Source organism: Chamaea fasciata, unplaced genomic scaffold (assembly GCF_029207755.1).
Source record: "Chamaea fasciata isolate MVZ Bird 193981 ecotype frontalis unplaced genomic scaffold, bChaFas1.0.hap1 SCAF_537, whole genome shotgun sequence".
Taxonomy (NCBI): domain Eukaryota; kingdom Metazoa; phylum Chordata; class Aves; order Passeriformes; family Sylviidae; genus Chamaea; species Chamaea fasciata.
In genome coordinates this window covers 8388-69595 of record NW_027094622.1, presented here as the reverse complement: position 1 = coordinate 69595, position 61208 = coordinate 8388, and the positions used below count along the sequence as shown (strand labels likewise).

At 54.2% G+C, this 61208-nt stretch overlaps 5 protein-coding genes and 1 long non-coding RNA gene across 9 annotated transcripts; 3 read left to right on the top strand and 3 right to left on the bottom strand.

Moving 5' to 3' along the window:
* Positions 1-3834: 3834 nt before the first annotated feature.
* On the bottom strand, positions 3835-12640 carry LOC136305631 (sentrin-specific protease 1-like). The gene is made up of 16 exons (XM_066208932.1): positions 12247-12640; positions 11453-11525; positions 11240-11336; positions 10548-10683; positions 10181-10284; positions 9725-9960; positions 9398-9452; positions 9213-9251; positions 9023-9107; positions 8509-8661; positions 8191-8322; positions 7533-7736; positions 6699-6778; positions 6194-6278; positions 5701-5796; positions 3835-5064 (listed from the first exon to the last, which is right to left on the bottom strand). Exons 1-16 carry the CDS (start codon positions 12319-12321, stop codon positions 5002-5004), a joined length of 1713 nt encoding a protein of 570 aa, XP_066065029.1. The 5' UTR covers positions 12322-12640; the 3' UTR covers positions 3835-5001.
* A 2162-nt stretch (positions 12641-14802) lies between these two features.
* PFKM (phosphofructokinase, muscle) lies at positions 14803-22697 on the top strand. 2 transcript variants are annotated; one of them, XM_066208931.1, is made up of 22 exons: positions 14803-14901; positions 15749-15822; positions 15907-15984; positions 16320-16509; positions 17158-17323; positions 17403-17447; positions 17534-17642; positions 17809-17904; positions 17998-18090; positions 18181-18306; positions 18525-18589; positions 18671-18734; positions 19052-19198; positions 20020-20090; positions 20178-20265; positions 20368-20520; positions 20916-21080; positions 21183-21244; positions 21459-21570; positions 21674-21773; positions 22143-22248; positions 22357-22697. In XM_066208931.1, exons 1-22 carry the CDS (start codon positions 14811-14813, stop codon positions 22502-22504), a joined length of 2349 nt encoding a protein of 782 aa, XP_066065028.1. In that variant the 5' UTR covers positions 14803-14810; the 3' UTR covers positions 22505-22697. The 2 variants fall into 2 exon arrangements, with proteins under 2 accessions (XP_066065028.1, XP_066065027.1); XM_066208930.1 differs by having other exon boundaries at positions 20178-20520.
* Positions 22698-23073: 376 nt separating this feature from the next.
* ASB8 (ankyrin repeat and SOCS box containing 8) lies at positions 23074-25879 on the bottom strand. 2 transcript variants are annotated; one of them, XM_066208934.1, is made up of 3 exons: positions 25513-25879; positions 24923-25076; positions 23074-24250 (listed from the first exon to the last, which is right to left on the bottom strand). In XM_066208934.1, the coding sequence occupies exons 1-3, from the start codon at positions 25644-25646 to the stop codon at positions 23618-23620; spliced, it is 921 nt and encodes a 306-aa protein (XP_066065031.1). In that variant the 5' UTR covers positions 25647-25879; the 3' UTR covers positions 23074-23617. The 2 variants fall into 2 exon arrangements, with proteins under 2 accessions (XP_066065031.1, XP_066065030.1); XM_066208933.1 differs by having other exon boundaries at positions 24923-25027; positions 25508-25875.
* A 437-nt stretch (positions 25880-26316) lies between these two features.
* On the bottom strand, positions 26317-41877 carry RNF212B (ring finger protein 212B). Its single transcript, XM_066208928.1, has 12 exons — positions 39809-41877; positions 29107-29364; positions 28674-28726; positions 28485-28559; positions 28285-28400; positions 27937-27985; positions 27774-27837; positions 27626-27668; positions 27491-27542; positions 27371-27419; positions 26977-27008; positions 26317-26467 (listed from the first exon to the last, which is right to left on the bottom strand). Exons 2-12 carry the CDS (start codon positions 29204-29206, stop codon positions 26405-26407), a joined length of 696 nt encoding a protein of 231 aa, XP_066065025.1. The 5' UTR covers positions 29207-29364; positions 39809-41877; the 3' UTR covers positions 26317-26404.
* LOC136305628 (uncharacterized) lies at positions 32277-37750 on the top strand. Its single transcript, XM_066208927.1, has 4 exons — positions 32277-32423; positions 33587-33643; positions 34163-34256; positions 35240-37750. The coding sequence occupies exons 3-4, from the start codon at positions 34181-34183 to the stop codon at positions 36010-36012; spliced, it is 849 nt and encodes a 282-aa protein (XP_066065024.1). The 5' UTR covers positions 32277-32423; positions 33587-33643; positions 34163-34180; the 3' UTR covers positions 36013-37750.
* Positions 41878-50353: 8476 nt separating the features above from the next.
* On the top strand, positions 50354-54885 carry LOC136305627 (uncharacterized). Of its 2 annotated transcripts, XR_010725382.1 has the most exons (5): positions 50354-50638; positions 50717-50796; positions 50874-51956; positions 53122-53344; positions 53506-54885. It is a non-coding gene; the product is annotated as an uncharacterized lncRNA (long non-coding RNA). The 2 variants fall into 2 exon arrangements; XR_010725381.1 differs by having other exon boundaries at positions 50354-50796.
* Positions 54886-61208: the final 6323 nt, after the last annotated feature.

Genomic DNA, 61208 nt, shown 5'->3' with positions numbered 1-61208 from the left:
GGGGGGCGGGCGGGGGGGCGTGGCTTGGGGCCGAACCGGCCCAGGGGGGTGGGACCAGCCGCCACCGCCCCGTGGGAGCCGGGGCCGCCCCCCCCGGGCGTCGCCGGGCCCCGTCCCGATGGATTTGGGACTAAATTTTCCCAGCCCAAATTCCCCCAGTCCCCCCAGTTTAGGCTCAAAACTGCTCTGGGAGCGGAGGCGGAATTCAGTTTTTTACCGTTTTCCCCCATTTCTCCCCCATTTTTATCCCATTTTCCCCCCCATTTTTTTACTCCGTTTTTTGTCTCATTTTTGGCGCCATTTTTCCTCTTATTTCGGCCCAAAATTTTGCCTCATTTTTTGCCCCCTTTCTGCCCCATTTTTACTCCATTTTGGTCCCATTTTTTAACCCAAATTTCCCGATTTTTCATCCCATTTAAACCTCATTTCTGCCAGAATTTTAACCCATTTTTCCCTATTTTAATCCAATTCCCCCCACTTTTTCCCCCATTTCTTTCCCCATTTCCCCCATTTTTACACCAATCTTGCCTAATTAAAAACCCATTTCCCCCACTTTTACCCCAGTTTTTTGCCCAATTTCTGCCCCCACTTTTCCATCACTTCTCCCCCATTTTTAACAGATTTTTTTCCCCATTTCCCCCTTTTTTATACTATTTTTACTTCCTTCCCCCCATTTCTGACCCATTTCCGGCCCATTTTTACCCAAATTTCCCCGCATTTCTGCCTCATTTCCCCTGCATTTTTGCCCCATTTCTGTCCCGTTTCCCCCCAAATTTCCTCCCACTTTCCCCCCATTTCCTCCCTCCCCTCCCAATTTTTCCCTCTTTCCCAAGCCACCCAATCCCATGAAAACCCCAAACCCAGAGTGGGAATTCCTCACCGGGGAGAGCCAGGAATTTATTTTTCCCTTCAAAAAGGGATTTTATCAACACAAAACCTCCCCAAATCCCATTTTTTGCCTCTGGCACCTTGCAGCACCCTCAGGTCCGGCCCCAAATATTTCCTGGGATCATTTTGGGATTGGGGAGCAGATACAGGATCTTTATCCCTCCCAAAACCTCCAATTTTTACTTTTCCCCCCTAATTTTGCTTCCGTTTCACTCTATATTTTTAATTATCTCAGAAAATTTCCTATTAAAATTAATATCTAATAATATAAAAATTATATCATTTTTTAACCTCAAATTGATTTTTTAAGGGCATGTTAAAACCCACAAGTCCCCCATTTTGGGGAGGCAGAACCAGAATAATCCCCGATTTCGGGGCAAATTTACCCCCTAAAAAATTAATTGTAGGGACACATAATCCACTTTTAATCCCTAAAAACTCCCCAAATCCCGAATGCTGGCACCAAATCTCTTTTTTTCTATTTAGGGTCTTCCCTTCCTCTCCTTTTTCCAGCAGGTAAAATCCCCCGAATTCCTTTTTTCACCCCATTTTTGGGGGTTTTGTCGCACAGAGCCCCTTTGTCCCTTTTCCCCCTGGAAAGGTGGGAAGGGGCCCGAAATGGGGGAAAAAACCGGGAATTTTTGTGGGATGAGGTCAAAGCCTTCCCCCCCCAGCATGGCCTCTTCCTCCTCCTCCTCCTTTCCCTCCTCCCCCTTTTTTGGGATGAAAAGGCGATTTTTTGGGAAAGGTACAAAGGGATCCTTTCAGGGAGTGGGGGGGGGGAGCTCAGGGCCCCACCGGGGATTTTTTTGGGGGGTTATTTTGATTTATTTTGATTTATTTTGATTTTAAAATGTTTTTATTGGTTTTTTATTATTTTTGGTGTTTCTTAGGGGGTTTTTTGGCTATTTTGTGTACTTATTTGTGGGTGTTTTTGTGTATTATTTTTATTTTTGGGGGGGCTTTTGGGTTTTTTTAATATGGTTTGGCATTTTTTGGATATTTTTGTGTATCCCTATGATTTGGATTTTTAAATTTTTTTAAATTTTTTTTGTCCATTTTTTGATATTTTTTGTGTATTTTTTTAATATTTTAAAAATATTTTGGCGGTATACTCTGTGTGGTTTTTAATTTTGGGGTATTTTGGGGCGAAACGCTGATAATTTGGGGCAGAATCCTCGGAATTCAGCGTGAAACATTGGGAATTGAATGAATTGGGTTTGGGGCATTCTTCGGGATTTTTCAGTGCCTTTTGAGGGATTTCTCCCATTCCCAAAGCCAATTTTTCCCCTGGAATTCCCGAATTTTTCCCCTCGGGGTCAGTCTGAGTAGGGGGAGTCGCTTCACCCTTTAACTTTTTAGGATCCTCCCCCAAAATTTGGGATTTTTTGCCTCCTAAATACCCGAAATTCAGAATTTTCATCCAACTCCAAACCCTGAAAGTTTCCTTTTTTTTCCCCGTCTGGAGCGAGGAAGAGACGAAAAAAAACCGGGATTTAGGATCCTTTGATGGCAAAGTCTCCCATCCCCCCACCCCCAAAAAAACCTATTTGGGGTGGCACCGAGCCAGGGCCCCAAAAGCCACGGGGACAAAGCTGCCCCTGTGTCCCAGAACCGGAAAAATCCCAATAAATAAATAAATCGAGGGGAAAAAAAAATTAAAAAAAACACCAAAACCACCCAAAATCCCCAAAAAAACCCTGACCCTAAAAGGGACTTTTCTGATGGGAGCTGGGCCGAGGGTCCCGAGGTTTGAAGGGAGATTGGGTTCAGGGATTTTTTGGGTGTTTTTGGAGAATTTTTTTGGAGAGGAAAATACCAGAAAAAAGCCCAGCAGGTCCGTGGGTTAATTAATTAATTAATGAGGCCTCGGGGCTATGGGGGATTAATGGGGTCGGGGGGGGCAGGGGGTGTCGTTAGGAGGAATTAGGATCAAGAGGCTCCTGGAGTGTGAGGACCCTGCCCCTGCCTGGGGTGAAAAATGACCCAAAATCACCCCAAAATTGGGGTTTTGGGGGAACAGCCCTGACCTGGATGGTTTGGGGGTGAAAACTGACCCCAAATTACCTTCAAACAACCCCAAAATTGGGGTTTGGAGGGTTAAAAATGCCCTGCTTGGGGCTTGGGGTTAGAAATGACCCAAAATTACCCCAAAATGACCCCAAAATGAACTAGTTTGGGGTCGGGGGGTGTAGATCTGACCCGGCCGTGTTTGGGTCCAAAATTACCCAGAGGACCCTAAACTGGGGGCTTGCAGGGGCAGCTTTCGGTTGGGGGGTCTCCCAGCTCAGAATTCGGGACAATCTTTCCCAGGTTTTGGGGCATCTTTCCTGGATTTGGGGCGTTTGGGTCTCAGTTTGGAGCAGGCGTCCCTGTTTTGGGGGCAGCTTTTTGTTTCGGGGCGTTTTCCCGGTTTTCAGGGCGCCGCTGCCTCCCCCGGGCAGCACAGGGGGCTCCGCGTCCCGGATTTTTTTGGATTTTTGGAATCCCGGGATTCCCGGGAGAGCCGAGGCTTGCCCGGCATGCACGGCCGCTGCCAACCCCAGCCCTACAAAGGGCGCTTTAATCCCAAATCCCGGCTTTTTCTGGGAATTTTTGTAAAAATAGTGACGGATCCGGTCGGGGCAGGGGAAGGTGTGAAGGGACCTTTGTCACCTGACGGCGGGGAGGGAATTCCTGATGGGATTTGAGGGGCTCCCGTGGGAATTGGGGTCATTTTCTAGGGGATCTGGGGGCATCTTCCTGGGTTTTGGGGCATTTTTACCAGGTTTTGAGACATCTTCCCTGGATTTTTCGGCATCTACCTCAGATTTGGGACATTTCTTCCTGACTCTGGGGAATTTTCCCTGATTTCTGCAGCTGAGGATGAACGACCCCAAACCCTTTTCCTGGAATTCCCACCCAAGGAGCATCAAAAGCAGGAAAATTCCACAATTCCAGTTTGGGTTTGTTTTTTCTTTCAGACCTTTAATTCCAATAAAAGATAAAAAAAGTAGGAAACAAATCTGGTATAAAACAGGGGAGGGAATTTGGAATCCAAAGGGACAAAGGGGCTGGGAAAAAATCGGGAAAAAGGGCTCCAAAAATTCGGGAATTCTGTATAAAACTTCAGCTCCCAACTCGGGAAAAATAGAAAAAATACCCAGCTCCTGCAGGAGAGGGAAAATATAAAAATTTGGGATTTTTCCCACTTTTCTTTTCCTTAGAAATCTTTTCCACCAGGCAGAGCAAATCCAGAGGCTTGGGAGGCTCCAAAAAAAAAAAAAAAACTGGGAATAAATTAATCCAGGGAAAGGGGTGGGAAAAGCTCCTCAAATAATCCTGTGTTTTTTATGGGAAAAATCGAAGGGATGCCAGTATTCTGGGGCTTTTCCCATGGTTCTGCAGTTCCTGGGATTTGGGAGGGGTTTTTTTCCTGGAAGAAGTGGGAAAAGCAGCTGGAAAAAGCAACAGGAGCTGCCGGGATGAAGCAGCTTCAAAGAAGGGGAACATTCCCAAAAATTCTCCAAAAATCCTGGATTTTCCTCAGGTTTTGGGGTGTATCCCTCAGAGAAGCAAAGTTTGGGTGTAAATCCAGAGGAATTCTGGCATTCCGGAGTTTAATCTCAGAAAAAAATGGTGCTAAAATGCAGGAATTTGGGAAGAAAAATTGGGAAAAAATGGGATTTAAGCAGGAATTATTCCCAGGGATCTCAATCCAGGTTTTCTCATGGATAAAATCTCCAAACTTAGGGAGTGAGGCGGAAAAAATGGGAATGATCCCCAAAAATTCCATCCGGAACCAAACACTCCCCTTCCTTTTCCCAAATCCAGATTTTCCCACCCCAAATCCATGGAGGTGCCTCCCTTTTCCTGAAAATCCAGCTCCAAAAAGCCCAAAATTCCTAAATTACCCCATCCCAGCAGACAGAAAAGCAGGAAAATCCATCCTGGAATCTCAGAAGAGGGAAAAAAACTCCAAAAAATCCCAACTGTGCTTCCAAACTTTTCTATTCCCCCCAAATCCGGAGGGTTTTTGGGAAGAGCAGGACCCGGAGTTCCTTGGCTGTGTCCCGAGGAGAATCCCAGGATTCTTCTGATCCAAATCCATGGAATTTCAGGATTTTTCCAGCATCAGAGGAGCTTCCTGTGCAGGATTTCCCAGGCCATCCTCTTCCGGAAATAGGGCATGTGTTGCTTTGGGAATTTTGGGGGAGAAAATGGGAAAAAACCGGGAATTTTGGTCAGGGTTTGCTCATCCAGGGGCAAATCTTCCATGAAAAATAGGGCAAAGGGGGAAATTTGGGGCTTTGGGATTGTGGGAATGGGGGAAAAGCAGGCATTTCTTGGGATTCAGGAAAAAGCCTGTGGAATTTACGCAGATTTGGCTGGGATTTGGGGTCTTCCTGACCCTGGCCCTGGCCCTGCCCAGGGGGTTTGGGACCTGAGGGAATTTGGCGATGCTGGGATCTGGGAATGCTGGAAGAGGGAAGTGGGATATTCCCGGAGGTTGGCAATGGGGAATAACCCAGGAATTCCTTGGGATTTTGGGAAGGAATGGGGGATTTGCCCCAGATTTTGGGGGGAATTTGGGGGCTTTTCCATGGCACTGGGGGTTGGGAGCTTTTCTCAGTGACTTGGGACAGGGATTCGGGAACAATTCCCTGTGGGGTGCTGGGGATGGGAAATAAGGTGAGAATTCCTTGGGATTGGGCGAGGAACGCTGGAATTCCCCCCAAATTTCACTGGAATTTTGGGCTTTTCCTGGCCCTGGGGATTTGCAAGCTGGGGAATTCGGGAATTCGGGAATTGCAGCCCCTGGAATGCGGGTACCTGGGTGAAGTTGATGGGTTTGTCCTTGGAGATGCACTCGGCGTATCTGCAGGCGAACATCCCGCAGTCGCTGCCGTTCATCTGCTGGGGGATCTCCTGGGGGAAAATGGGAATCAACATTCCCAAATTCCTACATTCCCCAGCTCCCCCAAACCCCCAGGGCTAGGAAAATCCCCAAAATCCCACTGAAATCTGGGCGAAATTCCGGTGGCACCTCCTGCTGGGAAAACCAGAAAGGTCCCAGAAATCCAGAATTTTCTGGGCTGGACAGGTCCCAGAATTCCAGGATTTCTTCTTTCTTCTTCTCCCACCTTCTCCAAATCCCACCTAAACCCTTCCCCTTGATCCCATCCCTGTGGAAAATTTCCTCTCCCAAAATTTGGTATTTGTTCCCTCCTTTTCTTCCCAGGAATTGCTGAGGGAAAAGGGGCCCCAAAAAGGGCTGGGAATCCATGGAAATCCCAAATTTTTCAGAATTCTGGGCTGTCCAAACCTGGCTCTTCTTGCTCAGCAGGGCCCATCCATTGGTGTCAAATTCCTTCCTTTTCTTATCCAAACTTTCCTGTTTCAGGTACTGCCTGTGGGAAAAGGAGCAGGAAAAGCTGGAATTTATGAAAAAATGGGAATTCTGAGGGTATTTTCTGTTTGGCCACAGGGATTCAGGGTTGGGATTAACAAATTAACCCCCCTAAAAAATCTAAATCAGGAGAGGCCAAATCTCACGGGACAAAAAAAAAAAAAAGGAGGGAATTCCTAGGATTTGCGGGAGGAAATTCCAGGGAAGAGCAGGAATCTTCCAGATCCTGAAAGGGGAGAAAGAACTGAAAAACAGCAAAAATTACTCTAAAGGAGCCCAACAAATGACCACAAAGGGACCTTAAAAAGGTCCTAAAGGCACCTAAAAATTACCCTAAAACGGCCCCGAAATGGGCCAAGTTGATGTTTTCAAGGCCGGGGAAGCAGCAGTGGGATTTCCCCAGGGAAGGGATTTTACTCACAGCAGAATCCTGCAGGCCTCACTGTTGATCCCCCCCATGGAATCATAGTAGGTTATGGTTTTTTTCCTGAAATCCACCACCTGCACAGAGAAAAATTCCTTAAAATGGGCGGAAAGATCGGGAATTTTCCTTGCCAGGAAAAAAAAAAAATCCAGGTTATTTCACACCAGAGGAGGACTTCCGCCAAGAAATCCCAGTTTCCTGCTGTGTTTTCAATCCCTGAATGTCGAAATCAGCCTCTCGTATTATTACTTATTATTGATTTATTACTAGTAATTATTATTGCTGTTATTATGGTTGCTACTGCTCCTCCCACAGCTTTAGGGCGATTCTGCCCCACCTCTCAGGGCCCCAGTCTGGGGGGGGTTTGGTGCTTTCCCTCCCCGTTCCCATGTCATTTGTGGTGGGAATTACCCCTTTTTCCCTGGAATTAATTGATAATTCAAGCAGGAATTAATAATTTGAGGAGGGTTTTGGTAAAGGAGCTGAAAATCCCTGCAGGATCCCAGGAGCCAGGGGAGGGGACGGGACAAAGGAGGGGGGAAAGTGAAATATCTGTGCCCTAAATCTCTTTAACAAGATCCTGTGGCACCAGGAGTTGGTGGGAACCGGGAAATCAGATCTTCCCAAGGGAATAAATTCCCTAAAATGACCTCCAGGCTGAGTTTAAAGACTGAAAAACCCCACAAAAAGCTGCTCCTGCCTTCGTTATTTCCCTTTACACTCGGATTTGAGCCACGAACACAAAGTTCTCCCCCAGCATCACCCAAACCCAATGAAAATCGGGCCCTAAATCCCAAAGCTAAGATTTTCTGGGATAATTCAGGCACTCACAGCCAGGCACCAGTGCACTCCCAGGTGGATGGGCACCAGGAGCAGATCCACAGAGAAAATATCCACTTTTTTTGTCCATCTTTTCACAGTCTGGTACCCTGCAGTCTTTAATTTCGTGAAGAAAAAGGTGTTGAAGGCGTGGACTGCGGGCAAATCCTTCTCCTTGCTCCTCTCCATCAGCAAATTCATGTAGAAATTGATGATCTGGGAAAAGAAAGGGAAAACAGACAGGATTTTGGACTTTTTAATAGTGTACATTATCAGGTTCAGATACGTGACCCTGTGTAAAGTTAGGGAACAAACCCCCCAAAAGGAGGATTTGCATTAAAACCTTCAAAAATCCCAGGGGGGGGTTTGCAATAGCTCCACAGGATGAAAACATCCCAGAAAAAATCCAAAGATTTTTAGGAATTTGCCTTTATTTAAGCCTGTCTTTAAGATTTACTTGTTTTCCCTGTTCACATCAATCCCATCCTCCCACTATCCTTGTTCCCTCACAGAAATGAAATTATCTTTATTTTACAGAACTTTCCCCGTGGATTTATTACTCCAGGGTGGGAATATCAACCAACAAATCCCCTCCCAGCACCAAACCCATCCATTTTTCCCTTCCAAACTGCTGGAAATGGGTGGCAAATGGGAATTTTTGGGTTTTCACCTCGTCGTTGAGCCAGTTGAGGTTGTTGAGGGTCTGGATGTCCTTCCTGGTGATGGTCAGGCGGAAAGCCTCGCTCAGCACCTCATCCTGGTTCCCTCCTCGGAAAAGGCTCTTGATCTCCTTCTCCATTTCCTGCAGGAAGGGGAGACAGAATTCCTGCTTTTCCTGCTGCCCAGTCCCCACACATTTAACCCCCAATTCATCCTCTGTCCCTTAAACCACCAACTCAACGGGCAGAGGTCGCAGGGGCTCCATTCCCGCCCCCCAAATCCCAGGAATCCCGTTGCTCCTTCCCTGCGTCTTGGCCCCCGGCCCCACCTCGGTGATCTCGGGGAATTCCTCGTCGCCCTGGCCCGGGCGGGTGCGCTCCGGCCCCTCGGGCCCCACGGACACCGGGATCTCCTTCTCCAGGGGAACCCTGAGGTGAAGGTCCACCAGGTCCTGCACCGAGCGCTCCCGCTCCTGGAGACGCTGTGGGAGCAGAGATTTGGGAATGACACATCTGGGATCAGGGAAAAGGAGGATTTAGGACCAATAAAATCGGGAAAAATCCCTGGGATCGTGGAATTAACCCTTCTAGAGCCACCCAACCCCGTCCCCAGGTGTCACATCTGCATTTTTTCCCCATTTCCATGGATTCTGACCCCTTTTCCAAGCACAGAAAGCCCTCCCAGTGCCAAAATTTCCCATAATTTCCAATCTGGGACAACATTCCCTCTCCTCTCTGCTGTTTATCCCAGGACTGCGAAGCACAAAGGCCTCAAAATAGTCGATTTTTCCCATTTTCCCCCTGATTTTCCCAATCCAGGGTGTTTTTCCATGAAATTCTCACCTGGCTCTGGAGCTGCAGAGCCAGAGCTTTCTGCTCCTCAATTTGCCTCCACCTCTCTCTGGCTCGGGAATCATAGACGCTAGTCCTGGAAAAGCCAGAATTTTCATGGAAAAATCGATTTAAAAAATCAGGATTTTGGTTTTTCCACCCCAAAACTCCCAGGAAAAGGCAGCAGGGAATATTAACTCACAGCTCCTTGATCCATAGCTCGGCCTGGAAAAAGGGGAGGCTGGAAAGAGGGAGAAAGGACGGTTGGAAGTGATCAAAAATCCCGGAATTTCCCCGGAATTCCCAAATTCTCACCCAGTCCCTCTTTATTGTCACCTCCCTGTGTCCCTAAAAATCCCCAAAATTCCCCCATTTCCCACCCCTTACCTTGGAGCCGGAGTCCTGGAATCCTTGACCTTGAGCAAAATGACAGAATCTGACCCTAAAAATGGGAAAAATTCCTGGAATTTCGTCCTCCTCACTTCCCACTCCAAATCCTGCCCGATCCCAAACAAAAACCCCTGGACTTCCCCTAGGATTTAAATCCCTTTCCCAGGATTTGGTTTTCATTTTGTTTGGGATTTGGGGAATTTTTGGGGGGATTTTTTTTTCTTTAATTAATTTCAGACTTTTTGGGTTTTATTTGATTTTTGTTCCAGCAGTTTTATTGGGGTATTTCGGGATTACTTTCCTGGAATTCGCAGGAATTTTTACCTTCACTCTGCGCCCCGGCCACCGGCTCCTCCTCCCGCTGCTGTGGGGCCACGGAATTCCGGGGCTGGAACCCCCCAGGAAAACCCGGAGAGGGGCCCAGAGGGGCATTTTGGGAATTCTGGGGCGGCTCCAGAGAATGCGGAACAGGGCCCGGGATTTTGGGAATTTCCAGCGCCTCGGGATCATCCCTGGGAGTCTCTTGGGGCAGAGAGGGGCCGGAACGGGGACAGCGGGAGCTGCAAAAAAAACCCCCAACAACCCAGTTAGGGAAATTCCCGGAGAAAGGTTGGAGATTTGGGATCTGGGGAGACGTTTTGGGGTGTTTTGGGATTAGGGAAGAGTGTTTGGAGAGGTCTGGGACTTGGGCAAGGTCTTTGGTGGTTTTCAGGGATTTGGGAGGGTTTTTAGGGATTCGGGGCAGGGCTTTGGGGATTTTTTGGGATGTTCCCCACTCACAGGTGGAAGGGGAGCAGCGGGGAGGGTTTGCAGCTGGAGAATCTCTTCCCAGTCACCATCTGCAGCAGCTGCCGGTAAATCTCCCGCTCCTCCTCCCTCACAGTCTGTGGGGGAAAGACCACGGAAAAAACTCCTGTCAAAACCTTGGAAGCGGCTGATCCCGGGGGATTCCCCACAAGTTCAGGGGGTTGGTGAGATCCCACGAAGGCAATGCTGAGAAAAACCCCAAAAACCTGGGATTTAGGGCTGGAAAAACCCCAGGAATTTGGTGTTTAACCCCAGCAGTGCCCCCAGCTCTGCCTGAACCCCCCTGATCCCACAAAACCCCCAGGATTTCCCGGGATTTCCCTGTTCCCAGCCCCGTCACCTCCTCGGCTGCGCTCAGGAATCGTCTCGGGGCCTTTTTGGGGCTGCGGCGGCTCCAGGAGGGGCTCGGGGCTGGTTTGAGGGGGAAAGAGGCTCCGTGGAGGGCAGATTTTCCCCCAAAAGTGCTGGAATTCCCACTGGAAGGAGAGAAAAAACACCTCAGGTTTGTTTGCTGCAAATCCCGCAAATTGGTTTAAAATCCCAAATAAAAAAAAAACCCCAGAAGATCACACAAAAGGAGAAATGAAATGCCCCAAAATTCAAAAGGAAACCCAAAAATCCCCCAAAGAACCCTCAAAATCCCAAATAAAATCCCCATCCCTCCCCCGCAAAAAAACCCAAATAAACCCCACAGAGAAATCCCCCCCAAATAAATCATACCCACTCCCCAAATAAATCCTCCAAATCCCACCTCCCTCAAAAATCCCAAATAAAACTTTTAAAAAGCTAAAAATCACAAACCCCACCAAAAAAATCTCAAAAAACCCTCCCCCAAAAACCCAAAATCTCAAATCAAACCTGCTGAAAAATCCTCCCCAAAAGGAAATGAAAACCCAAAAAAATCCCAAGACTCTCAAAAAAATCCCAAAATAAACCCCAAGAATTCCTCAAATCACAAAACTCCCAAGTCCCAAATAAAACCCCGGAGAAATATCAAATAAAACCCGCAAATCTGGGATCTGCTGCACACACCTGGGGTTTTTCCGGGTCTCCAGGAAGGAGCCTCGGCTCCCCCGGGGCTTGGAGCTCCTCCACTGCCCGTTGGCTCCCGGGAATCTTTCCTGAATTTCTGAGGGGAAAAACACCGGGAATTCCCAAAAAAAACCAACCCAAATTTCCCCTTCTCCAGGAGTTGTTTTTAGGGAAAAAAAGCCCCAAATCCCAAATTCCAGAGGGAAAACTCACCTGGGGTGTAGCTGAGGGAGCAGGAAGAGTTCCCGGCAGGGCAGGAGAAGCTGCTGAGTTTGGGGGGGAAAAACTGGGAAAAAAAAGAGTGGGGAAAGTTCCAATGATTTTGTTAAAAATGGCAAAATGTCAGGGAGGAATCCAGGAAAATTATAGGGAAAAGCGAAGGGTGTTCCCAGGGTTGGCCGGGAACGGTGGCAAGAATTCACAACTCCTAAAGTTCATGATTCCCAAAATTCCCAATTCCAAAACCTCATAATCTCCAAAATTCCCAGTTCCTAGAGTTTGCAATTCCTAACAATCACAAACCACAAAATTCCCAACTCCCCAAACGCAAAACTCCTTAAGTTCACAATTCCTAAAACTGCCAACTCCCCAGACTCGCAGCTCCTAAAGGTCACAACTCCCAAATTTTATAGAGAGAATTTATGGAGCAGAAAAAACCCAAAAACCGCTGGAAAAATCCTGAATTTCGCAGCTCCGGGCCCGGGGTGGATCCCACACCGGGGCTCCCCATTCCCGGCAAATTCCAGGCGGAATTCCCACGTCATGAACCGGGAACACCCAAACCCGGGTTTTGGGATTTGATTTCTGGGCTCTTCAGGCTGAGCTGTCCCAGAGAAGGGGCAGCTGGGAAGTGGCCCGGGAGCACCCTGGGATGGGGCAATTGTCCCAAAAATCTCCCAAAACCGCCTTCCCGCCCAGATCCCGCCGCAATTCCATGAGGGGAGGGCGCGGGGCGGCTCCGGCCCGAGGGAAAAGGGGCCCGGGGATGCCCCGGCCCCGCTCCGCACCTTGCTCTCGGCGCCCAAGGCCTTGAAGGCCGGGCCGGGCCGGGCCCGCGCCGCCTCCCGGGCCTCCATCCTCATCGGGGGCAGCGCCGCCGCCTCGGCCCCGGGCAGCGGCAGAACCGGGCAGGGGGAGGAGGCCGGCGACGGCGGAGGACGGAGTGAGGGCAGCGGATGCGAGAGGAGCGGGGTCCGGGAGCGGAGCAGGGCCCGGAGCCGCCGCCGCTGGTTCGCTCCCCTCCGCCGGAAGCGGAAGCGGGGCCGGAAGCGTCCCGAGCGCGCGCGGTTCTCCCGGGCTCGGCGGCGGCGGCGAGGAGGTGGCGGCAGCGGAAGCGAACGCCGGCGGTGATGCGCCGCCGGAAGTGGCGCGAGAGCAGGGGAACGAGACGCGCGTTGCTGGGAGAAGAGAGCGCCCCCTGGCGGGGTGGACGCCCCAGGTGCCGTCGCAGAGAAGTCGGGTCACTCCGGCCGGGGGGTGTGACCCTACACGGGGTCACTCTGCGGTGGGTGGTCACTCTGTGGGGGCTGTGACCCTACACGGGGTCACTCTGCGGTGGGTGGTCACTCTGTGGGGGTGTGACCCTACACGGGGTCACTCTGCGGTGGGTGGTCACTCTGTGGGGGCTGTGACCCTACACGGGGTCACTCTGCGGTGGGTGGTCACTCTGTGGGGGCTGTGACCCTAAAGCGGGGTCACTCTGTGGGGAGGTGCTACCCCATAGGACATCACCCTGTGAGGGTCACTGTTGTTTGGGCGTGTCCCATTACAGCTGATGCCATTCCGGTTTCTCCCTACGGTCAGTCCTGCTACAGCTGGTCCCTACATCCAAAACTGTTCCAGCCAATCCCATAATAGCGGATCCCACTAGAACTGATCCCATTACAGTCAACCCCGCAACAGCCGGACCCTACGGCCAATCCCATTACAGCTGATCCCATAATAGCTGATGCCATTACAGTCAATCCCATAATAGGCGGTCCCTGCAGCTGATCCCATTACAGCCGATCCCATTGCCCCGATCCCATTACTCCGATCCCGTTACACCGCTCCCCGCGGCCAATCCCAGGTCCCAGCCCGTCTCCCCGCGCTGTCGCCGGGCCATGGTGGCGCTGTCCGGGCTGTCCCCGGCGCTGTCCCCGGGCCATGGTGGCGGTCCCGGTGTCCCCGGGGCTCCTGGCCCCGGCCGCGCTCTCCGTGGCCGCGCTCCTCCTCCTCCTGCTGTCCTTGCTGCCCCCCGGGCCGGGCCGGCGGCGCTCCGCAGGTCAGTGCGCCCACGGGCAGCGGGGACCGGCACCGGCATCGAGCCGGAGCCGGGAGAGGCAGCGGCAGGGAACGGGGACTGGGACCCAGTAAGGAAAGCAGAGCAGATCCCACTGAGAACAGCAGCCGGGACCAGTAACGGCCCCGGGCCGGGACCAGTAATACCCCCGCACCGGGACTGGTGGTGAACTGGAACCGGTCAGGGAGAGGTACCGGAATCAGCAGGGAACAGGGACTGGGACCAGTAACGCCCCCAGACTGGGATGGGCAGGGAAGCGGAGCCGGGAGAGGCAGGGACTGGGACCAGTAAGGAAAGCAGTCTGGAACCAGTGAGGAGTGCAGAGCGTGTCCCACAGAGAACACACACTGGGACTGGTAAGGACGGACTGGGACCAGTAGGGAAGATGAACTGGCGCCAGTAAGGAGGGCAGACCAGTAACCACAGAGAAGAGAGACTGGGACAAACAAGGAATGCAGACTGGAACCAGTGAGGACAGAGCAGCACCAGTAAGGAGGACAGACTGGCCCCAGTAAGGACAAACTGGCACCAGTAAGGACAGACTGGCCCCAATTAGAAAAAACTGGCACCAGTAAGGAGCGCAGAATAGCTCCCACTGGGAATAAAGACTTGAACCACTAAGAACAAACTGGGACCAGTAAGGAAAGAAGACTGGCACCAGTAAGAAGTGCAGAGCAGCTCTCACAGGGAATATGGACTGGAACCAGTAAGAACAGACTGGCACCAGTAAGGAGGGCAGACCAGTAACCACTGGGAATGCAGACTGGGACCAGTAAAGACAAACTGGAACCAGTAAGACACAGCAGCTCCCACTGGGAACAGGAACTGGGACCAGTGAGGACAGACCGGCCCCAGTAAGGAGGGACTGGGACTGCCGAGGACACAAGACTGGCACCAGGAAGGACAGAGTGGGACCGGTAGGGAACAGAGACTGGGACCAGTAAGGAGGGCAAACCGGCACCAGTAAAGAGAGCAGGGCAGCTCCCGCAGGGAAAACAAACTGGGACCAGTAAAGACAGACTGGCACCAGTAAGGACAGACTGGCTCCAGCAGGGAATAGTGACTGGGACCAGTAACGAGGACAAACTGGCCCCAGTAAGGAGTCCCCCGGCGCCCCCCCCCCCGAGCGGGAGTGTCCCGGCGGTGGCAGCGGGGCTGTCCCGATGTCCCTGTCCCCGTGTCCCTCCCCCGGCGGTGCCACTCTGCGCTGGCAGCGCCACCCGGAGGGACAGAGCCGCGCTTCCCGCCTTGGGATTCACCCGAATTTCCCGATTTTTTCCAGGCAGGAGAATGCCTCCGAGCCCCGCGGGAGCCCGGCACCCCGAGACCCTGGGGGCCGGCAAAGCCATCGCCGTCCTCACCTCCGGGGGGGACGCGCAGGGTAAGGGGACCCCAAAATCCCAAATCTTCAGGATCCCAAATCCTTTCAACCCCAAAACTCCCAGGGATCCAAAACCCCGCCCCAAATCCCCCCCAATTTCTCCCCCTTCCTCCCCAAACTCCTCAAATCCCCCGGGATCCCGAAATCCCTGGGATCCCAAAACCCCCGCCCCACATCCCCTCAAATTTCCCCCCAAATCCCCCCCCAAATCCCTAAAAATCCCCTCCCCCCAAATCCCTAAAACGGCTCTTTTTGGGGTAAAAAACGGGATTTTGATCCCACAGCAGACAGAGTTTTCCTTGGATTGGGGTTTTGGGAATGACCTTGGGGGGATTTTGGGGTCAGGCGGAGTTCGGGGGAGTTTCGCGATGCCGGGGCGGGGGGAACAACGGTGACAAAATTCGGGGAGGGGACTCTAGGGGGACACTGGCAGCACTTTGGCACGGAGTCAAAATAATCGGGATTGCCCAAACCTCCAAGGATTCATCCCCAAATTTGGGATTTTTCCCGGGGTCCCAGGTCCCAAGCATGGGGGCCAGATGGACATGGGGGGGTGCCAGGCCAGGGGGCCCCCCCGGACTGTCCCCTCCCCCCCCCGCCCCCGTGTTTGTCACCCGTGTCAGGCGCTGCCACCAAAGGTCACCAGGGCAAAAATAACCCAGGGGATGGCAGCTGCGAGGGGGGAGACAGGGGGAGGGGACGGGGGGGACGGATTTGGGGTGTCCCCAAGGGGGTGGCAGCTGGGGGGGGGGAGACGGGAATGACAACTTCGGGGGTGGCTTTGAGGATGTCCCCGGGGGGCAGCAGGCGTCCGAGGGGTCACAGAGTGCCCGCCGTGTCCCCGCAGGGATGAACGCGGCCGTGCGCGCCGTGGTGCGCGTGGGGATCTACACCGGGGCCCGGGTGTTCTTCGTGTATGAGGTCAGTGCCAGCCCCAGTCCCAAAATTCCACATCGCCACCCTGAGGTTTGGGAAAAGGTGTCATGTAACCACTGTCCCCCCCAGGGCTACCAGGGGCTGGTGGATGGCGGCGACCACATCAAGGAGGCCACGTGGGAGAGCGTGTCCATGATGCTGCAGCTGGTGAGGGATGCAGACAGGGACAGGGGGACAGAGGGATACTGGAGGAACCCCGCCCTGGCTGGGGGGGGCACTGGGTGTGCTCCTCCCTGGCCCCAGTTTGTCCCACACTGGTCCCAGTCTGAGCCCGGGCTCAAGCAAAAAAATGACCCAACGCCAGAGCTGGGATGTGGGGACGGACACAGGGATGGACACAGGGACAGACACGGATGGGATGGGATGGACAGAGGGGTGGATGGACATGGGACGGACACAGGGATGGAACAGGACGGGATGGGTGGATGGACAGAGGGGTGGACGGACACAGGGACGCACAGACAGCCCCCTGCCATCCCCAGGGTGGCACGGTGATCGGCAGCGCCCGCTGCCAGGATTTCCGCGCCCGCGAGGGGCGGCTTCGCGCCGCGCGGAATTTGGTCAAGCGCGGCATCACCAACCTGTGCGTGATCGGCGGCGACGGCAGCCTCACCGGCGCCGACACCTTCCGCGCTGAGTGGGGCGGGCTCCTGGCAGAGCTGCTCAAAACTGGTACAGGGGGACTTTGGGGGAGCCCCACAACCACGCTGGGGTGAAGGGGGGGGGGCGAGGGAAAGCGTGGGGGTCAAAAAAGAAAGATTTTGTTTGAAAAGCACACAAAAATTCGGGTTTTGCCACACAAAAATGCGGGGTTTTCCCTAATTATGGAAGTTTAGGGCACTTTTGCTTTCCAAGGGGACATTTTGGAGGGGGGACACAGAGAGAACGGGGGTGCGGAAAGATTTGGTTCCAAATCAGGATGTGAAACTCCAAATTTGGGTTTTTTTCCCTCTAATTACGGAGGTTTAGGGCACTGTTGAAGATGTGTAAGGGGGAACACAGAGAGAAAAGAGGGTGTGGTTCAAAAAATCAGGGTGTGGCACTCAAAAATTTGGGGCTTTTCCCCAAAATGGAGATCTGTGGCACCTATTCTCCCTAAGGGGACATTTTGGGAGGGGTCCCACATCAGGGAAAGGGAATGTGGAAAGGTTTGATTCCACAAGAGTTTTGGTTCCAAAATCAAGGTGTTCTACACAAAAATATGAGGTTTTGTCACCCAAAGCTGAGCATTTCCCCCCCCAACAATCCCTGTGACACCTCTACCTCCCGAGTGACCATCTGGGGGGTGACGTCCCCCCCTCCTGCCCACCCCTTCCCCAGGTGGCATCACGGCCGAGGAGGCGCAGCGCTCGAGCCACCTGAACATTGTGGGCATGGTGGGCTCCATCGACAACGACTTCTGCGGCACCGACATGACCATCGGCACCGACTCGGCGCTGCACCGCATCATCGAGATCGTGGACGCCATCACCACCACAGCGCAGAGGTGACAGGGACACCCCCTCATTGTCCCCAACCCCCCAGCCTTCCTGTTTCGGGTGGGTGACACTTTCTTGTCCCCACAGCCACCAGAGGACTTTCGTGCTGGAGGTGATGGGGCGGCACTGCGGGTACGTGCTGGTGGCACCTGAGAGGGTTCCCGACACCCCAAAAATAGGGAGAACCGGCTCAAAAGTTGTTTTTGGCCCCATTTCAGGTACCTGGCGCTGATCACGGCCCTGGCCTGCGGCGCCGATTGGGTTTTCATCCCCGAGTCGCCCCCTGAGGATGACTGGGAGGAGCACCTGTGCAGGAGACTGACCGAGGTGGGAGGGAGGGAGGGATTGACGCAGGGAGGGAGGGGGGGAGAGATGGACACAGGGATGGATGGATACAGGGATGGATGGATGGATGGATGGATGGATGGATGGATGGATGGATGGAGGCTGTCCCCCTGTCCCCATCCCTGTTGTCACCCCATGTTCCCCCCAGACCCGTGATGGTGGCTCCAGGCTCAACATCATCATCGTGGCTGAGGGCGCCATCGACAAGCACGGCAAGCCCATCACATCGGACGACATCAAGACTGTGAGTGGGGACGGGGGGACAGAGGGGACATGGGGGACATCCCTTTTTCTCCCCCCTTTTCGGGGCCGGTCCTGGAGATCTGTGTCCCCACAGCTGGTGGTGAAACGTCTAGGGTACGACACCAGAGTGACCATCCTGGGCCATGTCCAGCGTGGAGGGACGCCCTCAGCCTTCGACCGCATCCTGGTGGGCACCTCCTTCCTCACCCCGGCCCCAAACGAGGGGACCAGGAGGTGACAGTCCCACTGGGAGGTGACACCCCCTGTGTCCCCTCAGGCCAGCAGGATGGGTGTGGAGGCCGTGATGGCGCTGCTGGAGGGGACGCCAGACACGCCCGCCTGCGTGGTCAGTCTGTCTGGCAACCAGGCCGTGCGCCTGCCCCTCATGGAGTGTGTCCAGGTGGTGAGTGGGGATGGTGGGACACTAGGAATGCCCCCAGACCCAGCCCAGGGATGGTTCCTACACCTGAAACGTCCCCAAACCCAGCCCAGGGACAGATCCCACCCCAGGACACCCCATTCCACCCCAATGCCACCCAGAACAGTTCAATCCTACCTGGGACACCCTGATTGCATTCCAGGATATCCCAATCCCACCCCAATCCCCCTCTGTGCCCCCAGACCAAGGACGTCACCACGGCCATGAATGAGGGACGCTTCGAGGATGCAGTGAAGCTGCGGGGCCGGTGGGTGGCACCTCTCTGTCCCTGTCCCTGCTCCCCAATGTCCACAAAATGCCCCAAACCCTAAATTTCCCTGATTTTTAGGAGCTTCCAGAACAACTGGAACGTGTACAAGCTGCTGGCTCACATCCGCCCACCTGCCACCAAGGTAGGGGGCACCGGGGAGGGCACGCGGGGGCCCAACCCAGGACACCCAAATCCCATCCCAGAACACCCCAATTCCATCCCAGCACACCCCTGGGATGGATACCACCCGAATCCCACCCAGGACACCTCAAACCCACTTCAGTCCCTCCCCAGGACACCCCAACCCTGCCACTGTCCTCAAGGCCACCTCAGCCATGCCCCCTAACCTCACAGAGTGGTTACAAAACTCTCCCCAAGGCCACCCCAGGCTACCCCAATCCCACTGCTGTCCCCAAGGCCCACTGATGCCTGTCCCCATGTCCCTGTTGCTGCCCCCAGAGCGGGTACACGGTGGCCGTGATGAACGTGGGTGCTCCGGCCGCGGGGATGAACGCGGCCGTGCGGGCGACTGTGAGGATCGGCCTCATCCACGGCCACCGCATGCTGGCCGTGCACGACGGCTTCGAGGGGCTGGCCTTTGGGATGGTGAGACCCTGCAGGGAACGGGGTTTGGGATGGGGAGACCCTGCAGGGAACGGGGTTTGGGATGGATTTGAGGTGCTGGCATTTGGGATGGTGAGAGTCCTATGGGGGAAAGGAGTTCAGATGGGGAGATCCCTGCAGGATAAAGGGGTGGCCAGGGCACGATAGATTTGAAGAGTTGGATTTTGAGCTGGCGAGATTCCTTTAGGGAAAAGGGGTGAGAAGTGCAGGATGGGTTTTAAGGGTTGGATTTTGGGAGGTGGAGATCCCAGAGGGAAAAAGGGGTGCTCAGGAGTGCACACCAGCTTTGAGGGGTTGGCTTTTGGGATGGGGAGATTCTAGTGGGTAAATGGGGGTGGAAAAAGGGAGAAGCTCGGGATGGGTTTGAGGGACTGGAGACAATTTGAAGGGTTGGGGAATGTGGAGATACCAGTGGGAAAATAGAGTAGGAAAAGAGTTTGGGAAATGCAGGATGGATTTCGGGATGGGGTGATCCCTGTGGGAAAAAGAGGGCAAGAAAAGGCCCTAGGAAGGAGCAGTTGTGGCCCTGCAGGGATGGGGATTCCTCAGGAATTCCTCGGGATGCGGGTGTTTAACCCCTGTCCAAACCCCAGCCCTGCTATGGGTCGAATCTGCTGCTGTCTGGGAGCCAGGGGACATTGTGTGATCCCGAGAGAGCTGAGGGAACATTGTGTGACCCCAGTATGGCTCTGATAGGGCTGAGGGGACATTGTGTGACCACAATGTCACTCTGATAGGGTTGAGGGGCGCCAGTGTGACCCCAGTTCCTTCTCCCACCCCATTAACCCCATTTCTCCCCCCAGGTGGAGGAGATCAGCTGGAATGCCGTAGGCAGCTGGACAGGGCTGGGAGGATCCAAACTGGGCACCAAGAGGTGATCCGCCCCCGTGTGGGGTCATTTGGGGTCCCTCTGGGGTCCCCACTCTGGTCAGGCTCATCCAGGAGAGTTTCCCCTTCCCAGGACCCTGCCCAAGAAATATTTCGAGGAGATCAGTGCCAACATCAGCAAATTTGGGATCCATGCACTTGTCATCATCGGCGGCTTCGAGGTCAGTGGGGTGTGGTCAGCAGGGTGTGGCCAGGGCGTGGTCAGTGTCCCCACTGTCCCCCTCCTGTTTGCATTGTCTCCTGATGTCCCCATTGTCCCCCAGGCGTTCACGGGTGGCCTGGAGCTGGTGGAGGGCCGGGCACGCTTCGAGGAGCTCTGCATCCCCCTGTGCATCATCCCTGCCACCGTCTCCAACAACGTCCCTGGCTCCGACTTCAGCATCGGTGCTGACACCGCCCTCAACACCATCACCACCGTGAGACCTCAAATACCCCCTTAAATCCTCCTGATCCCAAACACCATCACCACGGTCAAACCCCAATCCTATAGCCTCTGATCCCAAACACCAGCACCACAGCGAGATCTCAAATCCTGTATCCCATATCCCTCCTGATCCCAAACACCATCACTATAGTGAGACCCCAGTGGAAGTCCCCAAATTCCCCTGATCCCAAAGCACTTCTCCCACCACCATCACCACACTGCGATTCCAATGGGAATCCCCCAACTCCCCTGACCTTAACCCCCTTTTCCTGACCCCAAACCCTGCCCTAGTTCAGATATGTGACCTGATCAAGCAGTCTGTGGCAGGCACCTGATCCTCTGACCCTAAACCCCTTTTCCTGACCCCAAATCCCATTCCCATGGCAGACGTGTGACCTGATCAAGCAGTCGGCTGCCGGCACCAAGCGCCGTGTGTTCATCATCGAGACCATGGGTGGCTTCTGTGGCTACCTGGCCACCATGGCCGGGCTGGCGGCCGGTGCCGACGCCGCCTACATCTTCGAGGAGCCCTTCAGCAGCCGCGACCTGCAGGTGGGGACAGCCGTCTACCTGTCCCCAGGGTCACCTGGGTGGTGTGGGACCAGTGGGTTTCCATTCCTGACCCCGCTCCTGACCCCATTCCCAACCCTGCAGGCCAACGTGGACCACCTGACGGAGAAGATGAAGACCACGGTGAAGAGGGGGCTTGTGCTCAGGTGGGCCCCAGCTTTGGGGGGAAGGCTCGGAGGGGACCTCGTGTCACCCCTGTGGGGATTGGGTTTGGGATCAGCAGAACTGGGGTCTTGCTGTGGTGATGGGTCTGGGATAGAAGATTCGGGGTCCCACCATAGTGCTAGTGTTTGGGATTAGTGGAATTGTTTGGGATGGGGTGAATTGTGGGATTTGGGCCTGATCCTGTCCCTGCTGTAGGAATGAGCGCTGCAATGAGAATTACACCACAGATTTCATCTACAACCTCTACTCTGAGGAGGGCAAAGGGGTCTTTGACTGCCGGAAAAATGTCCTGGGGCACATGCAGCAGGTGGGAATTCCCTGGGTATGGGGTGAGGGTTTGGGAATTCCCCCAGGAAAAGGATCAGGGCTTGGGGGATTTCCCCAGCTCATCCCGGATTCTCCCGGTGCAGGGAGGCAGCCCCACGCCCTTCGACCGGAATTTCGGAACCAAGATGGGTGCCAAGGCCGTGGCCTGGATCACTGGGAAGATCAGGGAGTGCTCCCGGCATGGTGGGTGCTGCGGGAGGGGGGAATCCCAAAGGGACCCCCGAGTGACCCTACATTCCCAAACATTCCCAGAAGGCTCTCCCACGGATTCTGGGGGGTGTTCCCTGCTCCTGGATGATCCCAAATATTCCCAATCTCCCCTCTAACGTTCCGGGAAGGTTCCAAATATTCCCAACCTTCCATTCCTGGAAGGTCCCAAACATTTTCCCCTCCTGGAGCATCCCAAACATTCCCAACCCTTGCTCCAGGAGGATCCCAAACATTCCCAACTTCCCCTCCCACGTGTTCCCCCACTCCTGAAGATTCACAAACATTCCCACCCTTCCCTCCCACATCGCTGGATGTTCCCAAACATTCCCGTGTCCTTCCCAGGCCGGATCTTTGCCAACACGGCCGACTCGGCGTGCCTGCTGGGGATGCGCAAGCGCAGCCTGGTGTTCCAGCCCATCGCTGAGCTGCACCAGCAGACGGATTTCGAGTGCGTGTCCCTCCCTGTCCCTCCCTTCCCCACCCCGGGAAGGTGGGACAAAGCCTGGGATTCCCTCCCCAGGGATGTCCCCCAGTCTGTGTCCTGTCCCCCCCTCAGGCACCGCATCCCCAAGGAGCAGTGGTGGCTGAGGCTGAGGCCCATCCTCAAAATCCTGGCCAAGTACAACATCGAGCTGGACACATCAGACACGGCGCACCTGGAGCACCTGACCCGCAAGGTTCTGGTCCCCGAGGCCACCGTGTGACAGGGACAGTGGCCACCGCCAGCCCTGGGGAACCCCAAAAATCCCTCTTTCCCACAGCCTTCTGGGGCTTTTTGGGGATTTTGGGAAGTGGTCCCCAAGCAATAGCATGATGAGTTGAGGATGGGTGGTGAAGGTTGAGGTTTTTAGGGTTAAAAGTCACAAAATAGAGATGTTTCAATAAATTGAGTGCTTGTCCAAGTGCTCCAGGTCTCTGTGAATCCATGGAAAGGTGAACCTGGATCCCACTGACCCCAAATCCCTCCTGATCCTCAGGATTTCACTACCCAGTGTAACAAAGAGGGATAAAAGAGGTGGTATTCGAGCTTTCATCCCCAAGTTCCTCCCAGAAAATAACGACAGTTTTTATCGGCTTGTCACCTTGGAGAGCTGCTCTTCCATTGGGCCCTGGAATAGATCCCAAGAAAACCCCCAAACCAACACCAAAGGGCGAATTTCTGATGGGAAACCTCAGGCAGAGCTCGAGGAGGGAGGAGAGAAGCCCTCAGCTCCACATGGAGCTGTCTCTGGAGAAGATCTCCTCAGCCCACAAGAATTCCAGCCCTGCAAAATTTCAGTTTTTGAGGTGGTTTCACTCTTGATACAGCATAAAAATTATGGATAAACAGGGAAAACTTCACTCTCCATGCTGGAGAAAGACCTGGATCTTTGATTTCCAGCCAACACATCCCATAGGATTTCTCTGCATCCCAACCCTCAGTTTCCTGCCTTGAGTCCTTCCTCAAAGGAGAATTTTCCTTTAAATCCTCCCTTTTCCAAGGAAAAAAAAAAGAAACAAAAACAAAAAAAGGGGGAAACAGATTAATCCAACAGCTGGGATATAATTTGCCATCAGAGGAGGACTGTTCATTGCAGGAAGGTGAAAGGGGGAGACAGGGTGAGAAATGGATGGGACAGAGAGGAGGAAGTGGAGGGAGCATGAGAGGACGGGAGAACTGGAGAGGCCAAAATGGAAAGGACAGAGGGAGGAAATGGAGGTAACGTGAGGGGCCAGCAGGGTCCTGGGTGGCCGAGGGGAACAAAAACCATGGAGAGGAACCTGGTGAGTCGCGAAGCGAGCGGGGGCAATCTGGGGGAAGGGCAGGTGTCTCTCCTTCAGGTGAGCAGCAGCAGGTACTCCTTGAGGCAGGCAGGCAGTGGCAGCTGCTGCACAGCCTGGGGCAGGAAGCGCAGGCCCAGCGAGCGGCGCACGGCGTAGCGCGACAGCGCCTGCAGCGTGCCCGGCGCCGAGCACAGCAGCGTCAGCCGCTGGCACAGCTGTGGGTCCCGCGCCACCTCCCAGGGCAGGCTCCCGTTCTTGCGCAGCTCGAAGTGTCCCGTGGCTCTGTGCAGCAAATCCAGGCAGGAATCCTCGCGCTCCGTGCCCAGGCCCCGCACCAGCAGCGCCACCAGGCGCGAGATGGGGCTTTGGCCCTTCAGATTGACCACGCGCACCTCGGCGCCGAAGTCCAGCAGGACGCTGACGCTCTCCAGGTTGCCCTTCATGGCCGCCCAGCTCAGGGGGGTGTCGTTGTTGTAGTCCAGGGCGTTGACCAAGGCGCCGTTGGCCAGCAGGGCCCGCACACACTCGGCGTTGTTCTTGAAGGCTGCCCAGTGCAGCGGCGTGTCCTTGTTGCCATCCAGGGCGTTGGGGTTGGCTCCGTACTCCAATAAAATCTCCACGCAAGTTTCGTCTTTTTCTGCTGCATAGTGAAGGGCTGTGCGGTTGTAGCCATCCAGTGCATTCACCTGGGGGAGAGAATAAAGGTTTGGGGGCTCAAGGAGCTGCCCCAGCTGGATGCAGCAGCAAGGAGTCAAAGGTCCCAAATGTAGGGAAAAATGAGGAAGGGTTTTAGTCCAGCAGGCAGGGGAAAGTGAGGTTAAAAATCCAGCAAATTCAGGGTTTAATTCTTCCGTCCCAGCCTCTCGAAAACTCAGCACAAAAATTTAGGTTTCAATACTACCTGCTCACCTTCCCAAAATCTCAGTGCCAACATTTAGGTTTTAATTCTCCCTCCTATCCCTCCCCAACAGCTCAGCACAGAAATTTAGGTTTCAATCCTTCATCTGCTCCCAAAATCTCAGCCCGAAAATTCCCTCCCTGCTGGGACAATGAACCTTCCCCCGGTGCCACTTTGTGAAGGGCTACAAAACCATAGAGCTAGAAAAGATCTACAAAGATCATCAAATCCAGGCCCTAGCCCTGCACAGGACACTCAAAATCCCCCACCTATGCCAGAAGCCTTGTCCAAACCCCAATCCCTCGAGCTGGTGCCCCATGACACTCCGGGGAAAGAACTTTTTCCCAAAATCCAACTTTAACCCATTAGCTCTAACCCGAGCTGTTTACCAGCTCCTCCCGACCTCCCCACCCTTTTTCTCGCTGTTTTCCACCTGTTTTCGGTTTTTATAAAACTTTACCTCAGCTCCTTTTTGCAGCAGCAGCTCCACGCAGTCAGCATCAGCCACCATGCAGGCACAGTGCAGGGGTTTGAGGGTGCCGTGCAGGCAGTTCACATCGGCGCCCTGGGGAGCACAGGAACCCCTCTGGTCAAAAACTCCCTCCTTCCCATCCCTTCAAGAAGGACACAGGAACCGTCTCGGGGTCAGCAAATGCCACCCTTTCCCTGTCCTTTCCATCCCTTCAGAATGGCTTAATTAAGAGAAATCCCGTGGGTTCGTTCACGAGAACCCTCCCGGTCTTCATCCCGGCTCCCACTTACGTTTCGCCAACTCACGGTCACCAAACGGTGTCCGGAGACACCCCCGGCCCCGTGGGTCTGGAGGCGGGGAAGGAAAAGCCTGTAATCTCTGACCCAACCGGAGATGCCCCGATCTCCGGGACCCGAAAACCCCTCCTGGGAGTCCTCACGGAGGCTCTGTAGGGCCCGGGACGGCCGGGGACAGCTCAGCAGTTCCCGTCAGAGGAACCCAGAGCCTTCAGGAGACTCAAGCAGGCCGGCCCGGCCGCGGAAGGGGTGCGATGTCCCGAGCGCGGGTGCTCACCCGGCCGATGAGATCCTCCACGTTGTCCCGGGGGAAGGAGCGGATGGCGGCGATGGTGCGAATAAGGCGCTCGGACAGCGAATACTTGCTCTGGATGCTCTGCATGATGTACCACATGGCGCAGGCCGCGCCGCGGCATCCCCGGCCGGCCCCGCCGAGCCCCGCGCCGGACCCGGGGCGGGGTGGGGGGGAGCGGCCCGGCTGGGCCAAGCCGCAGGAGAGTCTGGAGTGGAGCCGCGGCTGTTCCGGAGGAATCCGGAGCAGTTCCGGGGCGGTTCCGGGGGAGCCGGGCCGCTCCCGGAGCGTTCCCGGAGCAGCGGCTAACGCCGGCCAAGAAGGACGCGGAAACGCCGCTAACAGAAGTGACGTCACTTCAAGTGCCCCGCCCTACCTTCTCGCCACCAATCCGGCTCCGGCGCCGCCGCTGATCCCGCCCCCTCCGTTCCTTTCCGCCAATCCCCAGCACCAACCGCCCCTAAACCGCGCCCCCCAACGTACTTCCACCAATCCTCGCTCTCCCAAGATAACGAAGGCCCTCCCCCTCCTCCCTAGATCCCTCCCCGTAGCCCCCACATTTTTCGCCAGTTTCCCCCATTTTTCCCAATTTCCCTCCATTTCGCCCCAAACTCCGATTTCCCCTTATACCGCGCCCACACAGAGCCACCAACCAATAGGAATGCAGCACCAGCAACACACCCTCGAAAAGTACCCGGGGGGCTAGGCGGTGGAGACCACGCCCCCTCTTTCCCCCGGCCTCACAGGCGGACCCAAAATGGCCCCCAAACTGGCATTTTTTTAAACTCATTTTTAATTTCTTCTGGCCCCAGCCACTTCCAGGGAAGCCCCGGAGCTCCTGTCCAGGAGCCTCAGACCCCTTCAGAGGTCCCTGTTTGTCCTTTATGGCCGTGGATTGGGATCCCACTGGGAGCGCCCGCCCCTCACCGGCCGCAGTGCAGAGCCCTAAATGAAGGAAAATGGTCCTGGCTACCGAATTTTGGGGTGGCTACCGCATTTTGGAGAGTGGCGACTGAATTTGGGGAGGTCTTGGTTACCGAATTTGGGGATGTGGGTACTGAATTTCGGGAATAGCTACTGAATTTGGAGAGTTTGTCCTGATTTAGGAGGAATAAGGGTAGGGATAAGGGAGGGGCAAGGGGAAGGGGTGGAGTTGGAGCCCTCCCAGTAACACCAAGCCCCCCTCCCAGTAACCCAAACACCTCGTCCCAGTGCTCCCAGGAACTCAAAATCTCACTCAGTAACCAATCTCCCCTTCCAGTCCCTCCCAGTTACCTTTCCCAGTTTATTCCAGTCCCTCACAGTAACCCCCCCCTCACAGTGCCCCCAAGTCCCTCCTGGTGCTCCCCATATCCCCTCCCAGTCCCTCCCAGTTTATCCCAGTCCCCCTAGATCCCCCTCTCCGCATCTCCCCCTTCATCCCCCTTCCCAGGACCTCCCAGTGCCCCCAGTACCTGCCCCTCGCTTGTCCCAGCCATGGGGAGCACTAAGGGGGGAAAGCAGCGTTAGGGGGCTTTGAGGTCACCCCATAGATCGGGGTCAGCGCTGAGGGGCTACTCTGGGAGGGCTTGGGGTCCTGAAGCGGGTTTGGGGAGCTCTGGGCTCCTTCTGTGGGGGTTTGGGGTCCCTATGGGAAGAGATCAGGGGTTTGTGGTCCCTCCGAGGAGTTTTGGGGTTTCTGCGAGAAGAGATCAGGGGGTTGGGGTCGCACCATGGAGTTTCGAGGCCGTATATGAGCTTTTAGGGCTCCCCCTTGGCGATGAGGAAAGGGGGTAGGGCTTGGAGCTGAAGGGTGGGGCTCGGGGCATTGTGGTGAGGTAAATCCCGTAGGATTTGGGGGTCACTCACCCATGCTGGAGGCCAGAGGGGTCCCTGAATCTCTGTAGGCTATGCCAACCTGGGGGGGGGGCAAAGAATTATGAGAACCCCCCTATTTTGGGGTGGCCTCCATTTGGAGTGAGGTCTCACCTGCCATCCTGGGGTGCTGCGGGACCGGGGGGGCTCCGATGGGGCCAAGCGACTGCAAAAGAGGGGTGGGAGGTTTGGGGGAACCCCCTGTGCAATTGGGGTAACCCCACCGCAATTTAAGATGCCCCCCCTTACCTGACCACTTGGCTGCTGAGCTGCCGGCGGGGCTGAGGGGTGACTGGAAGGGAGACAGAAAATTTGGGGGGACCCCTATGAGCAAGGAGGAGATGTGGAGGGGTTTTAGGGTGTGGAAGATCCCCTTAAAGATTTGGGGGGCACTTACCTGACTGTGTAGGGGAGGGACGGGGGCTGCTACTGCGGCTGCTCCAGCGCCAGCCTGGGGAGAGCTGTGGGGAGATTTGGAGGGCAGTTTGGGAAGGGAGGAAGGGGCAGGGGGGCTTTGGGAGGCAGTTTGGGGGCCAGGGAAGGGGGACTTTGGGAACCACCTGCATGTGGCGCAGCTCCGCGTTCTCCTGGCGAAGTGACTCCAGCTCCCTGGAAAGGAGGAGGATTTAATGGGGGGTGAGAAATCCCCCCATTTGGAGTGGGAGTCCCCCCATAGGGCAGCTGAGGGGGGCAGAGCAAAGGGGTGGAAGCTCACCAAGATGGCAGCAAATGGCAGAACATGCTGTCACCAACGTGGCAGCCAAGGGTGGGGGTAAGACACTCCCAAGAAAGCAGCCAGAAGGATGAGGACGCTCATCCAGACGTTGATCAAGGAGTGCTGCCCCACCCACACGCCCCGAGGAGCCCAAGATGGAAGTGTGGCCCTCCTTCCGTGGTGTCCCCCTCACCTCCTCATCTCCCCCAGTTCCTCTCTGGTCTTGTCCAGCTCTGCCTGCACCTGCCGAGTTCTGTCCCGGTGCAAGTCCACCAGCAGTTGTGCCTGTGTCATCTGGAACCGCCACACCTGGGGGACAGGGGTCACCCCCTTGTACGCCCCCAGCATGTGGGGTTGGGGACAGTGGTGGAACCTCATCCCCCATCACCTCACCTGCGAGATGTGGGCAAAGTGCTTCTGGGCAAGGGCCACAGGGTTCTTGAAGAAAACCTTCTCCTCTGGGCGCATCTGTTGGGCATGGGGGCGTCAAAAGGATGGGAAGAAGGTTGGGAAATGAGAGGGGAAAAGGGGGGGAAGGGGTGAGGATGAGGTGACACGGGGCACAACATGGTGAACACTGGCCTGCTGGGACAGGGGCAGGTAGCGGCAGGCGGTGGCACAGACTGGGCAGGGACCTGTGGGAGGGGGAGAAAAAAAAGTGAGAAAAGTGAGAGAAAAAAGTCCAAAAGTCCCAAAAAGGGTGTTCCTTGAAGGAAATGGACCATTTCCCCTCATTTCAGGGTTTTAAATTGAGACAGGATCCTCCACTTACACAATGCTAAGGCTTTACATCGAGGGAAAAATCCTCCTTTTTCCATCATTTGAAAGATAGAAATTATGGGGAAACCCCTTTTTCCCAATATTTTACGGGTTTTAAATTGAGGCAGAGCCCATTTTATTTACTTGAGTTGAGGTGACCCCTCCTTTCCCCTTCATTTTAAAGGGTTAAATTGAAGGAAACTCCCCCTTTCTCGGCATTTTAAGGGCTTAAATTGGGGGTTTTCCTCAATTTTACCTGTGCCCCCACAGCCCTCGCACAGGATGTGGCCGCAGGTGGTGATGGCGAACCTGGCGCCATCCTGGCGGAAGCAGCGAGAGCAGTGGAACCAGTCCATGGCGGGCCTGGGCTGAGGAGTCGCCTCTGAAGCCTCCACACGTGAGAGCCTGTGAGAGAATGAGGCGGAAAGGTGAAGGGAAAAGGGTGGGAAAAGGTGGGAGAACAAAGGGATGGAAATGCGAGGAGAAAAGGGTCAGAAATGTGAGGGAAGAAGGGCTGGAAGCGTGAGGTGAAAAAGGGCGGGAAATGTGAGGGAAAAAAGGGCGGGAAACGTGAGGGGAAAAACAAGGTGAGAGGTGAGAGGAAATGGGGTGGGATAGGTTAGGGGGAAAAAAGGTGCAAAAAGGGAGAAAAAAGAAAGAGCAGGAAATATGAGAAGGAAAAGCAAGAGAAAAAGGGTGGGGAAAGGGAGAGAAGAACAGGGTGGGAAAGGTGAGAGGAAAAAGGGTGGGAAAAGGAAGGGGAAGAAAGGTGGAGAAAGGATTGTTATAAATGAATGTGCTGCCTAATTTTCTAATCAAAAACAAAAACCCAAACAAAATTAAATGTAGCAGCAAGTTTAATTTGAGCAGCTTAAAAGTTACAATAATTTGTTAATAGTAGATAATATCGGTTCTAAAAAATAATACATAAGCAAATGGACCACGGGGTACAGGAGCAGGACCTGTCCTGCCTCGTACAAATAAGAAGCTCTAAATTCAACCTTTTTATACTGTGTGTCACCTCCCATTCCCTCCTATTTTCGATTTGTAAGATCTGTATCACCACCCTTATCACCACCCATTTCCACCTCCACTCCCCTTTTAGGGGGTCTTCCCCACCTTCGGGGGTCATAGGGAGGAAGGCTCTCATCTTCCTCGTGTGTCCTTCCAATAACCACATTTGCTACACATGCATATTAAGCCTATATTATGTCAGTAAATACTAAATTTGCACATCTGAATACCTTCCTGATACACTGAGGCAATAAAGTCAATATAATTAAAGTTTTTCTGGATTTTCCCCAAGTTTCCCTGTCTCCTAGTTATTTTTGACTCTTCTTATCTTGGTCTCTTCCTGTCCCTCACTCTCTACTGAACATCTGCTGGAGAAGGGGCGAGAAACATCCCCATCCCCTCCCCCCCCCCCAAAAAAAAACCAACAACAAAGTGACATTTTAACTATCGTTTTAAAATATTGATTACTGTTTTAATTTTGTCAACCCGAATCATACCCATTTATCACAGGAGGAGGAAAAAGGGCAGGAAATGTGAGAAGGGAAATGGTGGGAAAAAGGAGAGAAAAAGAGCAAGAAAGGGGGAGAGATGAAAACAGTGGGAAAATTGAGGGGGAAAGGGGCCACCTGGATGGGGACAGGGAAGCCAAAATGGGGACACCAGGATGGGGACAGCAACATCTGGGCCTGTGAGGACTCTCGATGGGGATGGGGAAATTGGAATGGGGATAAGGACACCAAGATGGAGACACCATGAAGGGCCAGGATGGGGATGGAGACACCAGGATGGAAACAGGGACACCAGGATGAGCCTGTGGAAACACTGGGATTGGCACAGGGACACATGAATGGGGATGTTGGGATGGGGACACTGTGATTGGGATGGGGACATTGGCACAAAGATGCTGGGATGGGGACCCCAGGGTGGGGACAGGGACTTCACAGCAGGGATGGGGACCCCAGGATGGCAATCCTGGCACTTGGGCACACAGATCTGCCGATGCCATCAATAAAAGGTCCCCAAGCAGCCTCGTCCCACCATGCGGATTCAGGAACACCAGCCAAGGGGTGACAACCCCACTGAGATTACGGGGTCACCCCCAGTGATACCAGTATGGCCATGCAGAGCTTTTCTCATCCTCCAGGAACCAGTCCCTGGGGTGGGGGAAGGAGACGGGGACCCTCTACTACAACTCCAGCACCCCCAAACCCTCTGAGGGCATGCAGTTGCAGGATGAGCACCCTAAATCCCAATCACACAATTCCACAATCCTGGAATCTCATGATCCTCTGGCCTCATTGTGTAATTCCAACCATTTTTAATCCTTGGGGGGGAGGGTGGCAGGAAAAGGACCTACAGAAAACTGGGGGGTTCAGAAATTTGAGGTGGTGCAGGGGGAGCATCCCAAACCCTGATCCTGCTATTCCATGCTCCCAGAATCCAGAAATCCTGCCAAAACTTTAGTCATGTTGCATAATTCCAACTACTTTTATTGGGGGGGGGGGCAGGAAGAGCACCCCCAGAATATCGGGGAAGGGGCTCGGGGTTTGGAGGGTGCAGGAGGCACCCCAGAACTTCAATCCTATCACCTGATCCCAAAATTCCTCCATGCCGCTATGTAATCCTCTAGCCTCATTGTGCAATTCCAACCATTTTTAATTGTAGGGATTGGGGGGGGGGGGGGGGGGGGGGGGAAGAGCAGAAATGCATCTCCAGGCCCTCGTGAGGGGAAATCTGGGAGGGCACAGGGGCCACCCCAAAAGCCCGATTCCGCTCCCCCCAATCCCGCTATCTCGGGATCCCATGATCCTTCGTTGTGTAATTCCAACCATTTTTGATTCCCGAGGGCGGAGGGGGGCAGGAAACGCCCCAAGAGAACCCTCTGGTGGGGGTCAATCTGGGGGGGCGCAGGCGACACCCCGAAGCCACGATCCCGCCATTCCCAGAATCCTTGGATGCCGCTGCCGAGCCCTCCACCTTCGTTGCGTAATTCCAACCATTTTTAATTCCCGGGGGGGGGGGGGGGGGGGGGGGCAGGAAACGCGTCGCTGCCGTTACACAAAGCAGGAACGGGGGAGGGAGAAGTTTGAGGGGGGCCTGTCCTTAGTCCCCCCAAACCCACCCTATTCACCCCCTCTACACGTCCCCCCCCCCGCCCCCGCCATCCATTTCCTCCTTGGAAAACAACCCAAAAACCCAAAGCCCCAACAATTCGGGAAATTCTCACAATTCCCCCCAACTGAAAACCGGGTGCTTCGGGGGTGTCCTTGCTGGGACCCGCCCTTTTTTTTTTTCTCCCGTAGGGCTCCCCCCCCCGCCCAAATTCCCGTTTTTCCAAGGTTTCCCCCCGCTTTTCCCAACGTTTTTTCCCCGCTTTTTTCCCAGTGGCGCATCCGGCGGGGAATGGGATGACGGGACCTTCCTGTTCCCGGCCCCGCGCCCGCCTCGCGCCCGGGGGACGCCCCCGCCACGATCCCCCCGCACCCCCGAGCCCGACGGGACCCCCGGAGACACCCCCGGAGACGCCTCCGGGCCCCCGCGCGCCGCGGAGCCGCCGAGGTGAGTCGGGGGGCGCGGGGGGAGGAGCGGGAAGCGCCGTTTTTGGGGAAGGGCAGGGGAAAGAGCGGAGACCCCCTCCTCCCAAAAAATAGGAATCCTCCCCCCACCCCTAGTTTGGAATACCCTAATGTTGGATTTGGGATGGGGGAGGCGATGGCGAGGGGGTGCCGTCGAGGGGCTGGAAATGAGGGAAAAAGGAGACTGGGAATCCTCCCACAAGAATTTTGGGAGACTCCCTCCCACCCCCCAGATGGAGATGCCGGCGGGTATGGATTTGGAGGGGCGATGGCGGAGGGCTGGCAAAAGATTTGGGGTGGGGGAGGATGTGGATGAACGGCGGGTTTAGGGGTGGAAAGGGAAGAGAAGAGAGCGGGAAGATCCCCCCCTCAAAAATTTGGGAGACCCCCCCTGTCCAACTGGGGATACCCAGGGGATGGAGGGGAGCGATGGATTGGAGCCGGGGGTGGGGGACAGTGGAAATGAGGCGCCGTTTTTAGAATTGGAAAAGATGGAAAAAGGAAAGCGGGGAAACACCCCCCCCCCCCCCCCATTTAGGATACCCCTCCCCCGGATACTCCCGGTCTTGGATTTGGGAGCGGGGAGGCGATGGCAGGGGAGCGACTATGGAAGGGGAGGGGGGAGGTGCCGTTTTCAGGTTTGGAAAAGAGAGAAAAAGGAGACTGGGGACCCCTCACAAAAATTTGGGAGATTCCCCCTGCTGCTGGGGGTAACCACCGTCTTGGATTTGGGATGGGAGATGGATTTGGGCCTCGGGGGAGGGATCAGGTGCTGGTTTGGGGGGCAGAAAGGGGGGGAATGATAGTGGGGACCTCCTCCGATAAATTTAGGATGCTCCCATGTTGGACTTGGGGGGGAGGCTGTGGATGAACCGTTTTGGGAATGGGGGGGGAGGAGTGGGGACCCCTCAAAAAAACCTGGGAGTCCATCGTCCCCCGCCCCCAGTATTGGATTTGGGGTGAGGGGTGAATTCTGGGGAAGGTTTCCTGGGCTCTGTCATTCTTTTGTGCCCCCTTACCGAAATTAAAAGGTGGGAACAAAATGGGGGGGGGATTGGGGGTGATTTGGGGGGCCCCGGGTGATTTTGGGGGGCACTGGGTGACCCACTCTTTGTGATCCCCCTTCTGTGTCCATTCTCACCCCAGATTTTGCGGACTGAGTCCAGAGCAGCTGCGGGACCTGCTGAGACCCCCAAAGAGCAGGTGGCGGGGGAATTGGGGAGTACAGGGGGATTTGGGGCGGGGCACAGAGGGATTTGGGGGTCACACAGGATTTGGGGGGACACAAAGGGATTTTGGGGGAAACAGGGATATTTGAGGGGGCATAGAGGGATTTGGGATCACGTGGAGGGAGTTTGAGATTACACTGAGAGATTTGGGGGGACACAGAGAGATTTTGGGGGGAACAGATGGGTTGTGTGGCAGAGGGGTTTTTGGGGGAATGAGACTTAGCGGGGCACGAGGAGATTTGGGATCACCCTGAACGGTTGGGGAGGGGGGGTGACACAGAAGGATTTGTGGGGAGGGTGCTGGGAAATTGAGGGGGGCAAAAAAGGATTTGAGGTCACAGGGACGATTTTAGAGTCAACCTGGGAAATTTGGGGGGGACACAGCCAGAACCAAGATGCAAACAATACTTTGGGATTGGGGGGTGGGGGTTTTTGCAGCTTGGGGGGGTCCTTGGAGGTTCTGGGGTGCTCAGGGCTCCCCTTGATGCTGCAGCCTCCCCCGGGAGCCCCCATGGAGCAGGACGAGCCAGACGTGGTCGAGCTGCAGGACTCGGATGAGGGGGACTTGGTCCGGAGGGTCTTCATTGGTGAGGGGGGGACACCAAAAGTGGGGGGGGGGGGTTGGGGGGCTCCAGATAACTCAGAAAGGGGGTGCAGGAAATTGTAGAGGTATCCAGACACTTTTGGGGAGGCTGCAGGCAAAAATTCCAGATGCACCAAGAAGGGGATAGAAGGGGGTTCAAGGCACTTTTGGGGGTCTCCAGACACCACTGGAGGGAGGCCTAGAGGATTTGAGGGGGGCTCAAAATACTTTTGAGGGCGTTCCAGACCCTCCAAGAAGAGGGTATGGGGAATTTTGGGGGTCTTCAGGTATTTCTGGGGGGCTCCAGACAATCCAGGAGGGGGCACAGCCCCTTTTTGGGGCAAAATGAGCATTTTGGGAGGGGGTGCAGCCCCTTTATGGGGTGCCCAGTACACAAGGAGGGGGGCAAAGCCTCTTTTTGTGCGCCCTCTTGGGTCATAACAAATATATGGGTCGCGGGTCCAGCCACCTTTTGGGGTACAATGAACGTTTAGGAAGGGGGTCCACCTCCTTTTTGGGTGCAGTGGACATTTGGGTCAGGGGTCTCAGCCCCTTTTTTGGGTACCGTGAACATTTGGGATGGGGGTCCGGCCCCTTTGGGATCACAACGATTTTTTGGTCAGTGGTGCAGCCGTTTTTGGGTCATAATGAACGTTCGGGTCAGGGCTCCAGCCCCTTTCAGGGGCTCAATAAATATTTGAGGGGAAGGCCCAGCCCCTTTTTGGGTCTCAGCAAACATTTGGGGAGGGGGCCCAGCCCCTTTTGGGTCACAACAAACATTTTGAGAAGGCTCCAGGTAAATTGGAGAGCCTCCAGGCACCCTTTTAGGGCACAGTGAGCATTCAGGCAGGGGGCCCAGCCCATTTTAGGGGTGCAATAAACATTTGTGTCAGGGGCCCAGCCCCTTTTAGCATCACAACAAACATTTGGGTTGGGAGTCCAGCCCTTTCTGTGCTCTCACTCCTCCCCGTGCCCCCCTCCTCCCAGCCGACGACGGCATCGTGAGCGACGGCGAGGCCGAGGTGCTGCCGCACGAGATCATCCGCACGGTGATCCCGCACAGCCCCCTGCGCCCCCCCCCGCCCCGCGGGACCCCCGGCCCGGCCCCGGGGGGCTCCGAGGAGGGCGGGGGGGCGGCGGGGCGGGGGCCGCCAGCGCCCCTTCATCTGCAACGAGTGCGGCAAGAGCTTCAGCCACTGGTCCAAGCTGCTGCGGCACCAGCGCACGCACACGGGCGAGCGGCCCAGCACCTGCGGCGAGTGCGGCAAGAGCTTCTCGCAGAACTCGCACCTGGTGCAGCACCGCCGCACCCACACCGGGGAGAAGCCGTACAGGTGCGGCCACTGCGGCAAGAGCTTCTCCTGGAGCTCCAACCTCATCCAGCACCAGCGCATCCACACCGGGGAGCGGCCGTACGGCTGCGCCGAGTGCGGCAAGAGCTTCACGCAGAGCAAGAACCTCATCAAGCACCAGCGCACCCACGCCGGACCGGGGGCGGCGCGGCCGCGGCGCTGCGCCCACCCTGCGGGGGCCCCGGGGGCGCTGAAGGGGCCGCGGGCGGGGGGCGAGGGCGAGGGGCCCGCGGGGAGCGAGGGCGGCCGCGGCCAGGAGCCGCTGATCTGTGTGGAGTGCGGGGAGAGCTTCTCCCGGAGCGCCGCGCTCAGGAGGCACCGCCGGGGGCACCGCCCGCTCTTCGTGCCCTGAGGGGACATGGGGACAGTGGCACCGCCTGCTCGTCGTGCTCTGAGGGGACAGTATAGGGACAATTGCACCGGGATGTGGGACAGTGCCCACTCTTTATGCCCTGAGGGGACACGGGGACACCGCGGAGAGGGCACAGGGACAGCGGGACACTGCCCGCGCACTGCCGGGGGCACCGCCTGCTCTTTGCGCCCTGGCAGGGCACGAGGACAGCGGCACCGGCACGCGCAGACACGGACAGCTGCGGTAACGCCCGCTCTTCGTGTTTTGAGGGGACACGGGGACAGTTTGGCAATGCCCTGCGGGGACGCGGGGACACGCAGACAGTGGGCCACGCTGGTGGGGGACCCAGGGCCTGTGCCACGGACAGGGGACGTGGTGCCACCACGCCAGGGGACACAGCGTTTCATGGGCACGACGTGGTGACAGCCGTGGTCACACAGGTTGTGCGACAGGTGAGGAGACGTGGTGACATCAAGCTGGGGGACAGTGGGGGGGGAGGCACCTGGACTGGGACAAGGACAGGACACGGTGACTCCAAGGGGGAGGACAAACGGACAGGACAGAGTAAAACAGAACTGATGTCCCCAAGCCCGCACTGTGCCCCGTGTCACCCTCGGTGCCCCTCGCTGTGCCCAGTCGGTGCCACATCCCAGAGCTGTAAATAGGGGAATAGGGGCGAGACACGGGGGGTGGGAGGTGACACCGGCACGCCCCTGTGGGGTGGGGAGGGGGCATCAAGGGGCTGGGTTGTGAATAAAGTTCTTGTGGGGGACCTAGGCATTGGTTTTGGAGGTGACAAAAATAGGGAAGGAGCAAAAGTGCCCCAAGCGGGGGGTGAATATAGCTCCCTGGAGGAGGAAGGGCAAAAAGGCCCCGGCGAGAAAATTTGGAGGGCTCAAGGGCTTGGGAGGGGACACACTTTGCGTCATCATCTTCAGCACGGCAGGGGGGAAGCGGCTCGGGGGGCCACACGAACCAGGGAGAGGTCGAGGGAAACACGGGGGCTAAGGGGGCCCCAAAGTGGGCAGGGGTCAGGGGCGAATGGGGGTACCCTCCGAAAAATGCGAACGGCGCAAGACTTCTCCCAAACCAAAACCTAGTACTCTGGCTGCCCTTGGAGTGACAGACGCCACCTCCGAACTAACATCAAGACACCGGGGGGCCAAGATTTAGTTCGCAGGAAAACGGGCGAGAGTTCCCGTCCAGGGGCGTGCAGCCGGGGCTGGATTAGGGCTCGGCTTCGACTCCCAAAACTGCGAGCGGCGCATTTCCCAAGGGAGTCCTCGGCGAGAGCGGCGCGGCTGGGATAGACAGGCCGGCCCCCGCGCTGCCCGCCGCCGCTGGCACACCACCCGCCCGCTCCCGGCGCCACCGGCCGAACCGCCCGGCTGCCCATATGCGGAACCGCCTCGGGAAATCGCAACGAAACCGCAGGTTCGGCGGCGGAGACCGAGTCTGGTTCAGCCAGACGAGTAGACACCTTTCGCAGTAGCGAGGTACCCCCGCGTCGCCATTTTGTCACTACGCGGCGATACCGCCCGACCCGCCATCTTTATTGTGGCATGACGTCATCGAGGGCGCTAGCCGACGCCACTTCTGCCCAATCGCCACATTCTGTCCGGTATCACGTGAGGCCAGGCCTGACGCCTTTATTTTAATCATACAGCTACATGTAGTAGAAGTTTTACTTTAAAAGCAAATACTTGTAGTAGTTTTCTGCTTAGGTGGTGTCTGTGAGAACCGGCATTTGGGAACAAAGGATGGAGTAAATCTGTTTCCTGCGTGCAGATAGAAAGTCCGTAGCAGGCAAAGGGAGTACTTATAAACTGTATCAATATGTCAACTGAACTTCAGGGTGGACCAGGGAGTGGGGCTGCTCAGGTTTGGTCAGGATTATCCATAAACAACCCGGATCCCTTACCCCTCAGGGGATATGTCAAACGCTTCAACAGAAACACAGTTCAGTAAGGATTGTGGAGGAAATACACAAGCTAATTGCTTATGATCTAGGGAGAAATTTGTCAGTAATTATAAACCTAGCACATGGGGAATTTTGGAGGCAGAATGCCAATTCTGGCCACAGGCACCCGGACAAGAAGTACAGCTCTTTTCCACAGAAAGGAAAGCCTGGCACCCCAGTGTTTCAGGGTCAGATGAAGGTCTATCCAAATTAGTACTGACCATTGGGAAGATTCAGAGTTAATTCATTTAGAATATCTATCCCTATTACGCATTCAGAGATAGCAAACCTGAAACCACAACCTCTCCTTGCCTGCTGTCTGTTAACCCCCAATTCCCCTTTTTGTCTCCATGCCAGTCTCCTATCTATGAGCTCACCTGCACATCCAGCCTCCTCAGAATCTGTACAATCCCAAACACCTCCAACCCATTTATCCCAGTGTACCCCCGCTTCTCGAATCACTGTGTGCACTTCCTTGTGATTCACTCACCCCTTTCTCTTCTTACTCTTCTGCTGCATCGTTCCATCTCCAGCCTAGTAAGTGTCCAACTTAACAGCAAGCAACTTACCCTGGCACTGTAACATTACAATTTCATTCTACAAATCACACACCTGTCAGCCCCTGGGCAGCATTCCAACAATAATAGCTCCTTCTGTTGGTGCTGTTAACAAAATCCATCCTTGTCCTCTTAAACCCACAAGTTCTTTTCCTTTTTTTACTATTTTATTCTTGGAAGCATTTCCATACAGCTAGGAGTTTGGCTTCTTTTAAGCAACTTGCTCACTGTTTGCATGGACCTCCAACTACACTTCAAAGCCAGCAAACTCCAGGGAAGATTTCCCATCTGGGAATTCCAAACACAACTGATGCCTTCCATTTAGATGAAAAAAGTGACATTCTGTTTTGATCCTGACAGACAAGACCAATTCTGTTCTGCCAGTGGGCAGGGTCAGCACCGAAGACGCAGACACCAACCTCAGGAGCTCAGGGTCTTTGGCGACAGCTCCGAGCAGCCAAGAACCTCCCAAGGAGAAGCTCAGCAATGCTCCCCAGCACTGCTACCCAAGGTGGCCTACAGGGACTGAGATCCAGCACCAGGGACCCTGAGCCTCACCCCCAGCAGCTGGGAATCCCCTGTCACAGCCCAGCCCTGGAGAGCCCCCCCAGAACTGGCAATTCCCGCGGGTGCGTCCGCCCGCAGGCCAAGAGGCTCCGGCTGTGCCGGGACAGGGCCCAGGTCGGGCAAATGCTGCAATAAACAGGCGCACACAACTCCCACGGCGGGAACAGCTGGGCTCAGCCTCCTCCTGCGTCGCCCCAAAGCTTGGCCAGGGCTTCAGGAGCAATGCAGGAGCTGCCTTTGGCCCCGCTCCTCCCAACAAGGCCACAGGACTCATCTCAGGGCCCTGTCCGGCCTCTGAACACAGAAAGGTCAAGCCATGTTTCACTAATGAGCACGGACCTAGCCCAGAACACTAACGATCCTGGCTACCGCACTACCGACAGGATACAAACACAACATCTGGGTTGAAGGCTCACCCAGAGGTCAGCTTTGCCTCAAGGCTCTGCTTCAGGCCTCAGGGCTTCAATAAATCCCAAGCTGTTTGAATCTCTGCAGAAAGCCTGCTCCCATCTCCTGTGGAACCACACTTCAGGCAGCACTTCCTCTGCCCACTCCGGAGGCTATTTAGCCTGCCAGCAAAGAGCAGGGGCTGACCTGGGAATGACAGAAGGCAGGGAGGGGAAAGGACCCTTTTTCCTCCATCCAAAACACCACAGGCCATCAGAAAACCCTCTGGTGAACACCTGAGCAATTACCTGAGCAGCACCAGGAGATGAAAGGCCTGGCACTCCTGACTCCCAGAGCTCCCAGGCCTGCCTTGCCACTCACCTTCAGCCCTCGTCTTGGACAGCAAGCCAACTCCAGGGACAGAAATCCAGGCTCCTACTGGTCCTAGAAGGAGGCACCCAACAGCTCTGTGCTGGCTGAACACGGCAGCAAAATCAGGATGCTCTTCCTTAGGCAAAACCCAAGCCATTAAAAAAGCTGGAACGCGGGACAACCCTGCCTCTCCACCGGGGCACTTGGATCCAGCCCTACTGACCCATGGACATTTGAGACAAGAATCCATAATCCTCTGTGAAATCACATCACAGCCCCAGATGTTTCCTCACTTGTGTCCTTAGCCCCTCACTTACCTTTCATAGAAATCTGCTAAGCGTTTGCAGACACTTTGCTTCTATCCAAAAAGATTAACATCACCTTATTTTAGGGTTTCAAGAAGTCACATCAAGTCATCTCAGTCACATGTTCCACATCAGATTCTCCTGTAAACAGAAAGAGATTTTTCTCCTCAGATCATTTATTAAGCTGCCAGGAACACCAGATCTCACAAGTACTCACAGAAATTCTCTCAACACCATTTGCTGCTTCTCTCTGCCAGGGCACCAACAAGTTCTGGGTCAGTTCTTGTTCCAAGCTGGCCAATGACCTTGAGCGATAAAAGAAGGCACCAGTATTGCTGCTAATTTTACAGCCACAGGCTTTGAACTTTCCAAAACGTAAAAGCTCCTGGAAGCAGAAGCAGACACTCCTCACTCTGCTGGAGCTGATGGGTCCATTCCCTGCTCTGCTCTCACAAACCCTTCAGCCACGCTGTCAAACCCAGCACTGCTGCAGATCTGCAACAGAAGAGCAGTTTACCCACGGGGGGCTTCCCCAAACGCACATTTCCCATCGGGTAACCAGAGCAGTTCATCCACGGGGTCTGCCCCAAACACACGTTTCCCATCAGGTAACCAGAGTAACCCAAGTGCTGATTTTACGTCTCCCCAAGCGTGGCCAAAGCCCCACATACACATTCCCACAGGGTGGCAAGAAAAACTGGAACAAACTTCATTATTCCTCAGACAACAATTAATCCAATTAACCACTGTGTACTTACACTGCTTGGCTCGGGGGGGTCAATACACCTGCGGTATATGCTGAGCTACAGAACATAAACACAAAAATGAATCTTGTTCCATAAATAAAACCAAACAGAAAGAAAAACCATAAGAAAACTCCATAGATTAGGAAACTCTTGCATGTATTTGAACATATCTCCTGAAATCAAAAAGCCACTTCCAATAGGAAATATTCCCAAGCCAGACAAAAGCCCCAATCACTGGACCCAACACACAACGTTTTTGGTACAAAACCTTCACACTTCATGACAAAGCTGAGGCAAAGAAAAAAGTTCCTCCGGACAAAACAAGGTAAATACTCTTTACCCCCATGATAAAAGCCCCCAAAACATACTGCCAACCCAAAAGCAAACAAACAAACCCAAACAAAGCCCAGCTGTCCTGAGTTCCATTTAACGTTCAGCCCCTTCCCAGACTGGGGACACCTGAGGGAGGTCTCACACACCCTTTCCAACTCCTCCACTCCTGCTTCCCTCCCCCTCAAACACCATTACCCTGCCCAGGGCTGAGGCAACCTAAATACCATGAAACAAAAAACTTAAACTAGCAGAAATAACACACTACTCAAAAGCTGTCTCTACTTCCTATAAGGAGCCCTTAGAAACTTGATAACACCTTCCACAGAAATCTTATTATTGAAGTCACTTCATAAACCAGCTAAGAAGGCGAACCTTGAAAGGTTTCTTCCTGCCACGTTCTTTGAAGTGAAAGGCTAATTAAAACCACCATTACCAGACACCAGCAAGACCCATACACCCCAAGACGTTAAAAGGGGAAAAACAAAAGCAGGAAAACTTCTGTACCTTCCCGAAACAACACACCCCAAGAGTACACGTCCCGTCCCCCCCCTCAGCTACAAAAACACCAAGGCTCAGCATAACTTTGAATTACAGAAAAACTTATCAAGAAAATTCTTCAGCACAGCGCAAAAATCCCCACATTCCCTCTACCTGAATCAAGAGAAACCACAAGGAAGAAAGAAAACTAACACAGAACACGCAACCCCCCCCCCCCAATTCAGGACCAAAAAAAGGCCAAAACCAAACTAAACTAAAGCAAGGTTTGCCTCCCAACCCCACGCAAAAAAAGTCTTGGAATTCTGAGGCAAACTGCGACAGACACACAGAACAACGACCCCTCAGCCCCACCTACCACCACCCACCACATAATAAATGGCTAAACAGAGTCCCATACACCACAGTTTACAGAAAAATAAAGGAACGTGTTCTCGCCGCGCTCCCACACAGAGCAACCAGAAAGTCCCACGGCACCCCGCAGAGCCCACTGCGCCCTCCGGGGCCCTTTTGAACCCTCGCCCGGCTCGTGATTGGCGAGTTCGCTGAGGCATCGGCAGCGCTGATTGGACAGCGGGCCCCGGGAACCGCCCGGGCGCCGCCCGGCCCGCGCTGAGGGCCCGGGGCTCCACCCGCTCCCTCGGTCCTCCTCTGCCCCGATCCCCCGGCCCAGATCCCTCGATTCTCCCCGGCCCAGATCCCTCGATTCTCCCCGGCCCCGGCCCCGCTCTGAGGCCCCGGCCCGGCCCTGGCCCCGGTCCCCCCCGGCCCCAGCCGCGCTCCCTCGGTGCCGGCGCGGGCTCCGCCCCGTCTCCGAGACCGGCCCAGCCCCGGCCCGCCCCGATCCCCCCGTGGCAGGTTTGTGTTCGGTTTGTGTCCGAGAAATGGGATCTCTGCCGGAGCGGTGCTGTTGGGAAGAAAGTAAATCTGCTCCGGGGATCTCCGATAAAAGACTAAGTTGCAAGGAAGGGGAATATTTATAAACTGTCTCCGTGCTTCACCGTAATTCTGGATGTCCGGATTTAGCCTGGGATTGTCAGGTAAGTCACAAACAAGTCAACCAGGCTCCTGAAGTCTCAATGAATGTTTGAAACACTTCCACAGAAAGACAAGTTAGCGATGATTCCAAAGGGAAAATTGTAAATGGAGGGTAATGATTGCTGGGGAATTCCCTTAGGAATTATGAGCCTCACACATTTGGATTTTTGTAGGTGGAATCCCAGTTTCAGCCTTGGGCACCTGCAGGAGAAGAGGGATCCTTATCCATAGCAAGGAAAGCCCGTTGCCCCAGCGTGGCAGGTGCAGACATGAACTGTCTGGGGGATGAGCAGCAAGTCCTCTCTGCCTCTGCCCTCACTCGGAGTGGCAGCAGCCGCAAGGTGAGAGCTGTCACAGGATGGTGAGGGGCCAGAGCATCCCCAGGTGTGAGATGTAAACGATGAGGGGGGACCAGAGCAGCCACAGGTGTGAGCTGTCAGGATAATCAGGGAGCAGACCAGCTGCAGGTGTAAACTGTTACGATGATGAGGCGGCGGTTCCTGCCGCGGGCGGTTTAACAGAGGAGCCTCGGCTCACTTTTTCATTGAGCTGCGGAGGGTGAAGAACTCCAGTTGAGTTTCAAAGTGTGGTTTTTGTAATAGTGGGGAAAATCTCTTACAGCACCTGCAGGAACACGCGGATGTGGAATGTTTCTTTATACCGGACAGCAGCAGGTAAGCCAGTGTGGAGTTTTAGGGGGGATTTTTCTCCTTTTCAGCTTTGTTTTGTTAGTCTCTTCCTGGTGCTCCCAGGAGAAAAAGGGGTTATGAAAGCAAATGGAGTTCAAATGGAGTGATGAAACTTCTCTTCTGTTGCTGTCTACTGAGAGGGATTTCTTTTCACCTCTATTTTTAATAAGTAGGGATACTTATATGTGGTTTTTATTCACTATTACTTTTTTTAGTGATATGGGGTCTTTTGTTAGATTGTTTTGGTATTGTTTATTACGTGTAATTTGGTTTTTGAGTGAGGATAGCTTTATGAGTGGGTTTGTATTTGAGGCAGAATTAAGTAGCTTTCTTTGATAGGTTTCTGATGTGCGTTATTGGGGTTTTGTTCATTGGGTATAGGGATTCAGATTGGGTAGGGCTACCTAGGCTGGTTGAACTTTGGGTGTTTTGTTAGATGCAGCTTTTAAATTTTTTTTGAGTTTTTTTCTGTATAATGGTTTTAAAGTGGCTATTAATAACTTTTTGTGTAGCTTTATTTTACTTGGAGATGGTATATGATGAAGGCTATGGTCTATTTATTTTATGTTAGGCATCTTAGTTTATGTGTGGATTAGCTTGTTATTAAACTGAGTTTTGTTGTTGATTTTTTTTTTTTTGGTGGGGTGTTATGTTTTCCAAGGATGTGTTTCCTGAGGTTTACAGTGGCGTAATTGGCTGTAGTGTGAGGTATAGGCGAGTTTTTTTTAAATTTAATGATGGCTTTTATCATGGCATGTGGTGTTTTTTTGGTGGGTTTGAGGTAATGTGCAGCAGTTCATTTTTTAGGGTTTTCTAATATTTGTAATCAGATCATTGTTTATTGTGTGGGAGGGGTTTGTTTATTTATTTAGCTTGTTTGGCTATAGTGTGTGTTCTATAGTTATGGATAATTTGTGAGTTATTGTTTATAGTTGAATGGATCTTTTAGTTTTAGGATGGGGGGGTTCTGGGTATATATTTTAGAGGTTTTTTGAGGGGATTTGACATAGGAATTGTTTTTATTATATTTGGACTGAGAGAAATATTAGTTGGCTTTTTTTTGGTGGACTATTTCTTGTGTTTTCTTTTCTAGAATTCATATATTTGTGTGCTCAGAGTAGTGGCATTTCTGGGGCGACTATAAGCATCCATAGTTGCTTGTGTATTTTAGGTGGTCCACTGGTATTACACTGAGGCCCCCTCACTGACCGGCTAACAGATCTGCTGAGATCATGCATCGATGTTTGGTTTTCTTTATGGTACCTGACTAAAAGACAGCAGGGAATTCTGAGAGGCAGAGGCAGCCTTCTTTGGCACATGATGTGGATTCACCTCATCCCTGAACATCCTAAAGATAAGCGAAGGGCTCGGAGCCACAGAGGGGATGAAAGGGGAGTGCTGGGGCAGGGGTTTTTCAGTCAGATTTGCAGATGGGGATGTCCAAGGTGTGACCCCTTAGGCCGCATAAAGGGAAGATCTCACAGTGCTGTGGTGCACGGGGCAGAGCAGTCCCAGGGCATGTTGTGTCACTTGTCTGTTGTGCACTCTGTGTCTTCTGGGGTGTCTCGTGTGGTGTGTCTTTTGCTTTAGCCCTTTAAGGGGCCCATTGGAAATGCCAGACATTGTTCTTAACATCTCCTTGTTCCTTGGCCAGGTGCTGAGGCCGTTGAACCTTGTGCTCGGACACTCATCAGAATCCATCTCTCTTCAGAACCTCCCAGTCCGATGCCTTTTCAGGTCTTGTTCTGAGCTGTACTGACAGCCGTGCACCGCCCTGATCCATTCCGGCGGGTTAGGTCTTGTGAGAATGCAAAGACAGGTCGAGGATTCTGACCGTAGGATTCTCGGGGATCCATCTCTGCATTTCTTGGGATAAGTCATCCCGATGGCATCTTGTTCCTGCAGGGTTCTCTGAGCCTGGCCAGCTCACCTTCAGTCTCACCTCGGTCATCTCATCCCGCGTTCTCTGGACCCTCAGGGTCATTTTTCTTGCCAGAGTTTTGTGTCCCCTCGTTTGTCCTGTGCTGTGTCACGGGTGTTGGTGTGTGTTTGGCCTGGAGCTGCTCTGCCTTGCTGCTCAGTCTGGGTGGAGGGGTAATAGGATAAGTCCCAGGGGCTTGAAATTTATGGTGTGGGGTGCAGTAGGGCTGTAGAGGATATCTCTAGATTGCCACAAGATGTCTGGGGCTGTCAAGGTATCCTGCAGCCCTTTGACATTTGTCCTCTCTTTTAGATGCAGATGGATTAAATCCATGGCTGAATGCCCCATTCCTGGTGAGGGGGCTCCCCCGATAAGGTCAGTCACTGTTTGTGTTTGCAGGGGAGGTGTAAATGGTGGCCGTGTTACAGCTCTGTTCTTTGTCTTTATTTTTAGGAGGCAGAGCTGGATCTCACCAGTCGAGGTGATGTGGGCGAGGTGAGCAGTGACTGGTGGATAAAAGCAGTTGCTATTGCTCAAGTCTTACTTGCTGGTGTAACTCTAAGCATTCATTGTTCTTTTTTTTTATTTTATTTTATTTTAGGTGGTCCCCTTGCCAGATATGCTGGCCCCGGATGCCAGAGGCCAGATGGGTGCAGCATTAAGGTATACTTGTGGCATGCTTCAATCAGACTGGGGAGGTTGCTGTTTCACAGTAACTCGGCATACATTTTTTGCTTTTTTTGTTTCTTTGTAGGTGCTGCTGCTGTCCTAGGCACGTGCTAAGGAAAAGAGGGAGCCGGGGAGTTGGCCTTTAGGCAGGGTGACCCATAGGTGAGCGATGTGCTAAGTGTTTTCCTTTTGCTGGGTCCACTCCTGTCAGCCTCTGGAGCGGGTTGAAGATCTGAGGGGGAACCGGGACAGCGGTGCAGAGGAGCCCCGGGGATTACTCTTCTGGAGGGGGATAGTCACATTTTCTGTTTTGTGATCCTAGGCAGTGTGAGGGGATGCGGAGGCAAAGTCTGGATACGGCAGCCCTGAAGCGGACGTAGAGAACATCTCGACATCCACGGTGCTGAGACGTTCATTTCTGTCAAGGATGGATTTTCAGCTTGTGTTCCAAAAGCTAAGTGTTGGGGCCGGCGGTTGGGAGAAGGGGAAAAACCTTTTCATTCCCGGGAGGTGATTTAAAGTTAGCTTAGAGGAGAGGGCCCTAGTGGGGTGGTCCCCTCAGGAGTAAAGGGAGAGGGTTTCTCCTCCACATCACCAGAGCCTTCGCTGGGCAGGGCAGTTCTGACCCATCTCCGTGTTCTAGGGAGCTTCACATTATTGGCCTTCTTTTAGAGTCCACAAGGTTAGGCTGCAGCAGGGGATTCCTGGCCCAGGAGCGTCCTGATTAGGAGCAATGCCAGTTGCAAGGTGTCGGGTTAGTGGGGTTCAGCAGGGGGAGTTTACAGTGACACACAGAGGCTGAAGGAGGGCTTGGGAGGTAAAGGGCACAGTGAAACTCAGGGGAACAGGCAAGGATACAAGTCAGAGTACAGGTGTACTGGCCCTCACAGCACTGCTACCAGCACACTTCCCCTGAGAGCAGGTGCAGGCAGCAATCCTAATGCAGGAATGTACTAGAAGCTCTGACATGTGCAGACGCTGTCAGGCTAGGGCCAGGCAGGAAGCGATAGTGGGGAGCAGGATCCAACAGGGCTGGGGATAACGGGGGTTTCCCGCCCCACCCACCCTGGGATTCCCTGTCTCTCCGCAGCCGGTGGAAGTGCTCCTGATTTCCCTCTCGAGGCGGCGGTTGGTAAGGCTTCGTGCCTTTTGCCACCGCAAAGAGTTCGGCTCTGTCAGCCTCTGCCCTGTCTCAGGGCCACGTTTCTTAGGGTAGGCAGGGAACAACTGTGGATGTACCTGTCCTGCGTGCAGGACAGCTCTTGGGACCCTAACGGTGCAGAGCGTCCCCGGCTGCAAGGTCTAGGGCTCTGAAGAAGCAGGGTTCAGAAGGGGGGAGGTTACAGTGATACACACAGAGGCTGAGGTAAAGGACTCAAGGCCTAGAGAACACACAGTGAAAATCAGGGGTACAGCCTAGGATACAAGTCAGAGTACAGGTATCCCGGTCCTCACAGCACTGCTGCCAACACTGTTTCCCTGAGAGCAGGTGCAGGCAGCAATCCTAATGGCAAGGCAATGCCAGAAGTCCTGAGAGGTGCAGGCAGTAGCCCTAAGCTAGGGCCAGGCAGGAAGTGACAGTGGTGGGGCAGAGTCCACAGGGTTGAGGTTCACCGGGGATGTCCACCCTGCGTTCCTGTCCTGCTCTAACTGGGGATGCTCACAGCCCTAATGGAGGCCACGGTGGGTGGGCTCAGTGCCAGTAATGCCTCTAAGGCTTTGGCGCTGCGAGCGTCGGCCTCCGAGCTCAGCTGAAGCACACACGGGGCCCGAGGACCCGGTCCTGCGTAAGAGACGGTGAGTAGCAGAGCTGCTGGTTTTTGGCTGATGTGCAGCTAAGATTATGCTTTGATGTTTGGTTTTCTTTATTGTAGCTGACTAGGAGACACCAGCCCAAGTGACAGGAGAAATTTCCCAGAGGCAGAGGTGGCCTTCTTTGGGACCCGACGTGGATTCACCTTCCCAGACGTCTGAGAGATAAGTGGAGGGCTCACAGCCATGGAGGGGATCAAAGCAGAGAACAAGGCCAGGGGTCACCGGGAGGGATTGTTTGAGTCAGGTTTGGAGATGGGGATGTCCCAGATGTGACCCTTAAAGCTAGAAAAAGGGAAAGTCTCATTTTTGGTCATAGTGCTGAGGTGTGCAGGACAGAGCAACCCCAGGGTGTGTTGTGTCTGTTGTGTACTCTGTGTCTTTGGGGCGTCTTGTGTTTCATGTCTTTTCTCTTAGCCCTTCGAGGGGCATATAAAAAATTCTGTCATCAGTCTTAGCATTTCTGATCTCTGTGTTCCTCAGCCAGGTGCTTTTGACTTTGGTGCTTGGACACACATCCGGTATCCATCTGTCTTCAGAACCTCCCAGTCCGATGCCTTTTCAGGTCTTGTTCTGAGCTGTATTGACAGCCGTGCACCGCCCTGATCCATTCCGGCGGGTTAGGTCTTGTGAGAATGCAAAGACAGGTCGAGGATTCTGACCGTAGGGTTCTCGGGCATCCATCTCTGCATTTCTTGGGATAAGTCATCCCGATGGCATCTTGTTCCTGCAGGGTTCTCTGAGCCTGGCCAGCTCACCTTCAGTCTCACCTCGATCATGTCATCCCGAGTTCTCTGGATGCTCAGGGTCGTTTTTCTTGCCAGAGTTTTCTGTCCCTGTTGTGTCCCCTTGTTTGCCCTGTCCTGTGTCATGGGTGTTGGTGTGTGTTTGGCATGGAGCTGCTCTGCCTTGCAACTCAATCTGGATGTAGGGGTAATAGGACGAGTCCTGGGGACTTGAAATTTGTGCTGTGGGGTGTAGTAGGGCTGTAGAGGATATCTCTAGATTGCCACAAGGTGTCTGGGGCTGTCAAGGTATCCTGCAGCACTCTGACTGTTGTCCTGACTTTGTTTCAGGTGCCGATGGATGAAATCTGTGGCAGAGCCCCCCATCCTGGGTGAGGGGGCTCCCCTGAGAAGGTCAGTCACTGTTTTGATTTGCAGGGGAGGTGTAAATGGTGGCCATGTTACAACTCTGTTCTTTCGTTGTTTTTAGGAGGTGAAGCCGGATCTCAGCAGTCAAGCTGACGTGGGCGAGGTGAGCAGTGACGGGTGGACAGAAGCAGTTGCTATTGTTCAAGCCTCACTCGCTGGTGCAACTCTAAGCCTCCGTTATTGTGTGTTTTAGGGAGTCCACTCGCAGGAGGCTGAGCTCCCCTCTCACCAACCGGACGACAGACCCGGGTCACCTCACCCGTGAGCCCTCCGGGAGCATTCCAGGAGTCTGTGATGGAGCCTTGATCTTCTCCTTGTGAAGGCCCCATCCAGGTAGTCTTGGATAACGGGCGAGGAGTTGAGGTGAGTCAGGGAGGAGAAGGAGGGATGGTCCCCTCAAGTTCCAGCGCTGCCACGTCACCTTGTCTGCTCTTTACCCAGGCAGACCCTGCGACGCCGGCGTTGGCCTCTGAGCGCAGCTGAAGCGCGGGGCCGAGGACACAGGCAAGCTTAGGAGACAGTGAGTAGCAGAATTGTCGGGTTTTGGGTGATGGGCTGCCAAGATTATGCTTTGATGTTTGGTTTTCTTTATTGTAGCTGACTAGGAGACACCAGGCCGGTGAGAGCTGGAATTTCCCTGAGGGAGAGGCGGCCTTCTTTAGGACCCGGCACAGATTTGCCTCCCTGGATGTCTGAGAGATAAGTGGAGGGCTTGGAGCCCCACAGAGGGGATGAAAGTGGGGTGTGGCATCAGGGGCCACCGGGAGGGATTTTTTGAGTCAGGTTTGGAGACAGGGATGTCCAAGATGTGACCCCTTAGGCTACATCCAGGGAGAGTCTCATTCTGGATCACAGTGCTGAGGCGTGCAGGGCAGAGCAGTCCCAGGGTGTGTTGTGTCTGTTGTGCACTCTGTGTCTTTTGTGCGTCTTGTCTTTTGTGTCTTTTGCTGTAGCCCTTTCTGGGGCCTCTCAAAACTCCTGGCATCGATCTTAGCATCTTTGATCTCTGTGTTCCTGGGCCAGGTGCTTTTGACTTTGGTGCTCGGACACTCATCAGAATCCATCTGTCTTCAGCACCATCCAGTCCGATGCCTTTTCAGGTCTTGTTCTGAGCTGTACTGACAGCCGTGCACCGCCCTGATCCATTCCGGCGGGTTAGGTCTTGTGAGAATGCAAAGACAGGTCGAGGATTCTGACCGTAGGGTTCTCGGGCATCCATCTCTGCATTTCTTGGGATAAGTCATCCCGATGGCATCTTGTTCCTGCAGGGTTCTCTGAGCCTGGCCAGCTCACCTTCCATCTTACCTAGGTCATCTCATTCCGAGTTCTCTGGACCCTCAGGGTCGTTCTTCTTGCCCAGAGTTTTCTGTCCCTGTTGTGTCCCCTCGTTTGTCCTGTGCTGTGTCACGGGTGTTGGTGTGTGTTTGGCCTGGAGCTGCTCTGCCTTGCTGCTCAGTCTGGGTGTGGGGGTAATAGGATAATAGTGCCGGGGGCTTGAAATTTGTGATGTGGAGTGTAGCAGGGCTGTCGAGGGTATTCCTAGATTTCCACAAGATATGTGGAGCTGTCAAGGTATCCTGCAGCACTCTGACTGTTGTTCTGACTTTCTTTCAGATGCAGGTGGATGAAATCTGTGGCAGAGCCCCCCATCCTGGGTGAGGGGGCTCCCCTGAGAAGGTCGGTCACTGTTTTGATTTGCAGGGGAGGTGTAAATGGTGGCCGTGTTACAGCTCTGTTCTTTGTCTTTATTTTTAGACCAGACCCTGCGACGCCGGCGTTGGCCTCTGAGCGCAGCTGAAGCACAGGGCCGAGGACACAGGCAAGCTTAGGAGACTGTGAGTAGCAGAATTGCTGGTTTCTGGCTGATGTGCTGCTAAGAGCACAGGGTCACGTTTAGTTCTCTTTATTGTAGCTGACGAGGAGACACCAGCCTGGTCACAGCAGGAATTTCCCCGAGGGAGAGGCAGCCTTCTTTGGGACCCGGCGTGGATGCACCTCCCCAGACATCTGAGAGATAAGTGGAGAGCTCAGAGCCGTAGAGGGCATGAAAGAAGAGTGTGGGGTCACTAGCAAGGTTTTTTGAGTCAGGTTTGAAGACAGGGATGTCTAAGCTGTGACCCCTTAGGTTTCATCCAGGGAGAGTCTCATTCTGGATCACAGTGCCGAGGTGTGCAGGGCAGAGCAGTCCTGGTGTGTGTTGTGTCTGTTGTGCACTCTGTGTCTTGGGTGTCTTGTGTGTGCTGTCTTTTCCCTTAGCCCTTCAGGGGCCTGTCAAAACCTCTGGCATCAGTCTTAGCATTTCTGATCTCTGTGCTCCTCAGCCAGGTGCCTTTGTCTCAGCTGCTCGGACACTCATCAGAATCCATCTCTCTTCACAAGCATCCAGTCCGATGCCTTTTCAGGTCTTGTTCTGAGCTGTACTGACAGCCGTGCACCGCCCTGATCCATTCCGGCGGGTTAGGTCTTGTGAGAATGCAAAGACAGGTCGAGCATTCTGACCGTAGGGTTCTCGGGCATCCATCTCTGCATTTCTTGGGATAAGTCATCCCGATGGCATCTTGTTCCTGCAGGGTTCTCTGAGCCTGGCCAGCACACCTTCAGTCTCACCTCGGTCATCTCATTCCGAGTTCTCTGGACCCTCAGGGTCATTCTTCTTGCCCAGAGTTTTCTGTCCCTGTTGCGTCCCCTCGTTTGTCCTGTGCTGTGTCACGGGTGTTGGTGTGTGTTTGGCCCGGAGCTGCTCTGCCTTGCTGCTCAGTCTGGGTGTAGGGGTACGAGGGTAATAGTGCTGGGGGCTTGAAATTTGTGATGTGGGGTGTAGTTAGACTGTAGAGGGTATTCCTAGATTGCCACAAGATGTCTGGAGCTGTCAAGGTATCCTGCAGCACTCTGACTTTTGTCCCAACTTTCTTTCAGATGCAGAGGGATGAAATCCGTGGCAGAGCCCCCCATCCTGGGTGAGGGGCTCCCCTGAGAAGATCGATCGCTATTCAAGGTGAGAGTCACATATTTCACATTTATTGGCACTCCAGTGCAGGCCACCTGCATTTACAGCTTCAAACAGGTGAGTCCCTTGGTAACCCCCCTGGGCAGCAGCTGGAGCCTGCTCCGGGCTGGGCTGAGGGAGCAAACACTTGTGGCTGACACAGCTCCACACTGGGGGTACTTGGGAAAACAACTGCCTTGTCCTGGATTGTTTTTTTTTTTGAGCTTTTGACAAGGTTTTAGTCATCACCTTGGTAAAAATAAATGGTAAGGACTGAAGACATGAGAGGCTGGCAGGTTATATGCACGAAAGACAACTTTTTTTTTCTTAAATATTTGTGCAACCTATATCTTAATTTTGAGACTCTTTTTTGGTCAACTTTATTGTAAAACCCCCTTATTTTCAAGTTAGCTGCTTCAATAATGAATTTGTTTTACAAATACCCGCTAATGTCCGAAGGTTAAAGCACTAACACCAACATCCCACCTCTTTTATTTTTGCAGCAAAATTTTATCTTTACTAAACTTGAAACTTGATGTTTTTGCAGGTAGTAAGTTAAAGAAGGTGTTTATCTGCCCATCACTGATAGTCAGGGTCATGAAGAAATTGCTCTAGTGTTCTAAAATAAATGCAGATTTTTAGGCCTCTCCCATTCTCTCTGACTAGCAGCATGTGAATTGATTTTTGATCTCCTTTCTGTTGGTGTCTGTGTGTTTTAAGCTGCATGGAGAAGGTGTCTGTGGACATGGCACCCAGGGAATGGTGCTGGGAAGGGCAGGATGGAAAGGAGCTGCTCAGGAATCCAGAGCAGCAGTGGAGTGGGAGCTGGTGCTGCTGCCTCAGTCACACCCTCCTGGACAGTCTGTGCAGTGATAATATTCCTACTTTCCTTCCTGAACCTGGGGTTGGAGGAGAACACGAGTCTTGGCATTGATGGAAAGGGGAACTCCAGGGAAAAACTGCTGTTTGTGTCCTCAGAGAGCAGTGGGAAGAGCCTGGGAGAAATCCTGGCTGGCTGAGGGATCCTTGTGTCCCCTCAGGAATAAATCCCTGCGTCTCCTCAGACCTGCTGGTTTGCAGTAGAGTTTGGGCACCTTTCGCTGCAGCTGTGGTTCTTAATAACTGGAAGTCCATGGATTGCTGGGCGATTCCCATAAGTTCTCCTATTTTGTAGGAGCTGCACGGTGAGGTCAGCATTCTGATGGAGGCCCTGGCACAGCTGCCAAGGGCAAGGAACGTGGAGCATCCCGGGGCTTCTCCCACCCGAGTTTCTCCCGGAGCGTGCTGCGTGTCGTGCCGGATGTTTAACCCGGGTTTGGGGTGTTCTCCTGCAGTCCCAGCTCTGACTGCTGCCCCCGAGCCCCGGCCTTGCTCGGTCCCAGCACTGAACCTGGCAGGTGGGTGTGCTTTTCCAGCCCTTGAATCCCACGGGCAATCCCAGATTCCCGGAGCTCCCCGAGGCACAGCCTGGCCTCCCTCCCTGGGAGCTGCATTTCAGTCTGCCTGGACCAAGGCCATCCTGTTTGAGACTTTATTCCTGTTGCTTTTCCTCTTCCAGGTTGTGGGCAAAAAGGAGAGAGCCAGTAGGAAGTGAAGCCACTGGAAGGCCTTATCCCAGTCCAAGGTTGGATAGGAGTAACTGGACCTGTTGAATTCCCACTTCCCTTTAAATTAGAGCAGAGGAAGCAGATTTTAAATCATCATTCCATGAACTTTCACCAACTTCATGACTCTTGCAAAAGTTTTCAATGTTAGAAATTCCTGAGCTTGTTTTCCGGGCAAGCTTGGATTTAGATGTTATTCCTTCCTTTTATTTGAAGGAATAACTCTGATTTTCTCTCTGATTTTAGTAAGGGAATATTTATTTATTCCAATTTTCCATCCTAATTGGAATTTTTGCACCTTGTAGAGCACATTTCCAAGGAAATTTACCCAATTAATGTTGGTAAATCAGGGATTGTCCAGCACCATCTCCACAAAATTCTGTGAATTCCCAAGAAAACGTTGAAGTATTTATTTGCCATGATTCATCTCTTTGTAAAGTTCAATTTACTGCATTTTTAATTACATAAATGCCATTAAAACCTGAATCCAGGCCTAGCTGCTGTTCCTTGGACACAAGGGGCTGGTTCTTTCCTACCTTGGCACATTTGGGTGTTTGTCCAAAATGAGCTTCCCACTAAAATAGAATTTGTTTCCAAGCAAAAGTGGGAATTGTCTAGAAAACCTTCTGTTCTGGGGGGCACTGGGTTTGTTTCCCTTATTGCTGCATAATTGAGGAAAGCCATGGTGCTTTTTTAGGCAGTGGCAGGAGGTGAAAGCTGCATTTATTTAATTTTGTATTTTATTTCTTGTTATTTTTGTATTTTTATGCTCTTTTGTTGTGGTTTCTCATGTTGCGTTTTGTGGTTTTTCAAAGACTTTTTCTTCCGTTTTTTAATTTTTATATTTTTTTCTTTAGCTATTTATTTACTTGTTAAAACTACTTTTAGTTTTTTATTTTAATTTTTTGTTTAAATTTTTTTTCCACTTTTTTGTTACTTTGAAATTTTTTTCTTTTGGTATTTTAATTTTATTTATTATTTTCTATAGTTTTGGTTTATTTTTTCATGTTTTCTTTGTTCCTTTTTTTTTTCCCCATACTCTTTCTTCCCCCGGGCGCCTGGGGGTTTGGCTGTTGGCAAGAAAGATGAGAAATGACCTCGGTGCCCGCTGGACGTCGGGATGTCATAGAGAGCGCAGTTGGCAAAAGCTCTGTATTTTCTGCTCCATAAAACTCCTGAAGGGAGAAAGCTGTGACCACCGTGGTGCCGTTTTTTCCTTCCCAGCCCCGACCAGGTCTCCTCCTACCCGTGCACAGTGTTACCAGCAGCAGCCTGCTGTCCAGGCTGTCGAGGCGCATTTCAGAGGGGGCAATAAAAACAAAGTAGACGTTTTATTTTGAACTCTCCGACCCTGCTTGTTTATTAGCAAAGAACTCCAAAACAAAGCGAACAAAAAAAGAAAACCCACAAACTAAACTCCCCCGCAACCCACCAAAAAAAAACCATAGAGAAAGAGAAAACATGCCCATATTATTTGAATAAAGATTAAAACTTTACCCCTTAGAAAACCAGGCTCATTTAATTCAAATTAATTGTGTTTCTGATGTGTTAGGTTAATGAATTCATCTAGTGTAAAATATCGTTTAAAATATAAACAAACGAATTAAAAAATAATGAAAAAGAAAAATAACAAAAAGTATAGGATATGAAAAATAATATAAATAATAAATACACAATATATTATTACATACTACACGTTTTATAAATATATATAATATACATAATATAAACATCTATAATGTACATAATCATGATATTTCAATGAAATGTATTATTATTTATAACATTACATAATAAATAATAAATTATTTTATATATAACTTTCTATACTTAATATATATAATAAATATAATAGTATAATAAACATAATACATGATGTATAATGTACATAATATAAAAGCTGAATTGTAATGATTAATGTAAATATCAGAATCACAAAGATAAAAAATATTGAAATAGAGCCTGAACGAAAGGCTTTTTTGGTTCGGTCTGGTTGCTGGCAGGGTTCTCGCAGGTGTGCTCGGGGGTCTTTTGGGCCATTTATTCCGGAGGCTGTTCGCCAGGGCATTTCTGGGCACGTTCGTTTATGGCTCCGCTCCGCGCCGCCGCGCGGCAGTGCTGCCACCCTGTGGGCAGAGAGCGGTAGTGCAGCTTCCCCCCCCGCCCGGCCCGCCCGATCTGTGCGGCAATGCTGCCACCGTGTGGGCAAAGAGCGGTAGTGCAGCTGTCCCTCCCGCCCGTCCCGCCTGATCTGTGCGGCAATGCTGCCACCGTGTGGACAAACAGCGGTAGTGCAGCTGTCCCTCCCGCCCGTCCCGCCTGATCTGTGCGGCATTGCTGCCATCGTGTGGGCAAAGAGCGGTAGTGCAGCTGTCCCTCCCGCCCGTCCCGCCTGATCTGTGCGGCAATGCTGCCACCCTGTGGGCAAAGAGCGGTAGTGCAGCTGTCCCCCATGACCGTCCCGCCGGAGCCGTGCGGCAGTGCTGCCACCCTGTGGGCAAAGAGCGGCAGTGCAGCTGTCCCCCCCGCCCGTCCCCGACGCGCGTGGCAGCCCCGCATTGTGAGCTCGGGGGCGGCGCTGCCGCCCGCCCGCCCGCAGCTCGGGGCCGAAAGGGAGGGAAAAAGGCAAGGAGCCCGGGCGCGTGGCAGCCGGCTGCCTGCGCGCGCCACCCGGACCCCGGAGCCGTCCGGGCGCGATTTTCCGCGGCGTCTGCGGGTGTGCGGACACGGGATGGGGGCGCAGCGGCGCCGCGGGCGGCAGTCCATTGAGTCAGGCGCTTGTGTGAGCGGCCGAGGGGGCATTTTAGTGGGTTCCACTACCAAGATGGCGGCGAGACGCGAGGCGCCTGACCTTCTAAAAAGGGCGGCCAAAAGGGCGGGAAAAATAAGGACCCCTATAGGTGTTTATCCAGCTGCCTGCACAAAACCCCGACTACGGCGCCGCCCGGGGGCAATTTTCCGCGGCGCTTCCAGGTGTGGGGACACGGGCCGTGTGCTCAGGTCGCGCCGCGTCCGCGTTCAGATTCGTTGATTTAGTCAGGCGTCTGCGTAAACACCTGGCGGAGGCCTATGCCGAGCCGCAAAGAACATGGCGGCCGGGACGGAAGTGGCCTCAGGAGCAACCAAGATGGCGGCAAGGGAAAGCGGAAGTCACACGTCGCCCCTCACAAAATGGCGCCGAAGCGCGAGGCGCCCGACCTTCCAAAAAAGGCGGCCAAAAGGGCGGGAAAAAATAAGGACCCTATAGGCATTTAGCCAGACGCCTGCACAAAAACCCCGACTACGGCGCTGCCCGGGCGCAATTTTCCGCGGCGTTTCCAGGTGTGCCGACACGGGCCGTGTGCTCAGTCGCGACGCGCTTGCGTTCGGATTCGTGGATTTAGTCAGGCGTCTGTGTAAACACGTGGCGGAGGCCTATGCCGAGCCGCAAAGAACATGGCGGCCGGGACGGAAGTGGCCTCAGCCGCAACCAAGATGGCGGCAAGCAAAAGCGGAAGTCACGCGTCGCCCCTCACAAAATGGCGCCGAGGCGCGAGGCGCCCGACCTTCCAAAAAGGGCGGCCAAAAGGGCGGGAAAAAATAAGGACCTTGTAGGCGTTTACGCAGATGCCTGCACAAAAACCCCGACTACAGCGCCGCCCGGGCGCAATTTTCTGCGGCGTTTCCAGGTGTGCAGACACCGGCCATGTGCTCATCCGCGCCGCCTCCGGGTTCGGATTCGTGGATTTAGTCAGGCGTCTGTGTAAACACCTGCCGGGGGCCTTAGCGGTGCCGCAAAAAAGATGCCGGCGGGACCGGAAGTGGCCTCAAGACGCAACCAAGATGGCGGCAAGGAAGGGCGGAATGCTCGTGGGGCTCATCGCGGCCGAAAATCGCCGAGTGCAGCTCACACCCTGCAATGGCAAAAGCTGTTTTATTAAAACTCAGCCGAGAATTTTCCTCTTATTTCCAGGTCACAGGATATACTGAGCCTGAGAGGGATCCTAAAATCTGACTCTCAAGCAGACGGACCGTTTGAGAATCGAACTCAGCACCTTGGCATTACCCGGACTCTGCTCCAAGCAGCTGAACCAATCTCTGCATTATGGGGATGGACCTCCATAGGATGGCAACGCTTGGCCCCACTAAGGTAAGTGCAGTGCCGCCTTTCTCTGCCAAAGCTGCTTCACACAGCAGCCCCTGGAATGGCTCGAGGGCAGAACTGGCTGGCAGGTCACGACAGCACAAAGCTCTTCCAGTGACGCTGATTTCCTGTCCTTTCCAGGATTTACTCAACAGCTGCCGCTAAAAGTACTTACACAAAGTCTCTTTCTGGGCGGAAAGGAGCAGGACAAGTCCTGAGGCTTCCCTTCTTCCACGGCCAAAGCTCTGGAGAGAGGCAGGGCCCGTCCCACCCGCACAGGGGCGTTTCCTGCAGGTGAGTGTTGCCGGGCCAAACTGATGGCAGCTGCTGAGGCCGGGGCTGCTTTTCTGGCCGGAGGCCTCGGTGCCCCCCCGTGCCGCCTGCAGTGTCCCTCGGGGTTTCCTGCAGGTGTCCCGGGTGCCCGGAGGCGCAGGGAGGAAGGAGGCCGGCAGCCCCAGCGGGGCCAGCAGCCCTGGGATGATGTGCAGGGGAGGAGCTGTGCCTGCGGGGCCCCGCCCGTGGCAGCGGCGGCCAAACGCAGGGCCCGGGGCCGGGCTCGGGGCTGGCACGGACACGGCCCCGGGGCTGCCGCGGCTCCTCGGCCAGGGGCTGCTCCCGCCGGGCACGGGGAGATGCTGCAGCCCAGACAGAGGCACCCACAGCCCAAGAGCTCCCCAGGGAACAGCTGGCATTGCCCGGGAACGGCGGCTCGGGCTGTCTGCAGTGGGGCTCAGACAGCAATTCCCACCTTCCCGGAGCTCCCACACAGTTGCCAGGGATGTCCTGGCCACCCCAAAATCCCCTCCCTTTCAGCCTGAGGACATCACCCATCGGCAGCATTAAAGCCAAGGTGCTCCTCCCTCACAGAAATTAAATCCAGAGCAACGGCCCTCGGAGATGCCTCAAAATCAAAGGTTTGAGTGGGATGGAGTTTCGTTTGGATGAAGTCTGGACTTTTCCAGGGAGCCAGCCGGAGTGCAGAAGTGATGGAAAGCTTTTGCAGGTGGGTCCCACTGGAGGTGTGCTGAAGGCAGGGATGGGCATCCCTTGCCTGAGGGAAAGGCACTTGCAGAGGCCACTGCTGGGGCTCGGAAAGGAGCTGAGCTCCTGCAGGGAGCTGTGTCCTCCCGAGGGCACAGGGGCTGCCTCAGCACAGGCCGGCCAGTGCCTTCTCCTGCTCTGAAACATCACCTGGAGCCCGAGCTCAGGGGGTGGCTGAATTCCAGGGAAATCTGACAGGTGACCCCCAGGGGATGAGGGTTAGAATTAACCAAATCTATGGAATAGAAACCTATCCTGTCCCCATCCTGCTGAGCTTCCTTGGAAGCTCTGCTGGTTCCTGACACGTCTGGCATTCAAGCAGCAGCTCTGCGTGGGAATATCCATGCTCTGTGAGGCACTGTGAGGTTATTGCAGCAGGAACTGAGCAGGGAATTCGGGGCCGTGGGTATAATTCATCTAAACTAGCAAAGGTGACAGTGAACCCCAAATCTGGGCACCACACAGAGAACAATCTTTGTGCTGCCCTGTCAGCTCAAGCCCCTGGGCTGGGAAGTTTTGGGAGTCAAACATATGGAATGATAAAAGTCACAGGCAACTGGTGTCACCCCGAGGGACAGTCCAAGTCCCAGACAATTCCTCTGCAGTCCCCTGGGGGGGAAAACACCCTCTGTCGGCCAGGAGCCCTGACTCTGCTTCTCCTATCAGCTGTGTTGGGCTTTAAGAACTTGAAATAACTTTGAAGCCAAAGAAATCACCTTTTCCTTCTGGTTTGATTGTGTTTTTTTGTTGTTGTTTTTTTTTTTTTTCTCTTCAGATGCTGGACTTGCTTCTGTGGATGTGTGCTGAGCTCTGGCTGCAGGGGACTGTCAGGCCTGAATGGCTGTGAGTTTGTGTTCTTCTCGCTGGGGAAGCAGAAATAATTATTAATTAGACTGCAGAAATGTTTTCAGAAACCTTTCCCCTTTCCTGCCCTTTGCTGGTGGATCTTCTCTTTCTGCCTTTGACTTTAGAAAGCTGTTCCCTGATGTCAATTCCCCTGCCTGAATTCCTTGCAGCTCCTAGCTGGGAAAAACTGGGATGATGTCCTAGGGATGTTCTTAGGGGAGGACAGAGGTGAGATTTTTGCCTGTATTTTTCTAATATTTTCTAAAATTTCAGGGAGCTGCTCCTGCTCCTGCCCCTAATCCTGCTGCTGCTGCACAAGTGGAGCCTTGTCAGCGAAGACCTGCATCTGCAGGAGGCCCCGCAGGCCCTGGCTGGGAAGTGCCAAAACAAAGAAGTGATTAGTAAGTGCTGAACTGCTTCCAGAAGGGCATATTTTGTTGCAGCCGTTACAGACCAACCGTGTGGTGCTGGTGACTTTGTGTGAGTTGCTTTATTAAAGCCAATCGTTGGTAAGGGTTTTGAGCCTGCCTTGGAGAGCACTTGGAGCTCTGGGTGCCCTGGCTTTCCCCTAGGTGGCCCTGGGGGCGCCCCCGGCTGTCCCCTAGGTGTCCCTGGGGTGGCTCTGGCTGTCCCTGGGGTTGCCCTGGCTGTCCCCTAGGTGTCCCTGGAGTGCCCTGGCTGTCCCCTAGGTGTCCCTTGGGGTCCACGGGCTGTCCACTAGGTGTCCCTTGGGGGGACCTGACTGTCCCATGGGGTGCCCTGGCTGTCTCTTAGGTGTCCCTGGGGGTGCCCTGCCTGTCCCCTAGGTGTCCCAGGGCTGCCCTGGCTGTCTTTTAGGTGTCCCTGGGGGTGCCCTGACTGTCCCCTAGGGGTACCTTGTCTGTCCCTGGGGGGGCCCTGGCTGTCCCTGGGGGTGGCCCTGGCTGTCCCTGGGGGTACCCTGGTGTCCCTGAGAGGGCCCTGGCTGTCCCCTAAGTGTCCCTGGGGTGCTCTGGTGTCCCTGGGGATGCCCTGGCTGTCCCCTAGCTGTCCCTGGGGGTGCCCTGGGTGTCCCTGGGGTGCCCTGGCTGTCCCCTAGGTGTCCCTGGGGATGCCCTGGAGTCCCTGGGGGTGCCCTGGCTGTCCCTGGGGGTCCCTGGCTGTCCCCTAGGTGTCCCTGGGGTGCCCTGGCTGTCCCTGGGGGTCCCTGCCTGTCCCATAGGTGTCCCTAGGGGTGCCTTGTCTGTCCCTGGGGGGGGGCCCTGGGGGTACCCTGGTGTCCCCTGGGAGGGCCCTGTCTGTCCCCTAGGTGTCCCTGCCTGTCCCCTAGGTGTCCCTGGGGCGCCCTGGGGGTGCCCTTTCTGGCCCTGTGGGTACCCTGGTGTCCCTGGGAGGGCCCTGGCTGTCCCCTAAGTGTCCCTGGGGGTGCCCTGGGTGTCCCTGGGGTGCCCTGGCTGTCCCCTTGGTGTCCCTGTGGGTGCACTGGGTGGCCCTGGGCATGGCCTGTCTGTCCCCTAGGTGTCCCTGCCTGTCCCCTAGGTGTCCCTGGGGCGCCCTGGGGGTGCCCTTTCTGGCCCTGTGGGTGCCCTGGCTGTCCCTGGGGTGCCCTGGCTGTCCCCTAGGTGTCCCCGGGGATGCCCTGGCTATCCCTGGGGGTGCCCTGGCTCT

Excerpts from the sequence above, each read along its gene's own strand:
- LOC136305628 (XM_066208927.1), top strand. The coding sequence starts at position 34,181 with ATGGAGCAGGACGAGCCAGACGTGGTCGAGCTGCAGGACTCGGATGAG. Across the intron at positions 34,257-35,239 it reads GGTCCGGAGGGTCTTCATTG|CCGACGACGGCATCGTGAGC; the intron begins GTGAGGGGGGGA and ends CCCTCCTCCCAG.
- LOC136305631 (XM_066208932.1), bottom strand. The coding sequence starts at position 12,321 with ATGAGGATGGAGGCCCGGGAGGCGGCGCGGGCCCGGCCCGGCCCGGCC. Across the intron at positions 11,526-12,246 it reads CCTTGGGCGCCGAGAGCAAG|TTTTTCCCCCCCAAACTCAG; the intron begins GTGCGGAGCGGG and ends TTTTTTTCCCAG. Across the intron at positions 8,323-8,508 it reads AATTCCCCGAGATCACCGAG|GAAATGGAGAAGGAGATCAA; the intron begins GTGGGGCCGGGG and ends CCCTTCCTGCAG.
- RNF212B (XM_066208928.1), bottom strand. The coding sequence starts at position 29,206 with ATGGACTGGTTCCACTGCTCTCGCTGCTTCCGCCAGGATGGCGCCAGG. Across the intron at positions 28,401-28,484 it reads ACTTTGCCCACATCTCGCAG|GTGTGGCGGTTCCAGATGAC; the intron begins GTGAGGTGATGG and ends CCTGTCCCCCAG. Across the intron at positions 27,838-27,936 it reads CGGAGCTGCGCCACATGCAG|CTCTCCCCAGGCTGGCGCTG; the intron begins GTGGTTCCCAAA and ends ATCTCCCCACAG.
- ASB8 (XM_066208934.1), bottom strand. The coding sequence starts at position 25,646 with ATGCCGCGGCGCGGCCTGCGCCATGTGGTACATCATGCAGAGCATCCA. Across the intron at positions 25,077-25,512 it reads CAACGTGGAGGATCTCATCG|GGATGGGAAGGAGGGAGTTT; the intron begins GCCGGGTGAGCA and ends TCCTTCTTGAAG. Across the intron at positions 24,251-24,922 it reads TGCTGCAAAAAGGAGCTGAG|GTGAATGCACTGGATGGCTA; the intron begins GTAAAGTTTTAT and ends TCTCTCCCCCAG.
- PFKM (XM_066208930.1), top strand. The coding sequence starts at position 14,811 with ATGCCTCCGAGCCCCGCGGGAGCCCGGCACCCCGAGACCCTGGGGGCC. Across the intron at positions 18,590-18,670 it reads GCAGTGAAGCTGCGGGGCCG|GAGCTTCCAGAACAACTGGA; the intron begins GTGGGTGGCACC and ends CCTGATTTTTAG. Across the intron at positions 22,249-22,356 it reads CACCAGCAGACGGATTTCGA|GCACCGCATCCCCAAGGAGC; the intron begins GTGCGTGTCCCT and ends TCCCCCCCTCAG.